Source organism: Molossus molossus, unplaced genomic scaffold, assembly GCF_014108415.1.
Source record: "Molossus molossus isolate mMolMol1 unplaced genomic scaffold, mMolMol1.p scaffold_m16_p_14, whole genome shotgun sequence".
In the NCBI taxonomy this organism is placed as follows: domain Eukaryota; kingdom Metazoa; phylum Chordata; class Mammalia; order Chiroptera; family Molossidae; genus Molossus; species Molossus molossus.
In genome coordinates this window covers 11,447,473-11,519,561 of record NW_023425349.1, presented here as the reverse complement: position 1 = coordinate 11,519,561, position 72,089 = coordinate 11,447,473, and the positions used below count along the sequence as shown (strand labels likewise).

General features: G+C 39.4%; 4 protein-coding genes across 4 annotated transcripts in view; 3 read left to right on the top strand and 1 right to left on the bottom strand.

Moving 5' to 3' along the window:
- The window catches only part of LOC118629812 (olfactory receptor 1J4-like), a 21,255-nt gene extending 8,405 nt beyond the window's left edge, over positions 1-12,850 (top strand). The window contains exon 2 of the mRNA XM_036261456.1: positions 11,900-12,850. Coding sequence (XP_036117349.1) covers positions 11,900-12,850 — 951 coding nt within the window. The remainder of the gene's footprint in view (positions 1-11,899) is intronic.
- A 23,063-nt stretch (positions 12,851-35,913) lies between these two features.
- LOC118629813 (olfactory receptor 1J2) lies at positions 35,914-63,843 on the top strand. Its single transcript, XM_036261457.1, has 2 exons — positions 35,914-36,402; positions 62,893-63,843. Exons 1-2 carry the CDS (start codon positions 35,914-35,916, stop codon positions 63,841-63,843), a joined length of 1,440 nt encoding a protein of 479 aa, XP_036117350.1.
- On the bottom strand, positions 47,422-48,360 carry LOC118629816 (olfactory receptor 1J1-like). The gene has a single exon (XM_036261460.1). The coding sequence runs from the start codon at positions 48,358-48,360 to the stop codon at positions 47,422-47,424; it is 939 nt and encodes a 312-aa protein (XP_036117353.1).
- A 3,735-nt stretch (positions 63,844-67,578) lies between the features above and the next one.
- LOC118629663 (olfactory receptor 1J4-like) lies at positions 67,579-68,517 on the top strand. Its single transcript, XM_036261186.1, has one exon. The coding sequence runs from the start codon at positions 67,579-67,581 to the stop codon at positions 68,515-68,517; it is 939 nt and encodes a 312-aa protein (XP_036117079.1).
- Positions 68,518-72,089: the final 3,572 nt, after the last annotated feature.

Below are 72,089 nucleotides of genomic sequence, written 5' to 3'. Positions count from 1 at the left end.
AATGAGCAAGCAGAACAAAAACAGACTCATAGATACAGAGAAGTTTTTGTTGCGTGCCAGATGGGTGGAAGCTGGGGCGATGGGTGGAAAAGATGAAAATATTAAGAAGTACAAATTGGTTGTTAGAGTGATGAACCTCAAAGGGAAGGGAAGAGGGAGGGTGGGATGACTTAAACCAAAGAACTTCTATGCATATATGCATAACCAATGGACACCGACAATAGTGGGGGGAAGGCAGAAGGAGCAGGATTGGGGAGGAGGGGGTCAATGGGGAAAAAAAGGTGAAACATCTGCAATACATTCAACAATAAAGATGAGTTTAAAAACATAAAATAAAATAAAATAAAATAAAATAAAATAAAATAAAATAAAATAAATAAATAAAGAGATTACCAGACAAAGAAAAAACAAACTATAAAGGAGTTCACTACTACCAAACCAGCACTGTAATAAATGTTAAAGGTACTGCTTTAAAAAGAAGAAGAAATATATAGAGAAAGGAATAGGTGTAAAGAAAAAAATGGCAATAAATAAAGACCTATAAATAATAACATTAAATGTAAATGGATTAAATACTCCAATCCAAAAAACATAGGTTTGCCTAATGGATAATAAAACATGACCCATATATATGCTGTCTACAAGACACACACTTTAGAACCAAAGCTTTACAAAGGCAGAAAGTGAAGGGATAGAAAAAAATATCCCATGCAAATGAAAACAAAAGAAAGTTGGGGTAGCAATACTTATATCTGACAAAATAGACTTCAAAACAAGGCCATACCAAGAGACAAAGAAGGTCACTACATAAAATGAAAAGAATCAAACCAACAAGAGGATATAACCCTTGTAAAGATATATGCACCCAATATAGGAGCAATTAAATATATAAAGAAACTTTTGGTGGACTTTAATGGAGAGATTGACAGCAGTAGTAGGTTATTTTAACACCCCACTGTCAACACTAGATAAATCTTCCAGACAAAATTCAACAGGAAAAGCGTTCTTAAATTAAAGACTAGATTGAATGGATTTAATTTATATTTACAGAACACTTCATCCCAAAGCAACAGAATATACATTCTTCTTAAGTGCACATAGAACACTCTCAAAGATAGACCTCATGTTAGGACACAAAAAAGTTTTAACAAATTTAAGAAGATTGAAATGATATCAAGAATCTTTTTATCACAACAGCATGAAACTACAAATCAACTACATTTCAAAAATCAAACACAAGAAGATTAAATAGCATGTTATTAAACAATGACTGTGATACTGATGAGATCAAGTAAGAAAAAAAACTTTCTGGAGACAAATGAAAATGAATCCGCAACAACCCACAATTTATGGGACACAGTGAAAGCAGTCCTGAGAGGGAAGTTCACAGCATTATAGGACTACCTTGAGAAACAAGAAAAAGATCAAATAAACAATCTAGCCCTACAACTAAAATAATTACAAAGAGAACAATCAGAAAATCCCAGAGTCAGTAGAAGGAAGAAAATAATAAAGATCAGAGCAGAAATAAATGACATGGGAACTGATTTAAAGAAACAATACAATACATCAATGAAAGCAAGAGCTAATTCTTTGAAAAGATAAACAGGATTGGTGAACCTTTAGCCAGACTTATCAAGAAACAATGAGAGAGGACAAAAATAAATAAAATCAGAAATGAAAAAGGCAAAGTAACAACTGACATCACAGAAATACAAAGGATTGGGAGAAATACTTTGAACAAATATATGCCAACACACTGGGCCACCTGGGTGAAATTAACAGATTCCTAAATACATACAACCTGCCAAAACTCAACCAGGAAGGATCAGATCACCTGAATAGGTCAATAACAACTAATGAAATTGAAGCAGTAATAAATAAAAAAATTAAAAACTCCCAGCAAACAAAATCCCTGAATTGGATGATTTCACAGGTGAGTTTTTTTTTTGTTTTGTTTTTATCCTCACCCGAGGACATTTTTCCATCCTTTGTACAGGCAGAGTGGGAGGGAGAGAGAGGAAGAGAGAGAGGGAAACATCGATGTGAAAGGGACACATCGAGTGGCTGCCACCCGCATGACCAACCAGGGCCGGGGACAAACTGCAACCAAGGTACATGCCCCTAGCGGGAACCGAACCCGGGTCTCTCCGGACCGCAGGTGGACGCTCTAACCGCTGAGCCAAACCGGCCAGGGCCACAGGTGAGTTTTAATAAACACTCATGGAAGTATTAACAATTATCCTTCTCTAATTATTCCAAAAAATTCAAGAGGAGGGAAAACTTCCAAACTCTTTTTATGAGGCTAGCATTATCTTAATTTCAAAACCAGACAAAGACACTACCAGAAAGAAGAAAGAAAGAAAGAAAGAAAGAAAGAAAGAAAGAAAGAAAGAAAGAAAGAAGAAAGAGAGAAAGAGAGAAAGAGAGAAAGAGAGAAAGAGAGAAAGAGAGAAAGAGAGAAAGAGAGAAAGAGAGAAAGAGAGAAAGAAAGAAAGAAAGAAAGAAAGAAAGAAAGAAAGAAAGAAAGAAAGAAAGAAAGAAAGAAAGAAAGAAGGGAGGGAGGGAGGGAGGGAGGGAGGGGGGAGGGGGAAGGGGAGGGGAGGAAAAGGAAAATTATAGGCCAATATTCCTAAGAAACATAGATGCTAAAATCCTCAAAAAAATATTAGCAACAAAATATTATCACCAAGCAAGTTCTGCTGAGATTGTGGAAAAAAGAGAACTCTAGTACACTGCTGGTGGGAATGCAGACTGGTGCAGCCACTGTGGAAAACAGTATGGAGGTTCCTCAAAAAATTAAAAATGGAACTGCCATTTGACCCAGCAATCTCATTTCTGGGAATATATTCTAAGAATCCCAAAACAGCAATCAGAAAGAATATATTCACTCCTATGATCAATTGTTCTTTACAATTGCTAAGATCTTGAAACAGCCCAAATGCCCATGAGTAGATGAGTGGATAAAAAAAAGCTGCAGTATATTTACACAATAGAACATTATGTGGTTGTAAAAAAGAAGGAGCTCTTACTCTTTGAGACAGTCTGGATGGACCTAGAGACTAATATGCTAAGCAAAAATAGCCAGTTAGAAAAAGAAAAATATCACATGATCTCATTTATATGTGGAATCTAATGAACAAAATAAGGCCAGAGGTATAGATGCAAGGAACAGAATAACATATTTTAGTGGTAGAGTGGCGGAGTGGTGAGATGGATGGGAAGAGATTAACCAAAGCACATATGTGCATATGTACATAACCATGGACACAGACAATATTATGGGGAAGGCTTGAGGTTGAAGGGGGTTAGGTGGAGGTGGGCTAAAAGAGAGAAAATATGAGACATCTGTAATATTGTTAACAATAAAAATAAATTGCCCTGGCCGGTTTGGCTCAGCGGTTAGAGCGTCGGCCTGCGGTCCCGAGAGACCCGGGTTCGGTTCCCGCTAAGGGCACGTACCTCGGTTGCAGTTTGTCCCTGGCCCTGGTTGGTCGTGCGGGTGGCAGCCACTCGATGTGTCCCTTCATGTCGATGTTTCTCTCTCTCTCTCTTCCTCTCTCTCTCCCTCCCACTCTATCTGAACAAAAAATGTCCTCGGGTGAGGATAAAAAAAAAAAAATCAGTAAACAATAAAAATAAATTTAAACTAAATTAAATTAAAAGAGAAAAATTCGGACTTCTGGTCACGATGGCAGTGTATGTAAGCCCAGTACTGCCTCCTCCCACAACCACATCAAAATTACAATGAAACTACAACACAACCATCATTCAGAACTGCCTGAAATCGAGCTGAATGGAAGTCCCACAACTACGAAATTAAAGAGGCAGCCACATCGAGACTGGTAGGAGGGACGGAGGTATGGACAGGCTGGACCCACATTCACATGTGGCAGATAAAAATCAGGAGGATACCTCGGCTGGGAAGGTCCTCCCTGAGGAGTGAGGGGTCCCTATCCCACATCCGGATCCCAGCTTAGGGTTCCAGTGCCAGGAAGATAAGTCCCCATCACTTCTGGCTTTAAAAACCAGCAGTAACTGAGGCTGAAGGAGGATGACGCTTCTAGAGTCCCAGGAAGTTCCTTTTAAAGCACCCACACATGGACTTACTTGGATTTTCTCCTTCTGGGCTCCAGCACTGGGGAAGCAGCTTGAAAGGCCCCAGAGACATACAGGGAAGAACTGAGTTGTTTGGCACTGGGGTGAGAGCTGGAGGGGCAGCTTTCTCCTGGATAGACTCACTGTGAGAGGCCTTTGCTCTTTTGGTGAGCCTTTCCCTGGGGCAGCAAATGGCAGCCATATCTGGGACTCCAGCAACCTGGTTCACACTGTTTGTCCTGCCCTGATGATTTCCTGAGGCCCTGCCCCACCCAACCTTAGGGCCCACCCAAGCTGTATTCAATGGTTTTACCATAGAATTGGCCTGTCTTGGATCCTGCTTCAGATTTTCCTAAAATATCCTAAACAAGCAACACCTGGTCTCAGTGAGCCCCATACCTATCATTAAGTGGCCCCAGGCCTGGCACCAAAAGCAGCCAGCCTTGATTCACAGCTTGGCTTTTCCTGGGTACCTCCAAGCCCAGCACAAGAAGCAGCCATCTGCAGATCACTTTGTAGTTTATGCCAGGTGGCCCCGGGTAGAACACAGGCAGATGCTGTCCTTGCCCCAGAGCCAGCACACCTAGTGGACAGCGGCAGACCGCATCAAAACACCACCACCTAACTACTTCCACAAGTGAGATACTCAATGAATTGATTCAGTGGATACCATAGTCCTGCTGAAGTAAGTCTTGCTCTGTGTGGTGGGCCCCTATATGACTAATCCTCCAAGGTAGTCAGAGGCCAGTGGTCAGTGGGCACAGCCAGCCACTGTAGCTGATCAACCTGAGTAAATCCCTCCCATTGATGGGCCAAGAGCAATCAAGGCTCAATTACAAGGGAAGGGTGTACAGTCCATACTAAGGGTGCACCTCAAGGGTGATTAGGGAGGCTGTGCCACTGGATCCTATAGGACACAAATTAAAATAGGCCACCCTACAAAACCTAGAAGACATAGCATCTCTACCTAATACATAGAAATAAACACAGGGAAGCACCCAAAATGAGTATACAAAGAAACATGTCCCAAGTGAAAGAACAGAACAAAATTCCAGGAAAAGAACTAAACAAAATGGAGATAAGCAATTAATCAGATGCAGAGTTTAAAACACTGGTTATAAACGACATATTTCATAGAACTAGAACAAATACTTCAAAAGTTCATATGGAACCAAAAAAGACCCCGAATAGCCACAGCAATCTTGAAAAAGAAGAACAAAGTAGGTGGGATCACAATACCAGATATCAGGTTATACTACAAAGCAACTGTAACCAAAACAGCCTGGTACTAGCACAAGAACAGGCATATAGACCAGTGGAACAGAACTGAAAACCCAGAAATGGACCCAAAGCAATATGCTCAATTAATATTTGACAAAGGTGGCAAGAGCATACAGTGGAGTAAAGACAGCCTCTTTAATAAATGGTGTTGGGAAAATTGGACAGCTACATGCAAAAAAATGAAACTAGACCATCAACTTACACCATACACAAAAATAAACTCAAAATGGATAAAAGACTTAAATGTGACCCGTGAATTTATAAAAATTCTAGAGGAAAATGCAGGCAACAAAATTTCGGACATCATACGGAGCAGAATTTTCACTGATACATCACCTAAGGCAACAGAAACAAAGGAAAAAATGAACACATGGGACTACATCAAATTAAAAAGCTTCTGCACAGCAAAAGAAACAATCATCAAAATGGAAAGGCAACCCACTGTATGGGAGAACATCACTGCCAATGATGTATCAAATAAGGGGTTAATTTCCACCATATAGAGAGTGCTCATACAACTCAACAAAAGGAAGACAAAGAACCCAATTAAAAAATGGGCAGAGGACCTGAATAGACACCTCTCCAAACAGGACATACAAATGGCCAAGAGACATATAAAGAAATGCTCAACATCACTAATCATCAGAGAGATGCAAATTAAAACAACAATGAGGTATCACCTCACACCTGTCAGAATGGCCGCCATCAACAAATCATCAAACAACAAGTGTTGGCGAGGGTGTGGAGAAAAGGGGACTCTAATACACTGCTGGTGGGAATGCAGACTGGTGCAGCTGCTGTGGAAAACAATATGGTGTTACCTCAAAAAATTAAAAATTGAACTGCCAGTTGACCCAGTGATCCCACTTCTAGGAATATATCCTAAGAAGCCTGAAACACCAATCAGAAATAATATATGTACCCCCATGTTCATAGCAGCACTATTTACAATAGCTAAGATCTGGAAACAGCCCAAGTGTCCATCAGTAGACAAATGGATAAAAAAGCAGTGGTACATATACACAATGGAGTACTATGCAGCGGTAAGAAAGAAAGATCTCTTATCCTTTGAGACGACATGGAGGGAACTGGAAAGCATTATCCTAAGTGAAATAAGCCAAGCAGAAAAAGACAAATACCACATGATCTCACTTATATACGGAATATAATGAACATAACAGTCTGAGGAATACAGTAGATCCAGAAACATGGAAGTAGGGCACAGACTGACATCCCTCGGAAGAGGGGGTGGGGGGTGAGAAGAGATAAACCACAGAACTTATATGCATGTATGCATGATCAATGGACTTGGACAACTAAGCCGGGGATGGGGCGGGGCGGGGGTGGGGAGGGGGGTGCCAATGGGGTAAAAAAGGTAAAATATCTGTAACAAAAAAATAAATAAAAAATTAAAGAAAATAAATAAATAAATAAAACACTGGTTATAAAACACTGGTTATAAAGATGCTCAAGGAACTTAGACTTTCAAGGAGCTTAAGGAGATTTCCCAGGAACTTAGTGAGAAAATCAACAATATAAAAAAACAAAAACAAACAAAAAAAAAACAGTCAGAAATGAAGGATGCACTAACTGAAATAAAGAATAATTTACAGCCCTGGCCGGTTTGGCTCAGCAGTTGGAGTATAGGCCTGTGGACCAGAGAGTCCCGGGTTCGGTTACCACTAGGGGTACATACCAAAAAAAAAAAAAAAATGATTTACGGAGAATCAATAGTAGAGTAGGTGAAGCCAAGAAGCAAACTGTCAAATTAGAATATAAGAAAGCAAAAAAAAAAAATACCCAATCAGAACAACAAAATGAAAAAAGAATCCAAAAAAATGAGGACAGTGTAAGGAGTCTCTGGGACAACAGCAAGTGTACCAACAATCGCATCGTGGGAGTGCCAGAAAGAGAAGAGAACCTGTTTGAAAAAATAATGACAGAAACTTCCCTGACTTAGTGAAGGAAACAGACATGCAAGTCTAGTAAGCACAAAGAGTCCCCAACAAGATGAACCCAAGGAGGTCCACACCAAGACACCAAGACACAGCATCATCAGATTGCCAAAGGTTAAAGTCAAAGAGATAATCTTAAAAGCAGCAAGAGAAAAGCAGATAGTTATCTACAAAAGAACTCCCATAAGACTGTCAGCCAATTTCTCAAAAAAAAACTTTGCAAGACAGAAAGGAGTGGCAAGAGATATTCAAAGTGATGAAAAGCAATGGCCTACAACCAGGACAGCTTTACCCTGCAAAGCTATCATTTAAAACTGATAGGCATATAAAGAGTTTTCCAGACAAGAAAAAGCTAAAGGAGTTCATCACCACCAAACCAGTATTATATGAAATGTTAAAGGGTATTCTTGAAGGAGAAGAAGAACAAAAATATGAACAATAAAAGGGCAATAAATACATATCTATCAACAATAAATATACAAACAAAATGAGCAGGCAGAATAGAAAAAGACTCATAGATACAGAGAACATTTTGTTGCTGCCAAGTGGGAGGGGGCTCAGGGAATGGGTGAAAAAGATGAAAGTATTAAGAAGTACAGTTTGGTTGTTAGACTGATGAACCTCAAAGGGAATGGGGGACGGAGGGCAGGATGAGATAAACCAAAGAACTTCTGTGCCTAGATGCATAACCAGTGAACACTGACAATAGTGTGTGGAAGGCAGGAGGGGAGTGGAATTGGAGAGGACAGGGTCACTGGGGGAAAATGTAATACATTCAACAATAAAAACAAAAAAATGTAAAGGGATTAAGAGTTACTAATTGTTATAGTTATAGATCAGTCACAGGATGTAAAGTACAGCATAGGGAATGTGGTCAATAATATTGTAAAAACTATGTATAGTGTCAGTGGGGAGTGGACTTATTGGGGGGAATCATTTTGTAAGTTATAGAAATGTCTAACCACTCCCAGACACATGGAAGTAGGGCACAGAGTGACATCCCTCAGAAGAGGAGATGGTGGGGGTGGGGGGGGGAAGAGATAAACCACAGAACTTATATGCATGTATGCATGACCAATGGACATGGACAACTAAGCCGGGGACAGGGTGGAGGGGGGGTGGGGTGGGGGGTGCCAATGGGGTAAAAAGGTAAAATATCTGTAACAAAAAAATAAATAAAAATTCATTAAAAAAAAAAAAGAAATGTCTAACCACTAAACTGTACACCTGAAACTAATATAATATTGAATGTTGACTGTAATTGAAGAAAAGGGGGAAGAGCCACAGTCCAGGAGGCAAGGTTTCTAATTTATGTTGCATGGCCCACGTAGAGCTCATTGGAAAGGTAACATCCAAAGAAAGACCTCAGTGAGGACAGGTAAGTGAGCCATGGGCATATCTGGGCAAAAGCATTCCAAGCACGAAAATCAGCAACTGTAAATACTCTGAGGTGAGATGGTGCCCGGCCCATTGCAGGAGCATTAAGGGGATCTCAGCAGCTAGACTGGGCCAGGTGGGGAAGGGATGGTAGGTGATAAGTTTAGAGATATTAGAAAACCAGATTTGTGGGGCACTTAAAGTCATAGCAGGTATATTAGTGAAGGTTCTCCTGAAAAATAAAAACAATTGTGTGTGTGTGTGTGTGTGTGTGTGTGTGTGTGTGTGTGAAGAGAGAGATTTATTTTCAGGAATTGGTTCATGCAATTATGGAGGCTGGTAGTCCAACCTGCACAGGGTAGGCTGGCAGACTGGAAACCCAAGGGAAAGATACAGTTTGAGGCTGAAGAGAGTCTGCTGAAAACACTGTCTCTTGGTTGGGGGAAGTCAGTCTTTTTCTTAAAGCCCTCAACTGATCAGATGAGGTCCAGAGACATTGGGTAGTGCAATCTACTTTACTCGGAGTCTGCTAATTGCAATGCTAATCCCATCCAAAAAGTCTTCATAGAAACATCTAAAATAACATTTGACCAAATATCTGGATACTATTGTCTAGCCAAGTTAACACATAAAATTGATCACCATAGTAGAGTTTCTGGTTTTCAGACTGAGTGATTTGGGAACCCATCGAAAGATATTCAATAGAGGAAAAACACTAGCATACTTAATTTTGTTATTGTTTCTTAAAAACACCTAGATGTTTTTAGGTTTAAGTGACACAATACACTCCATATATTTAAAGTATATACCTTGAATAGTTTTGACATATGTATACACCCATGAAACTATCACTACAAGCTGTCAATATCATGGACTTTCCCCAAGACTACCTCCTGCTCCCTCTTTGTTCCTCCTATCTGCCCCCAGGGGAATCATTGATCTGTTTCTGTCACATCAATCAGTTTGCACCTTCTAGAAGCTTATCTAAATGGAATCATACAGAATATATTCTTTGATTGCTGCCTTCTTTCACTCAGCATAAACATTTTGAGATTCATCTGTAATGTAATATGTATCAATACAACTTACGTTCTTTTTTTTTTATCCTCAACTGAGGACATTTTCTTTTTTTCCATTTATCTTGAGGGAGAGAGGAAGGAAAAGAGAGAGAGAAACATCGACGTGAGAGAAACACATCGAGTGGTTGCCACCCACACGACCCCAACCAGGGCAGGGGACAAACTGCAACCAAGGTACATGCCCTTAGCGGGAATCAAACCCGAGCCTCTCTGTTCCACTGGCTGACGCTCTAACTGCTGAACCAAACCAGCCAGGGGGCCATCTTATTCTGTTTTTGTTCATCAGTTCATTCTTTTTATTGGCAAATAGTATTCCATTATATACATATACCACTGCTTTTTGGCCCATTTCTCTGTGGATGAATTTAGGGATTGCCCCTAGCTCCAAGCTTAATTTTTATTATACCTCAGTACTTTTTGGCATCTACCTACCTTTTTTTTTTTTTGCATTAAAAGTTGTTCTCTGCACCCTCCGCTTGAATGTGTGTGCTCTAAGAAGAATTTCTGTTCAGTTTATTCACTGCTATGTCTCCAGAGTATATATCACTGTCTTACTTTTGTGAGAACCTTAATAATTATTTAAGAGAATGAGTCAGTGAATGAACAAATGAATTCATTCAACAATTACCAACTGCCTATTTGAGCCCTAGATGATCCCTAGTGTTACATAGACATTGACAATAACCCTGAACATTTATTAAGCTTCCATTATGTGCTCATTTAATCATCCCTCAAACTTACATGAAGAGGATTCTTACTATTTTCTCTTTGAAGAACTGTAGGCTCAGAGATCTTTGATAACTTGCTCAGGCATGCTCTCTTGGTAAGGGGGCAGAGCCCTGAGCCTTTTCCCTGAGCATATAGACTCCATCCCCTACCCCTGAACAAGGCACAGGCCCTCCCCAACAGGCCCCCACAGAGGAGTGGGGAGGCCAGTACATTGAAGGGGCTTTGTGTTCTGACAGAGGTCTGTGTAGCATTTGGGAGCCTGCTGAAGCCCCTGCACTGCCTGGGCCACACACTGCTGTGCAGAGAAGCTGAAATTGTGATGCAGGGGCCACGGACAACTGGGAACCTCCTACTTCCCAACTAGAGACTTGACCAGAAGCCCGAGGTATCACTGGCATTAAGGACACTTTCTCCTGTGACTCCAGTTGCAGCTCAACCTGTCTGGCCCCTGAAGCCAATATTTCTTCCCAAGGGGCCAGGAGGATGTTGGGTAATTATCCCAGTTGACTGCTGCTCTAGTCAGGGACTTGGGGTTGTCTCCCTCGGGGATCTCTTTCTGATGCTAAAAGGAGATGTCTGCTCATTGTGTTGAAGCTGGTGAACAGACATGAAGGTCTGTAAAGGTCCTCAGTCCACCAAGGTTTGATCTCTTCCCTTTACTCCTGGGTCTCCTGCACAGAGAGTGAGGATTCGGGAAACATCGCGAAGGACAAGGTATCGGAACTCATAGCCCTGGTACACATCAGAAGGGTGTGCTGACCATCTCATAATGCTGTTTGATTAGATTCCTGATTTGGCTTTATTTGGATAGTCAGCCTACCATAAAAAATAATAGCAAAAATTTTGTGTGTTTATTTTATGCGGGATACTGTTATTAGATATTAATGTGTCTTGAATTTGAATCCTCTTATTATCTATTGGAACAGGTGATACTGGTATCTTCACATTACAGTGGCACCACCGGAGGCCAAGGACGATTCAGCTCAAGTCATCCACCTAGAAAGCGGTGGGGCCAGACCCACAGCACAAGGGATGAGTCTGCGGGCCTTACCTTCAGCCAGTCCTTGCCAGGTGTTCGCAGAGGGTCAGGGGCTGAGGAAAGAGGTCCTCTGTGTCCCATTTATTCCTGCTTCTTCAGTTAGTGACATAATGCCAGGAACCTGGATGATTAAAAAACAAGAATGAATTTGTTCTGGGTTCATTTGAAGGAAACCATGTTGGGCATTGAGGGTTGCTGGTTGTTTTGGCAGCAACCATGGTATGAATTCAAGGAGTTATTATTTTTCTCCAGGAGAAATTAGGAGATCCTACTGTGGTGGCCATAATCACACTTTCAAAGACCCTGACATTTTTTTCTGTCCTTTCATCCCCAGCAGACAGAGGAGGACCATGAGAAGAGATAACCAGAGCAGCGTGTCCGAGTTCCTCCTCCTGGGCCTCCCCATCCGGCCAGAGCAGCAGGGCATGTACTTCACCCTGTTCCTGGGCATGTACCTGACCACGGTGCTGGGCAACCTGCTCATCATCCTGCTCATCAGGCTGGACTCTCGCCTGCACACGCCCATGTACTTCTTCCTCAGCCACTTGGCCCTCACTGACATCTCCTTCTCCTCTGTCACTGTCCCAAAGATGCTCATGAACATGCAGACTCAGGATCAATCCATTCCCTATGCAGGGTGTGTAACACAGATGTATTTCTTCATATTTTTTGGTTGTATTGATAACCTTCTTCTTGGAGTGATGGCATATGACAGGTACGTGGCCATTTGTCACCCTCTACACTACACCACCATGATGCGAGAAAAACTGTGTATCTCACTAGTGGCTGGGTCCTGGTTATTTTCATGCAGCAGCGCAATGTCTCACACTCTCAGCCTGGCCAGGCTGTCCTTCTGTGCTGATCACACTATCCCTCATTTCTTTTGTGATCTTGCAGCTCTGCTCAAACTGTCCTGCTCTGACACCTCCGTCAATGTGCTGGTCATCTTCACTGTAGGGGCCCTCGGTATCATTATACCACTGACTGGCATCCTCGTCTCCTATGTCCGCATTGGGGTCTCCATCCTGAGGGTCCCCTCTACCAAAGGGATCTGCAAAGCCCTGTCTACCTGTGGTTCCCACCTCTCTGTAGTATTTCTATTCTATGGGACAATTATGGTTCTGTACATTTTCCCATCATCAAACAACTCCAATGACAAAAACATAATTGCCTCCGTGATGTACACAGTGGTGACCCCCATGCTAAACCCCTTCATCTACAGCCTGAGAAACAGAGACATGAAAGAAGCTTTGGGGAAACTTTTCAGGAGGGAGATACTTTTCTCCAAGTGATAATCACCTCACCTTCTCAGTTCTTAGTTCACCAAATGTCACTATCAGAGATTCCTCCTCGGAAAATTATGCAGAGGACCATCCTTGCTACTAACACCCACCCATCTGAGCTCCCTGTTTTGGTCACTTGCTTTGACTGTTATTCCTGTTTGCTCCCCATGAACCCAGTGACTTCATTCAAACTTCCAGGCACAGACACACCAACTGTGTTCTTTGAACCTATTTCTTTTTGCTTTAGCTTTATTTATTTATTTATTTATTTATTTATTTATGTCTCTCTATGTTTCTATAAATTTTGGATCTGCCACATACAATAGCACCATTATCTCAATTGTCTTTAAAGCACCCAACTTCTTTTAACTCAGGAGTCAAAATTATCATCCTTTACAATGACCACATATTAATGAATAGATCAAAACAATCTTGCCTTGATATATGTTTCCTCTTTAAGGTAAAAGAAATTTTGACTGCAAATGTATTTGGTGTTTGAATTTGTTAGGCATTTTTATAAGCTGCATCTTCTCATTCTTGAAGTTCCTGATGCAGATGTTGAAGAATATTGAAAATGCCAAAAGTGATGTGGTTTGGAAATGGCACTTTCATAGTGTTATGTGGACATCTTCTATGAGTTGGTATCAATATTTGTGGAACCCAGTGGTGCAGACAATTAGAACACTTAAAATGGCTGTATGAGAATTAATGATAACCCATATTTGAGCAATCGACTCCTTAGTTCCACTCAATTTTTTTTTTTTTTTTTTTTTTTTGGTATATGCCCCTAGCGGGAACCGAACCCGGGACTCTCTGGTCTGCAGGCCAATGCTCCAACCGCTGAGCCAAACTGGCTAGGGCTCCACTCAATTTTTCAAGCATGTTTGTCTAAAACTAGGAATCTCAATTTAACTCCTAAGTTTAAGGTAAGGAAATTCAGAATGCTGGCTTATTAAATGCGTCAACTGACTAATTAAATGTTTTTTGGTTTCCTAAATCTAAACACAATACAAAACTTCTAGCAGATTATTCTAATGTGCAACAAAAGTTGAGAACATGTAAACTAAGCAATTAAGAGCAATACATGTAACTGCATCAAGATGCATGTCCTGAAAATCAACATCTGCACCTGCACTGGGAGTTGCTATAGATAATTGATACAGTATAACCCAGGAGAAAAATTCTGCCTAAATTTTGCTACATAGCTAAAAGAACTTTATATCCTTGGGAAGCCTGTAGATAATGAAATGTGGACCAAACACAGAGAATCATCCCTTGATGAAGCAATGGAATAGGGCAGAAGTAACTCTGATCTCCAGTCCTATAGATGGTTATGGGTGAGAAAAGCATACTCTTCCCAAGGAATCTGCCCTGAAAAATGAAGATGGAAAAGAATAATCTTTCCATGTTAAATTTTGCTGTGAAATACATTTGTGCAGAAAGTCTTCCCTGGTGTGAAATTGTGTTAATTAAAATAATGAGAAAGCAGTCTCAATGGAAATGTCTCTGTTGCCCGAGGGGACTTCTGCTTCTTTCTTATTCCTTCATTTTCATTTACGGTTTTATTGACATACAGTTTTAAAATGTTCAACTTAACATATTTTAACATATACATGGGAAACAATCACCACAGTCCAGACAATGAACATATCCTCAAGTCTCCCTAGAAAGTTTCTTCATATGTTTTTGTAAGCCTGCCTTCTTCCCCTTATTTCTGATATTAGCAATCTGTGTCTTTTTTCCTTTAATCAGTCTGGTTTATCAATTTCATCATTTTTCTGAAAGAACCAACTTTTGGTTTTATTACTACCATATATGGCTTTTCTGTTTTCTATTTTATTAATTTGTGCTTTTCTCTTTATTATTTCCTACTATATTACTATATTGACTTACTTTGGATTTAATCTGCTCTTCTTTTTCTAGTTTCTTAAGGTAAAATCTTAGGTGACTGATATGAGAGCTTTGTTGTTTTCTGTTACAGGCATTTAGAAATATTCAGCACTTCTATTGATACATTTTTATATATTCTGTTCTCATTTTCTAGCAGTTGAAAGTTTTTCTAAATTTCCTTTATTTTTTTCCCCTCTTGACTTATGATATATTTAGTGTATAATTTAGTTCCTAAATATTTTGGGACTTTCTCCTGATGTCCTTTATTAATTCCTAAATTAATTCCATTTGGGTCAGAAAGCACACTTTGTATGACTTGAATCCTTTTAAACTTAGTAAAACTTGTTTAATGGCTGAGCATATGGTTCATCTTGGTAAATATTACATATACCCTTAAAAATGTGTATTCTGCTATGCAGAATGTTCTATAAATGTAAATTATGACAAGTTGCTTGATAGTATTGTCTATGTTTTTTATATTATTACTAATTCCTCTCTACATATCTTCTTGATTATTAAGAGAAGAGTGTTAAAATTTCCTATTATAATTGTAGAGTTGTCTTTTTCTTCTTACAGTTATATCAGATTGTGCTTCTCTTTTTTTAAACTTGTTATTAGGTGCTTATATATTTAGAATTTTTATGTTCTCTTGATGAATTTACCCCTTTAACATCATGAAAAGATAGCCTTTTTCCCTGGCAATATTCTTTGCTCTTAAGTCTAATTTGTTTAGTATTAATGTTGCCACTCCAGGCTTCTTTTTATTAGTGTTTGCATGATATATTTTTGTATCCTTTAACTTTTAACTTACTTGTGTCTTTATGTTTAAAGGGGGTTTATTATGTGCCATACATATTTAGGTTTTGCTTTTTGATCCATTTTGAGTATCTCTGCCTTTTAATTTTTTTTCTTTCCAACTTTGAAAATTTATTAGCATTTTAAACTAGCCTTTCATATTTTCAGTTTTAGAGGTAGCATTGTCCTTTTTCTTTTTATTCTTAAATGTATGGGGGACGTTGGTTAATAGGATCACATAGGTTTCAAGTGTGCATTTCTATGATATATGATCTGTATATTGCAATGTGTGTCCACCACCCAAAGTCAAACCATCTTCTGTCACGCTATATTTGGCCCCCTTTACCCCCACCACCCCACCACTCCCTTCCTTCTGGTAATTAGCATACTGTTGTATGTGCCTATGAGTTTCAGTTTTATATCCCACATTTGAGTAAAATCATACAGTTCTTAGCTTTTTCTGACTGACTTAATTTACTTAGCATAATATTCTCAAGGTCTAGCCATGTTGTAGCAAATGACAGTGTTTAATCTTTTCTTATGGCTGAGCAGTATTCCATTGTATATATGTACCACATCTTCTTTATCCAGTCCTCTATCAAAGGACATTTTGGTTGTCTCCATGTCTTGGCCACCATAAATAATGTTGTAATGAACCTAGGGGTGCATATATCTTTGTGAATAAATGTTTTGAGTTTTTCAGGTAGTTATCCAGGAGAGGTATTGCTGGGTCATATGGCAACTAATTTTTTGAGGAACCACCAGACTGTTTTCCATAGTGGCTATACAGGTCTCCATTCCCACCAGCAGTGAATGAGGCTTCCTTTTTCTCCACAACCTCTCCAACACTTGTTATTACCAGTCTTGTTGATAGCAGCCATTATAAAGGTAAGAGGTGGTATCTCATTGTAGTTTTGATTAGCATTTCCCCAATAGCTATTGAAGTTGAACATCTTTTCATGTATTTGTTGACCCTTTGTATGTCTTCACATCCTCTGCCCATTTTTAATTGGATTGTTTGTTTAGTGTTGATTCATGAGTTTTTTTAATATATTTTTTATTTTAACCCCTTGTCAGAGCTGTTGTTTACAAATATCATGTCCCACTCTGTCAGTTGCCTTTTTGTTTTGTCAGTTTCTTTTGCTGTACAGAAGCTTTTTAGTTTGATATAGTCCCATTCATTTATTTTTGCTTTTACTTCCCTTGCCTTTGGGATCAAATTCATAAAATGTTCTCTACGATCAAGGTCCATAAGTTTAGTACCTATGTTTTCTTGAATGTACTTTATTGTTTCAGATCTTATATTTAGGTCTTTGGTTCATTTTGAATTAATTTTTGTAGATGGGGACAAACTGTAATCTCCTTCATTTTTTTGCATTCGTATTTCCAATTTTCCCAGCACCATTTATTGAAGAGGTTTTCTTTTCTCCATTGTGAGATTTTGGCTCCTTCATCAAAAGTTACTTGCCAAATAGCTCATATATAATGTGATTATTGATAGGATTTGGTTTGAATCTCTCATCTTGGTATTTGTTTTCTATTTGCTTCATCTATCTTTTTGTACAGTTTTCTATTTATCTCTGCCCTATTTTAGATTGAGGCATCTTTAACAATTCTATTCTATCTCCATTGTTGACTGATTAGCTAGGCATATTTTTTTGTGGTTGTTCTGGAGCTTCTAGCAAACATTTTTACTCTATTGCAGTATAATTCAAGAAATACTACACCACTTCTAGAACATGCAACTTACAATGTACATTTCCATTTCCACTCTCCCAAACTTTGTATCATTGTCCTCATTCATGTTACTATTACATTTGTACTATTTGTACATTTGTACATTTGTTACTATTAACTCCACTATAGATTTATTATTTTAGATTTAAACAGTTAATTATATTTTAATGTGATTTAAAATTAAGAGCATTTGTTTTACATGTTTACTATTTCAATTTAAAATTGTTTTCTTCTGCTGGAGACCTTTCTTTACATGTTTTCTGATGATGAATAGTTTCAGCTCTTTTACATCTAAAAGTCTTTATTTCACCTTCTTTATCTCTTAGTACTCTAAGAGATGTTGCTTCACATCTCTTAGAGTACTAAGAGTACATTAAAGTCTTCTGTGTTTAATTCTTTGCAATGAGAAATATGCTACTTATCTTTCTTTAAAATGTATTCTTTTTCCTGAGCCTGTTCTTAAGGTTTTCTTTTTATTACTGGTTTCAAGTAATTTGACTGTGATGTGTTTCATTATAAATTTTACATTTAAAAAGTCCACTTTATTAAGGTATGATCAAATCCAAAAATCTGTACCTATTTAATGTATACAATTTGATAAGTTTAGAGATAAGTATACACCTGTGAAGTCATCACCATAACATATTCCATAAACATGTCCACCCTCAACAACTATCAGCAAACCAAATTCAACAACAACCTAAAAGGATTATACATCATGACCAAATTGGATTTATTCCATGGATACAAGGATGGTTCGACATCCACAAATCAGTCAGTGTGATACACCACATTAATCAATAGGTGTAGAAAAAGCATCTGACAAAATTCCACGTTCATTTTTAATTTTAAAATACTCGCCCTGGCCGGTTTGGCTCAGCGGTTAGAGCGTCGGCCTGCGGTCCTGAGAGACCCGGGTTCGGTTCCCGCTAAGGGCGCGTACCTCGGTTGCAGTTTGTCCCCGGCCCTGGTCGGTTGTGCGGGTGGCAGCCACTCGATGTGTCCTTTTCACGTCGATGTTTCTCTCTCTCTGTCTGTTCCTCTCTCTCCCTCCCACTCTACCTGAACAAAATAATAATAATAATAATAATTTTAAAATACTCAACAAAGTGGGTGTAGAGGGACCTCAATATAATCAAGGCCAAGTATGATGAGCCCACAGCTAACATCATACTCAATGGTGAAAAGCTGGAAGATTTTCCTCTAAGATTAGGAACAAGATGAAGATGTCCACTTGTGCCACTTTTAGATAGCATAGTATGGTACTGACAGTCCTATGAACAGTTAGGCAAGAAAAAGAAATAAAGGGCATCAAATCAGAAGAAAGAAGTAAAACTTTCACTGTTTGCAGATGATTATATATATATATAGATTCCACCAAAAATCTATTAGAACTAATAAACAAATTCAATAAGTTGCAGGATACAAAATCAATATACAAAAATCTAATAACGGACTATTAGAAAGAGAAAGTAAGAAAACATCCTATTTACAATTGCAAAAAAATATAAAATAAAATACCTAAGGATAAATTTAACCAAGGAGGTAAAAAATCTGTATGCTATAAACTCTAAGACATTAATCAAACAAACTGAAGAAGATTTAAATAAACAAAAAGATATCCCATGCTCTTGGATTGTACAAATTACTATTGTTAAAATGTCCATACATCCCAAAGCAATCTACAGATTTAATGCAATCTTTATTAAAATTCCAATGGCATTTTTTTTACACAGAACTAGAGCAGATAATCCTAAAATTACATAGAACCCAACAACAACAAAAAAACAAACAAAAAAATCTGAATAGCCAAAGCAACATTGAGAAAGAATAAAGCTGGAGATATCACACACCCTGATTTCCCAATTATATTCCAAAGCTAGAGAAATCAAGACAGTATTGTATTGGCATAAAAGCAGATACATGAATCAATGGAACAGGATAGAGCCCAGAAATAAACCCACATGTAGATGGGTAATTAATTTATAACAAGGAACTAAGAATATACCATGTGGAAAGGACACTCTCTTCAATAAATGGCATTGGAAAAACTGGGCAGCCACCTGCAAAAGAGTGAAACTGGACGATCTCACACCATACACAAAAAATAACTCAAAATAGATTAAAGACTTGAATATAAGGCCTGAAACCATAGAATTCCAAGAAAAAAACAAAGGCAGTAAACTCTTCGACATTGGTCTTGGTGATGTCTTTTTTATTTGACACTAAAAGCAAAGGCAACGAAAGTAAAAATGAAATGGACTTCCATCAAACTAAAAAGCTACTGCAGAGCAAAGGAAGCTATCAACAAAATGAAAAAGTAACCTGAGGAGGTAGGAGAAAATATTTGCAAATCACATATCTGATAAGGAGTTAATTAATATCCAAAATATATAAAGAACTCTCATACAATTACATAGCAAAATAACAATCCAATATAAAATGTACAGAAAATCTGAATAGACATTTTTCCAAAGACATTTGGATTGCCAAAAAGTATATGAAAAGATGTTCAAAATCACTAATCATCAGGAAAATGCAAATCAAAACTACAATGAGATATCACTTTACTTCACTGAATATTATCAAAAAGACAAGAAATAAGTACTGGTGAGGATATGGAGAAAAGGCAACAATTTTGTGCTATTGGTAGAAATATAAATTGATGCACACACTATGAAAAACAGCATGAAGTTTCCTCAAAAAGTTAAAAATAAAGGAGATTGATGTTTCAGGTTTCTTAGGATATGTTCCTAGAAGTGGGATCACTGGGTCAAATGGTAGTTCAATTTTTAACTTTTTGAGGTAATACCATAGTGTTTTCCACAGTGGCTGCATCAGTCTGCATTCCCACCAGCAGTGTACTAGAGTCCCCTTGTTCTTCTTTTTTAAATTTTTTATTTATTAATTTGTTTTTGTTACAAATGTTTCTCATTTTTCCCCCATTGACACCCTCCTCCCCTTCCCCCCTGCCCCGTCCCCAGCTTTGTTGTCTATGTTCATTGGTCATGCATACATGAATGTAAGTTCTGTGGTTTATCTCTCCCCCACACACACACACCCTTCCTCATAGGCTTGTCAGTCTGTACCCCACCTCTATGTCTCTGGGTTAATTTTGTTCAGCAGTTTGTTTAGTTCATTATATTCCACAAATAAGTGATATCATGTGATATTTGTCTTTCTCTGCTTGGCTTGTCTCACTTAGCATAATACTCTCCAGGTCATTCCATGCCATTTCAAAGGATAAGAGATCTTTCTTTCTTACAGCTGCATAGTATTCCATTGTGTACATGTACCACAGCTTTTTAATCCACTGATCTATGGATGGACACTTGGGTAGTTTCCAGATCTTAGCTATTGTAAATAGTGCTGCTATGAACATGGGGGTACATATATTCTTTCTTATTGGTGTTTCAGGTTTCTTAGGATATATTCCTAGAAGTGGGATCACTGGGTCAAATGGCAGTTTAATTTTTAACTTTTTGAGGTAACACCATAGTGTTTTCCACAGTGGCTGCACCAGTCTGCATTCCCACCAGCAGTGTACTAGAATGCCCTTTTCTCCACACCCTCACCAACACTTGTTTGATGATTTGTTGACGGCGGCCATTCTGACAGGTGTGAGGTGATACCTCATAATTGTTTTAATTTGCATTTCTTCATATGTCTCTTGGCCATTTGTATGTCCTTTTTAGAGATATCTATTTAGGTCCTCTGCCCATTTTTTAATTGGGTTCTTTGACTTCCTTTTGTTGAGTTGTATGAGCACTCTATATATTTTGGAAATTAACCCCTTATCTGATGCATCATTGGCTATTATGGTCTCCCATATAGAATATATGTATCCCTATGTTCATAGCAGCACTATTTACAATAGCTAATATCTGGAAACAAACCAAGTATCCATCCGTAGATGAACGGATTAAAAAGCTGTGATACATGTACACAATGGAATACTATGCAGCTGTAAGAAAGATCTCTTATCTTTTTGAGATAGCACGGAAAGACCTGGAGAATAGTATGCTAAGCGAAACAAGCCAAGCAGAGAAAGACAAATATCACATGATCTCACTTATTTGTGGAATATAATGAACTAAACAAACTGTTGGACAATATTAACCCAGAGACATAGAGTTGGGATACAGACTGACAAGCCTCAAAGGAGGGGGTGTGTGGGGGGGGAGAGATAAACCACAGAAATTACATGCATGTATGCATGACCAATGAACATAGACAACAAAGCTGGAGATGAGGCAGGGGGAAGGGGAGGAGGGTGTCAATGGGGTAAAAATGAGAAACACCTGTGACAAAAACAAATTAATAAATAAAAAATAAATAAATAAAATAAAGGAGAAACAAATGGCAGTGGAGTGAATGGAAGCTACACAGATAATCTCCTTGGGCCAAACTGAAATTACAACTAAAATAAAGACAAATCATCGGGGGAAAGCAACAGAAAAGCAGCTTGAGAGGACCATATAACCAGGGAAACTGAATTGAGTCTGGTAGGTCTGCGGAGGTGCAAGAGGGCAGTGGTTTTAGCTATGAGTAGTGCCCTCAGGGTTAAAATCCCAAGCCAGCTCAAAAGCTCAGAGGGCCGGGAATGAGCACTAAATTAGCTAAAGCCACTCATCTTAGACCCTGGCAGATGGAGGACAGACTGGACTGGAACTCTGTGGGGACACCCAAAATTTGGAGGGCACTCAGAGTTTTTGCTGAGTTGTGGTCACACAGGACGATGGCCACCTTGCTGCTTCCTGGAGTGCTGGGGAGAAGCAGCAACCCTGGGGAAAAGCAGCAGCCCCTCCCTCAGAGAGTCAACCCCTCCCAGCTGGGCTAAAGAAATGCAAATTGAGGCTCATTAACAACCAGCATCTGCCCCACCCTCTGGAAGTCTTCTTAAGCTAAACACCTCAGAAAGTTTTTCATGCAGCTGAGGGCTACAACCCAAGGCCCTGGGTAACTGAGACTAATAGCCACTAGGTATTAAGCTAGAGGATAACTGAACCTTTTCTTGGATTGCAAATCTACCCAGAAAAGTAAGGCATGCCAGGGGTGTTTGACGTGGGTCCTCCCACACTCATCCAAACTAAGTAGAGGGAGCCACAAACAGCAAAACACCAACACCCACAGGAAAAATTTGACAGGCTCCAAAACCCACTGAGATAGCCAAAATGGTAAAACAAATCCCAAATGAAAGAAGAGAATCCGACCAAAGATGAAATAAATGAAATGCAGTTAAGCAAGTTATCAGAGGCAGAGTTCAGAGCCATGATCTTGAGGAAGATCAACAGCATGCCTAAAGACATCAACACCATGAGTAAAGATATAGAAATATTGAAAACCAACCAAGTGGAAATGAAGATAGACATAGCAATAATAAAGAACACATTGGGAGGACTAACCAGCAGAGTAGAGGAAGCTGAGGACTGGATCAGTCAATTAGAAGATAGGGTAGAAAAAATCGACCAATCAGAAAACCAAAAAGAAAAAACAATTAAAAAACAGCTTAAGAGAACTGTGGGACAACTGGAAATGTAATAATATTCACATCATAGGAGTCCCTGAAGACAAGAAAATGAGCAAGGGTTAGAGAATATATTTGAAGAAAGAGTGACAGAAAACTTCCCTGATTTGGTGAAGGAAGAAGGTATTCAAGTTCAAGAAGCACAGAGAGCCCCAACTAAGAAGAACCCAAACAGGCCCACACCAAGACACATAGTAATTAAAATGCCAAAAATTAAAGACAAAGAAAGAATCCAAAAGGCAGCAAGACATAAGCAACAGGTTACCTACAAAAGAACCCCCATAAGGCTATCACTGGACTTCTCAACAAAAACACTACAGGCCAGAATGGACTAGCATAAAGTAATCAAGGTCATGAAAAACAAGGATCTGAATCCAAGACTACTCTATCCAGAAAAGCTATCATTCAAAACAGAAGGTCAAATAAAGAGCTTCCCAAATCAAAAAAAAAAAAAACAAAACAAAAAAAACTAAGGGGGTATATTATCACCACAAGAAATATTAAAAGGACTGTTGTAATTAGTAGAAGAAATAGAAAGAAAAATATAACCACACTAAACAAAAAAGGCAATAAATAGGTACATATCAATAATCACCTTAATGTACATGGTTTGAATGCTCCAATAAAAAGACACAGAGTAGCTGATTGGATAAAAAAAGCATAACTCACATATATGTTGTTTACAAGACACCCACCTCACAACAAAAGACTCACATAGGTTGAAAGTCAAGAGATGAAAAAAATCTACAAAGAAAATGGAAAGGGAAAAAAAGCTGGGGTAGCAATACTCATATCTGATAAAATAGTTTTCAAAATGAAAGCCAAAACTAGAGACAAAGAAGGCCACTACATAATATTGAAAGGATCTATCCAAAAGAAAGATATAACCTTGGTAAATATATATGCACCTAATAAAGGAGCACCAAAATATATTTTAAAATCTTCTGGAGAACTTCAATTAAGTAATTGACAGTAATAAAATTATAGCAGGGAACTCAATACCCCGCTGACATCACTGGATTGATCATCTAGACAAAAAATTAACAAGGAAACACAGACTCTAAATGAAGCATAGACCAAATGGATTTAAGAAATAGCTACGGAGAATTACACCTCAAAACTGCAGAAATCACATTCTTTTCGAGTGTACATGGGACATTCTCAAAGATAGACCACAAGTTAGGACACAAACTAAGTCTCTACAAGTTCAGGAACGTTGAAATCATATCAAGCATGTTCTCAGATAACAATGGCATGCAACTAGAAATCAATTGCAACATGAACATGCAAAGACCTTTGAAAACATGGAGGCTAAATAGCATGTTATTAACAATAAATGGGTTATCATGGAGATCAACGAAGAAATTAAAAACTTTCTGGAAACCAATGAAAATAATCACACAACAACACAAAATCTATGGGATGCAGCGAAAGCAGTTCTGAGAGGGAAATTCATAGCACTACACACCTACCTCAAGAAACAAGAAAAATTTCTAATTGACTATCTAACTTCACAACTCCAAGAACTACAAAGCAAACAAAAACAAAACCACAGAGCAAGTAGAAGGAAGGAACGTGTAAAGATCAGAGCAGAGATAGATGTCATAGAGACCAAAAAACAATTCAAAGGATCAATGAAACAAAGAGCTGGTTTTTTGAAAAGACAAATAAGATTGATGGACTCTTAGAAAGATTCACCAAGAAACAAAGAGAGAGAACCCAAATACACAAAATCTGAAATGAAAGAGGAGAAATAATAACTGACACCACAGAAATACAAAGAATCATTAACAAATACTATGAACAAATAAATATACAGCAACAAATTGGACAATCTAAGTAAAATGGACAAATTTTTAGAAACACATAGTCTCCCAAAACTGGACCAGGAAGAGATAGAAAACTTGAACAGACCAATAACAACTAAGGAAATTGAAGATGTAATCAAGACTCTCCCAGCAAACAAAAGCCCAGGCCCAGACATATTTATGGAGGAGTTTTACCAAACATTCAAAGAACTGACACCCATTCTCTTCAAACTATTCCAAAAAATTCAAGAAGAAGGAAGACTTCCAAACTCATTTTATGAGGACAGCATAATTCTATTCCAAAACCAGAAAATGACACTACAAAGAAAGAAAACTACAGACCAATATCCCTGATGAACATAGATGCCAAAATCATGAGCAAAATACTAGCAAATTAAAACCAGCAATACATCAAAAAAATTATTCACTATGACCAAGTGGGATTCATCCCAGGGATGCAAAGCTGGTACCATAATCGCAAATCAATAAACGTGATATACCACATAAACAAACTGAAAGATAAAAATCATATGATCGTATCAATAGACGCTGAAAAAGCATTCGACAAAATCCAGCACCCATTTCTGATAAAAATGCTCAGCAATCTGGGAATAGAGGGATCATATCTTGACATAATAAAGGCCATATATGAAAGACCTACAGCCAACATCATATTCAATGGGAAAAAAACTAAAAGCATTTCCCTTAAGAACAGGAACAAGACAAGGATGCCCACTTTCGCCATTCTTATTTCATATAGTACTGGAAGTCTTAGCCACAGCAATCAGACAGGAAGTAAAATAAAAGGGATCCAAAATGGAAAAGAGGAAGTAAACATTATTCACAGATGATATGATATTATACATAGAAAACCCTAAAAACTCCATCAAAAATCTGCTAGACTTAATAAATGAATTTGGAAAAAGAGCAGGATACAAAATTAATGTCAAGAAATCGATGGCATTCTTATATACCAATAATGAACCCACAGAAAGAGAAACTAAAAAAAAAATCCCCGCCCTGGCCGGTTTGGCTCAGCGGTTAGAGCGTCTGCCTGCGGTCCGGAGAGACCCGGGTTCGGTTCCCGCTAAGGGCACGTACCTCGGTTGCAGTTTGTCCCCGGCCCTGGTTGGTCGTGCGGGTGGCAGCCACTCGATGTGTCCCTTCCACATCGATGTTTCCCTCTCTCTCTCTTCCTCTCTCTCCCTCCCACTCTATCTGTACAAAAAAATGGTAAAATGTCCTCTGGTGAGGATAAAAAAAAAAAAAAAAATCCCATTTTCCATTGCAGCAAAAAATAAGATAACTAAAAATAAACTTAACCAAAGAAGTAAAGGACCTATATGCAGAAAACTACAGTTCATTGAAAAAAGAAATAGAGGAAGATATAAAAAAGTGGAAGCACATACCTTGTTCATGGATTGAAAAAATTAACATCATTAAAATGTCCATACTACCCAGAGCAATCTATAGATTCAATGCAATACCCATCAAAATACCAATGACATATTTCACAGAACTAGAACAAATACTTCAAAAGTTCTTATGGAACCAAAAAAGACACCGAATAGCCACAGCAATCTTGAAAAAGAAGGACAAAGTAGACAAGATCACAATACTAGATATCAGGTTATACTACAAAGCTACTGTAATCAAAACAGCCTGGTACTGGCAAAAAAAAATAGGCATATAGGTCAATGGAATAGAACAGAGAACCCAGAAATTGACTTAAAACATTATGCTCAATTAATATTTGACAAAGGTGGCAAGAGCATACAATGGAGTAAAGACAGCCTCTTTAATAAATGATGTTGGGAAAATTGGACAGCTACATGCAAAAAAATGAAACTAGACCATCAACTTACACCATACACAAGAATAAACTCAAAATAGATAAAAGACTTAAATGTGACTCATGAATCCATAAAAATCCTGGAATAAAATGTAGGCAACAAAATTTCAGACATCATACGCAGCAGAATTTTCACTGATCCATCACCTAAGGGAATAGAAACAAAGGGAAAAATGAATATATGAGACTACATCAAACTAAAAAGCTTCTGCGCTGCAGAAGAAATAACCGTCAAAATGGAAAGGCAACCCACTGTATGGGATAACATAACTGCCAATGATACATCACATAAGGGGTTAATTTCCAATATATATAGAGTGCTCCTATAGCTCAACAAAAGGAAAACAAAGAACCCAATTAAAACATGGGCAGAGGACCTAAATAGACACCACTCCAAATAGAACATACAAATGTCCAAGAGACACATGAAGAAATGCTCAACATCATTAATCATCAGAGAGATGCAAATTAAAACAACAATGAGGTATCACCTCACACCTGTTAGTATGACCGCCATAAACAAAGCATCAAGCAACAAGTGCTGGTGAGGGTGTGGAGATAAGGGGACTCTAGTACACTGCTGGTGGGAATGCAGACTGGTGCAGCCACTATGGAAAACACTATGGTGTTACTTCAAGAAGTTAAAAATTTAATTGCCATTTGACCCAGTGATACCAATTCTAGGAATATACCCTAAGAAGCCTGAAACCCCAATCAGAAAGAATATATGTACCCCAATGTTTGTAGCAGCACTATTTACAATAGCTAAGATCTGGTAACAGCCCAAATGTCCATCAGTAGACAAATGGATAAAAAAGCTGTGGTACATATACACAAAAGAGTACTATGCACCTGTAAGAAAGGAAGAGCTCTTATCCTTTGAGATGACATGGAGGGACCTGGAAAGTATTATCCTAAGTGAAACAAGCCAAGCAGAGAAAGACAAATATCACATGATCTCACTTATTTGTGGAATATAGTGAACTTAACAGTCTGAGGAACAGGGTAGACCCAGAGACATGGAAGTAGGGTAAAGACTGACAATCCTCAGAAGAGGGGTTGGCAGGGAGACATAAACCACAGAACTTATATGCATGTACACACAATCGATGGACATGGACAACAAAGCTGGTGATGGGGTGGGGAGGGTTGGGGAGGAGAAGGTCAATGGGGGAAAAAGGAGAAACATCTGTAACAAAAACAAATTAATAAAAATAATTTTTTAAAAAAAATTTTAAAAAGAGAATGATTATGGCAAAATGTGGAATTCATACATGGGTCAATTTTTCTGTGGATTTAACAAATTTTTGGTGGAGTGTGAGGGCTAATTTGTTCAATTAGCCCACGTTGACTGTTTCTCAATTGAAGATCTTAGGTGTCTTCCCCCTGTGTCTTCTTTCAGCTATAAAATAAATCACTCGTGCCTGTTGTTCTGTTGCTGACCGACAGACATGCAAGTTTGTAAAGGTCCTCAGGCCACAAATGCTACACCTTGTCCTTCTCAGATAATGAAAGGTTACTGAAAACATTCCCATTTGAATAAAATATTTTAAATTCATACCTCATATTTTCAGGACACCTACACGTTTACCAACCTATTTACATCTGAATTGCTTCTTGTCACTCTTCGAACTCCTTCCCTACTTTTCACCAACTGCCATGTCATCGATTTTACTGTTGTGATTTTTGTGGTTTTGTTGTGTTGTGTTGATTTATTTGATTTTTTTTTTTTTGCACCCTCCCCTTAAAGCTCTACCAGATGATGCATTTCTGTTTTATTCACTGCTGTGTCCCATAGCCAGAATGTCACCTTTATAAAGTCTTCAATAAGTATTTGTCTAAAAGAACAAATAAAGGAATTCACTTAATAATTTCCCAGTGCTCATTAAGTGCCCTGCAGTTAAGTATTATTGATGATACACCCTAACATTTATTAGACATTTGCATTTATCAGACACTGTGATAAGAACTCTAATATGTCTTGCCTCATTTAATTCTTACAACAACCTCATGAGGAAGGTACTATTCTTATCCCCACTTCACAATTAAAGACTCCGAATGTTGTAGAACTAAATTAAATTGTTCAGGAGCTCACAGTAAGTGGCAGAGTCCAAATTCAATTCAAGACCCTACAAGGTCCATCCTTTCTTTCTTCTACTTTTTGAGTGAGGCACAACCCCTGCCCAACAAGAGCCTCTCCGGGTAGTGGGGAGACCTGTGACTTCAGAGGATGCTTGTGTAGAAGCTACAAGAGCCTTGCTTGTGATAAAGGAACAGGCTTACTCTATCAACATGGATACTGAACTTGGCCCTTCCTGCCAACCACTTGGAACCACCAGATCAGACGGAAATGAACCCAGAGTGGCCCCTCTCAGAGGACATCAGAGACATTGCCTTCAGGGATTCCAGCGGCTCCTCCCCAAGAGGCCAGCAGCAATTTGTTCAATTAGCCCACGTTGACTGTTTCTCAATTGAAGGTCTTAGGTGTCTTCCCCTTGTGTCTTCTTTCAGCTATAAAATAAATCACTCGTGCCTGTTGTTCTGTTGCTGACCGACAGACATGCAAGTTTGTAAAGGTCCTCAGGCCACAAATGCTACACCTTGTCCTTTAGCTCCTAGGTCTCATGGACAGAAAGCGAAGACTAAGGAAACAGCCCAGAGCAGAAGGTATTTGAATTTATTAAGGACTAGCATAGGTTAGAATGGGCCAGGATTCTGCCCCCATAAACATGTGTGTGGGAATATGAGACTAGGTTATGTGTGTTCTGGGTGTTTCCACATGTGTCACTGACACACATGGACAGTCTTCACTTGATCAGGCAAGGCTGGGAATCTCCTTTGAGCACTGTGTTGCTTTAGTCATTACGTCAATGTTGTCTGTGTACTGTGTGTGATTCTCTGTGCTGTGATCTGAATATCCATGACTGTCTGTGAGTGCCTACATGTAGGTGCTTCTATTAAATGTTTTCTTTCAGTTCTTTGTATGACTTGCATTGTGAGTATTTTGCATATATGAGTGCTTATTTTTTAACTTGTGTGAAACAGATTTGTACCCTGGCCATTTTCATCTAGGACATTCATATATCAGAAAACAAACAAACAAACAGCAAATCATCCTTGAACAATGTGTGTGTTTATGTGTGTGTGTGTGAGAGAGAGAGAGAGAGAGAGAGAGAAAGAGAGAGAGAGAGAGAGAGAGATTGACCATAGGTATAGAGGTGTGTATATTGTTTTTAACAAACTCATGCCTCTACTAAGTGGGGATTTGAGTAAAAGGAATAGGGAGAAAGTAAAAAGTGAGGGCTTGAAACTCTAAATAAAGTGTGTGTCTGTGTCTGTGTCTGTGTCTGTGTGTCTGCCTGTGTATGGAACAATTTCACTTTCTGATGTTCCTTTTGACTCAAGACCAGAACCCAGTTATTCCCTTACAAATTGAATCCTCCTTAAGCCCTACTGGGGCCATTGGACTATGTGTGTTGAAAGGTCCAATAATTCCCTAGGGTTCATATTTCTTACTCTGGTCTTTAGCATTATCCATATTTATACTTAGGGAACATGCAGCCTCATAGTGTCCAGGTTCGGGTGTCCTCAAAATGTGCTACTTGCCCTCCCATAGCTTTGTGGCCTTACATTGATCTCTCTGAGGCCAGAAACCTTAAACATAAAAGGATAATCATTGATCCTGTACAATATTGCTCGCAACAGTTTAATCCATTCCAGGCACACAGCAATCAACCAGTCAACACAGCCAGCTGTGTAATTCTTCCCCAGATGGAGGCTGACTTTCCTGACTCTCAATTAAGGTAGCTCCACGTGAGAGAATACACTGTGTCAGCTGGGATAGCAACCCCTGGCCAAAATACTCTCAAACCTTAGGTTACAGCTTCATTACTGAGCACAGGTCACACTGCCATTTACACACAAGATGAAGGTTCCCTCACTGCTGATTCACACCCTGACACTGCAACACCATGCCTTTATCAGATTTTCTGGTCCCCCATCACCCCCTCTTCACCTCCAGAGGAGCACCCTGGTCTGGAACAAGAATCTACTGTCAGATATGAAACCCCATGTGTTGTGTCAGTTTCCTCTTCCAGACATCATATGGGCATTTTAGCTCTATCTGCCACGCCCCTGAAAAGAAATGGGAAGCATCTGTTTCTAGCAAAAAGAGCATTAGAAGACTTATCTTTGAGATCAAGTTCCACCACCACACATGTCGGTGATTCACTTCTCACGTTAGAAAAATGAAAAGTCACTGTCTTCTCTCCTTCTCAGATACAAAAATAAATATTGATTGCACATAGTTGAAAGTATGTGAAAGCCATTTGCAAACTGTAGGCTGCAGGAATATAAATGGCTGTAGGAATGAGTGATGGGCAGACATCTGAGCTGGTGATTGAGGTAATATTGACCATAGAAATCCTCTTTCAAACACTGAGATAACATACCTCAAAGGCCTGACTGTTTTGCTTAATTAAATACAGAAAGGTAGGGTATGTTCAATAGGAGTTTAGACAATAATCTAGACAAAAGGAAAAAAATGAAGACTCAGGTAGTTACTGGCCTTGTGACCATGGGTTGATTTCTTAACATTTCTTAGGTTCCACATGCATGCCTATGCACACACTGCATAAATATATATATGCAAAAATCCCTTCATTTTGCCTGGCAACAAATGTCAACTACATTAAGGTTGACATTAGGAAATAGTCACATTAATCAGGTAAAAATTAGTTCTAATAGGCATCACCAATCTTAAAGCACCTACCAGTTCTCGGGTCCTAGGGCATAGGGTTAGGTGCCCTACTGCATATAAAATCTCAGATGTGAGCCAATTGATTTGCTGAAGATAGATGCAGAGAAAAGAACAACAAAAATACGTAAAGCAATAAAATTTTAATCCAAATTAAAATTTGTAGGTTAACACAACTTCCAGATCAGCCACCTGCTCCTTTCTAATGCCCACCTCACATTTCTGGTATATTAGATTCCTAAAGATCAACCCAAGATTTAAAAGATTTATCTGGATACTCACACTGGCATGATGATATCAGATGACATATCTGTGCCCCTAATAGAAATTTATTGAGGTTTTCATTTGTCTTCCCCTGATTGTTATTGAGGTTGACCATCTTCTATATGATTTTTAGCACACTTGAGTTTCTTTTCTCTCATATACCTAGTAATCTCATTTTGCCTACTTTCCAATTGTGTTGTGTATGCATATATAAATACATTTTGCTATTAAATTATAAGCTCTTGCAGCGGGCATGTTTTGAATAGGATTCAGAAAGATGGTAACACTGGAATAACAGAAGCTAAATAAGAAGTTCTTTTAGGAAATAGTATCTGATTCCTGGGGATGTAGTAATGTCATTTGTTAATTCAAAGAGACACTTTTTCTCACACTGTTTAATCAAGTAAGCTATTTTTCAGAGTCACGGATTTTCTTTTTTATCTCCATGCATGTAGGGAAGGAGAGAGGTACCAGTGAAGTTCTTCTTATTTGAGAAGGCAGTCTTGTCAACTTGACTTGTAGGAATACAGGCAGCCTTATAATTGATTGATTTTTGATACAAAACAGAACAAATTAATAACACACAAACATTCACACATCTTCACCTCGAATAACTAGCATTTGATATTGATCTTCTACCTGGCTTTGAAGAAATGGAGCTGGAGATGCATGAAATAAATTTGGAATCAATTTTGTAAGAGGTTTAGTGGAAAACATCTCTTGGATGGTAATTCTATGGTATTGTGAGAAAACTGCACCAGAGAATGCTGACTCCATAGCTTCTGAGCAGGAGAGAAGGGTTTATAGAAACTGCAGTCCATTCCCCCAGGATCCTATTGTGAATCTTTTGTTCAGAGAGTGAAAGTATTAGCATGTTTCTGGCATTCTTGAAATAGCATTGGGTTCAGAACAAGAGAGATTCATTAACACACTCAACTTCCAGTCATTTGTTATGAACTTGGAATTACATTTTCCCTAATGTCAACTGAGAAGGCAAAAATCTTTTGGAATCACCAAGTCTCTATTAGCTGCTTGGGGTTATTATCATTATTCCTCCAAAAATGAACTCTCCTATTGCCTGCTATCAATAGAGTTTTCCCCTCAAGGGAACCAAAGGCAAAGAAGCAATTATTTCCAGCTTGTCTCTAATTTGAAGGTGAGGGTATGGAGTTGGCCACCCAACATCACTTGTGTTTTCTCCATAATTCGTAAAGTTAGAACCCATGCCCATTGCTCAGAGTGTTAAACAAGTGTGTGTCTATACATATATCTTATTTGTATTTGAACTGATCATTCTTCTCCTTGTTGTGGGATATGTTTGAGACCCTTGGAGACTCCACCTGCTTCACTGTATTCTGTGTATTCTAGAGAGAAATGGAAGAATCTTCCCTTGATGTAGCTGAAGGTGTAAGTGTTCATCACCTAAGAGGCAATGTCAGATCAGGAGTGGAATTCACATTCAGTAGTGTGATTGCATGTGTTTGTGTGTTTGTGTGTGTCCAATGTAAGTTAGTGATCTCCAGTGATAGATACTACCTCCACCACACCTCATACCAAAGTATAACAGAGAGCTTCATGTAGATTAATTTATCTCAGACTGATCCTCCATCTAATTTTTAGAGAATAGGAAAAAAACATACTTCTTCTTGCTTATTATTCATTCTCCATTAAGTCTTATTGGTTTTTCCTCCAAATTTTATCCCAATTCTGTAGTGATCTTCATCTTTTGCCATGATCCAGATGTAAGCAGGTATCATTTGTATCATTTTGTACCTGAACTACTGCAACACCATCCTAATATTTCTACCAACACTCTTGCGTTGCTATAATCTGTTCTCTGCCCAGTAGCCAGCATGCTATTTCAATTTTTCATTCATTCCTTCCTTAAACATTTTCCTGGGTGTTCTGTTGCTCTGAGAATAGAATTTAAACTTTCCATGATAGCAGAAAAGATCTTACATAATCTGGTTCCTAGATAAATCTCCAACCTTATAGCTTTCCCAACCTGATCACACTCCTCAATTTTCTTTGTTCTTCAAACACCGTAGCCCTGTCTTCTCCAAACACTTAATTAGAGTGACCATTTTTTATAATTTTTACATGATAGGCTGTTATTATTCAGGACTCATCTTAAAAAACACACAAGAGCAGGCTTCTTCACCTTAGCCTCTTGTAATTTGGCAATATCTATCAAAATTGTGAATGTATATAACCTCCAATTTCATTTCTAAGTTTTAGCCTACAGATATAAATATACAGAGATATATAGATATATATCTATATATATTTATATAGATGGATATATATATATTAATGTGAAAATGGGAAATAAATAATGTTATAGTGAAATATTATTAGAAACAGGAAAATTTTAGAAACAACTAAAATGTCCATCAGCAGCAAGTTAGCTCTTTGATTGTGGTAGGTAAACTGATTATTATCAATATGGGCACAGACAGCAAAATTGAAGGTGCAATTCATATCAGGTAACAACATTAAATTAACAAGACTTTTATTTCAGTTTTTAAAATTATTTTTATTAATATTTTTTGTTACAGATGTTTCTCCTTTTTCCCCTATTGACACCCTCCTCCCCAACCCCCCCACCCCATCCCCAGCTTTGTTGTCTATGTTCATTGGTTATGCATACATGCATATAAGTTCTGTGGCTTATCTCTTCCCCTGCAACATCCCCTGTTCTGAGGCTTGTCAGTCTGTACCCTACCTCTATGTCTCTGGGTCAATTTTGTTCATCAGTTTGTTTAGTTCATTATATTCCACAAATAAATGAGATCATGTGATATTTGTCTTTCTCTGCTTGGCTTGTTTCGCTTAGCATAATACTCTCCAGGTCCTTCCATGTCATCTCAAAGGATAAGAGATCTTTCTTTCTTACAGTTGCATAGTATTCCATTGTGTACATGTACCACAGCTTTTTTATCCACTCATCTACTGATGGACACTTGCATTGTTTCCAGATCTTAGCAACTGTAAATAGTGCTGCTATGAACTTAGGGGTACATATAATCTTTCTGATTGGTGTTTCAGGCTTCTTAGGGTATATTCCTAGAAGTGAGATCACTGGGTCAAATGGCAGTTCAATTTTTAACTTTTTGAGGTAACACCATAGTGTTTTCCATAGTGGCTGGACTTTTAATGTAATGAACTAAAAAAATGTAGGAATTTTAGAGATAATTTCAATCAAACTGGGAGAATTGGTAGATAATGTAAACTTTAGTTAACCCTCAATATGTATGGTGAGATACTTTCTCAGCTCTCAACGACAAAAATATTTAGATTGAATAAATGTTTATATAGTATATGGATTCTATGTTTTAATAGATAGACCATCCTACCCTCCTGGGGTTTTTTCCCTATTATTTTGTGAGTGTTCACATGGGCAACTCTAAGACTAAATGACATGAAAAAGAAAGAGAGAGAAATTATAGTATTGGAAAAGTATAAGAAGTGTTAGAATATGACATGAAAAATATTACTTATGAATCACTGGCAAAAATCTTGGGTTAGAAATCTAGAAAAAGGAGCTATTACTTGGTAAATTATGCTGGACAGATACAGATCTTCTTCTTTGACAGATCCAAGATACGATTGGAAAAACCAAAGTATTTCCTGGTGTTCTGAAAACTTGAATAAGAGAGATCTGGTAGGAACTGGGGAAATGAGGTGAAAATTTGGAAGAGAAACTGACTTTTTCTCCACATTTCATGACAATTCCTTTAGAAAGAGTAATGCTAGACTAAAAATGTTGAGTAGTGGCAAGGAATTTTCTTGAAGGAAGGACTGATGGCTGTGTAACAAATTATGTTGCTAGATCTCTTATGTCATTAACATAGATTCTTGTCCTTAATGCCCTTGTCTTGACCAATTACATATAATGTTTCCACCAAGTCCCCAAATCCTAATTTCTGGAAGATCCAGAGCAACCCACTAGGCTGTCTTATCTTGACCCAATCCACAAAAATAAAGCATGGTAGACAAACTATGTTACTAATTAAATATTGTTGGAAATGAAAAAATATTAGAAACAAGCCAAAACATGTATGCAAGGCATGGGGAAGATTAAGAAAGGACAACAGACCACTTGGAGAACCTCTACTAGTATTTCTAATAACTGACTGACCTAGCCATTCAGCCTAATTTTCTAATCTCAGATTTCTGTCATGAACTCCTGGACTCCTCAAATTTGAATCTGATCTAATATGATCATCATTCCGGTGTTTCATGGTTACTCCAAAAAAGACTGCATTGGTTTCTAGGCAGATATAATATCCTGATGTCAGACCATCACTAGCCCATTAGTGGGCAAAAAACAAACTATTCAAGTTAAAATTCATGTACTAATTGCCATATCTCTATTATGTCATAGTCATAATTATTTCACATTCTTTCACATTTCCATCTCTAGCAAAACAGAAGAAGACCATGAAGAGGGATAATCAGAGCAGCGTGTCTGAGTTCCTCCTCCTGGGGCTCCCCATCCGGCCAGAGCAGCAGGGTGTGTGTTTTGCCCTGTTCCTGGGCATGTACCTAACCACAGTGCTGGGCAACCTGCTCATCATCCTGCTCATAAGCCTGGACTCTCGCCTGCACACACCCATGTACTTCTTCCTCAGCCACTTGGCCTTCACTGACATCTCCTTTTCATCTGTCACAGCTCCAAAGATGCTCATGAATATGTATACTCAGGATCAATCTATCTCATATGCTGGATGCATTTCCCAGGTGTATTTCTTCTTATTTTGGGGGAATCTTGAGAGCTTCCTTCTCACCTCAATGGCCTATGACAGGTACGTGGCCATTTGTCATCCCCTCCACTATACCACCATCATGACTCAGAGCCGGTGTGTTTTGTTAGTAATTGTGTCCTGCATCCAATCCTGTGCTAGTGCCCTTTTACACACCCTCTTCCTGGCTCGTCTCTCTTTCTGTGGAGACAACACTCTCCCACACTTCTTTTGTGATCTCTCTACCTTACTTAAGCTGTCCAGCTCAGATACTACAGTTAATGAGCTGCTTATCCTCACTGTGGGAGTGGTGGTGATTACACTGCCATTCATATGTATCCTGGTTTCTTATGGCTGCATTGGGGCCACCATTCTGAAAGTCCCCTCCACCAAGGGCATCTACAAAGCCTTGTCCACGTGTGGCTCCCACCTCACTGTGGTGTCTCTGTACTATGGAACAGTTATTGGGCTGTACTTTTTTCCTTCATCCAACAAATTCAACAACAAGGATGTCATTGTGGCTGTATTGTACACCCTGGTCACTCCTATGTTAAATCCCTTTATCTACAGTCTGAGGAATCGGGATATGAAAGGAGCTTTGGGAATTATACTCAGTAGAGGAACATGTTCCCCACAATGAGCAGTTCTCCTTATTCACTGGATATAAGACATGCTGCATCCCGCACACGCAATGTGAGCATCCCTTCCTCTCTGCACAGCTGCCTCGTAGTGAATCTTGATGTGATACATGTTCTTCCATCTCTGTTTTAGCTTGGACTTAGTTTTCTTGTTCATTTTAGAGTCGTGCAAAAGGCATATTGAAAACATACTCGCACGACCATCCTTTCCTAAATGTCTTTTAAAGTTTTCATGTGATATCCCTTGCCCTACAAACATCTTAAATGTGTATACAGTCAGAACTTAATTTTTTTATAGTTTACAATACTTTATATAGATAACAAAAATATTCCTTCTGACAGTTTCATGATTTTATTTTTGTGTTTAATTTTTAACACATTTGGAATTTAGTTTTACAAATGACATGAATTAGAAATTTAGTTTATTTCTATTTTGAGTTTCTTATCAATTGTCCACATTTTGATTTTCAGTTATATGTATAGAGTGATGGTAACATAGTAACATCACTTTTTCTTTTCTAAATTGAGTCACAAATTAAAATAAGATGTTTTCTATAAAAAGCCAGAAAAAATGGTCCAGAAAGGATGGGTAGAGGCCCCAGGTAGTAAACTCAAACTGGATTGGAGCCCCTATGTCCAGGAATGACCAGTTGGGAGTGAAGCACAGTAGTGACCATATAGAGATTTTAAAGCAACTTTCAAAGGAATGATGTGATTATGGGTGATCAGTCTAATCTGATAAGGGAGGTCAGCCCTTCAGGGTGTGGGACGAGGAATGGCTAAGGAGTGAAAAAAAACCATCAACCAAAGGAGAAAAAACCTACTGAATGAGAAAAACTGTTTGCCAATGACATATCCTATAAGGAACTAATCTCCAAATATATAATAAACCAGCAGTTCTCAACCTGTGGGTCACGACACCTTTGAGAGTCGAAGAACCCTTTCACAGGGGTCGCCTATGACATAACAGTAGCAAAATTACAGTTATGAAGTAGCAACAAAAATAATTTTGTGGTTGGGGGTCACCACAACATGAGGAACTGTATTAAAAGGTCGTGGCATTAGGAAGGTTGAGAACCACTGTAAACCTTTATATAATGAACTTGCCAAAAAGAAATTATAATTGAAATTATAACCTGTTTTTAGAATAAGTGATATGACATATGGGACTTAAGGGACTTAGCTTCTGTGGTGCTTAAATAGAAGTTTATAGACTTAAATGGTCACATATATTTTAAAAAAGAATAAAATCAATTATCTAGTTACTTTCATTATGACAGCATAAGTGGGACCAAACTTGCTTTTGGATGGCCAAAAAATAAAATCTATAAGGGAACCATTCGTAGGCATTCAACAATAGGCAAAGCCAAACTGTGATTCTTGAGAGAAGAAATAGGTATGAAATACTCTCTAAATTTGCCTGTTTCGTTACCCAGGGGAACTTACAGATAGCAGTTTTAGATCAGAGTGCTGGTCTCTGAAATGAGAAGGTCGAGATTAGATTTGGGGCTACTAAAGCCCCTGAAATGTGTGCAGCAAAGTTCCCAAAAAGTAAACACTGTACGAAACTCAGGAGTGCATTTGGGGTTTAACATGAATCCTTGGCTGAGATGAGCCTGCACAGAGTGGCTGCTGCAGAAACAGGAGCTCAAGGGAGGTGACAGAGGTCACAGTGATGGGTACGTGTGACTGTTGTTAGAGTCAAAGTAGAAAGAGCTCACTGAGCACTTTCCACATTCAGGAGAGACCCCAGGAAATCCACACCCTAGGAGTATGATCACAACTGATGTAAGGGCCAAGCCCAAGAAACTAAGGACTAACCAAAATACACCCACCTGAACTAAGAATAAAACAAAACCTGAAAGATTAAAAAGGATCTGCCAGTAATGTAACTCTACCAGAACAAAACTCAACACCTTTAAAACTACAGTATAGAACTTCCGGTCAAGATGGTGGCATAGGTAAAGGCGGTATTGCGTCCTCCCACAACCACATCAAAGTTACAACTAAACTACAGAACAACCATCATTCAAAACCGCCTGGTATCAAGCTGAATGGAAGTCCTACAACTACGGAATTAAAGAAACAGCCACATCGAGACTGGTAGGAGGGGCGGAGGCAGACAGGCTGGTCCCACACCCACGCGTGGCAGATAAAAATCAGGAGGATACCTTAGCTGGGAAGGTCCTCCCTGAGGACTGAGGGGTCCCCGTCCCACACCAGACGCCCTGCTCAGGGTTCCAGTGCCAGGAAGAGAAGTCCCCATCACTTCTCGCTGGAAAAACCAGCAGGAACTGAGGCTCAGGGAAGCTGACCTGGCTGGAGCCCCAGGCAGCTCCTCTTAAAGGCCCCATGCTCAGACTTACTGAACTCACTCCCTCTAAGTTTGGAGAGGAGGCAGCTTGAGGGGCACCAAAGACATACAGGGAAGAACTGAGCTGTTTGGCACTGGAGTGAGGGCTGGAGAGGGGGATTTCTCCTGGAAAAACTGCTGTCAGAGGCCTTTGTTCCTTTGGTGAGCCCTTCCCGGAGGCGCCAGACAGTCACCATATCTGGGACTCCAACAACCAGACTCACACTGGTAGCCCCGCCCTGGTGACTCCCTGAGGCCCCGCCTGCCCAACTTTCAGGCCCACCCAAGCTGTTGCCAGTTGCTTAACCATTGGATTGGCCTATCTTGGATCCTGCTTCATATTTTTCTAAATTCTTTCAAACAAGCAGTATCTGGTCTCAGCGAGCCCCATACCTCATGTTAAGTAATACATAGAAACAAACACAGGGAGGCAGCCAAAATGAGGAGACAAAGAAACAGATCCCAAATGAAAGAACAGAACAAAACCCCAAGAAAAGAACTAAGCGAAATGGAGATAAGCAACCTAACAAATGCTGAGTTCAAAATACTGCTTATAAGGATGCTCAATGAACTTAGTGAGAACCTCAGTGAACTTAGTGAGGGCCTCAATAGTATAAAAAAGGACCAGTCAGAAATGATGGATGCACAGTCAGAAATGAAGGAGGCATTAACTGAAATAAAGAATAATTTACACAGATTCACTAGTAGAGTACATAAATCCAAGAAGCAAACCATTAATTTGGAATATAAGGAAGCAAAAAACACCCAATCAGAACAGCAAAAAGAAAAAAGAATCCAAAAAAAATGAGGATAGTGTAGGAAGCCTCTGGGACAACTTCAAGCGTGCCAACATTCGCATCTTGGGGGTGCCAGAAGGAGAAGAGAGAGAACAAGAAATTGAAAACCTGTAGGAAACAATAATGAACACTAAAGAACACTTTCCTAACTTGGTGAAGGAAACAGACATACAAGTCCAGGAAGCACATAGGGTCCCAAACAAGATGAACCCCAAGAGGCCCACACCAAGACACATCATCATCAAAATGCAAAAGGTTCAAGACAAAGAGAGAATCTTAAAAGCAGCAAGAGAAAAGCAAGGGAGTTACCTACAAGGGAGTTCCCATAAGGCTTTCAGCTGATGTCTCAAAAGAAACTTTGCAGGCCAGAAGGAAGTGGCTAGAAATATTCAGTTATGAAAAGCAAGAACCTACAACCAAGATTACTCTATCCTGCAAAGCTGTCATTTAGAATCGATGGACATATAAAGAGTTTCCCAGACAAGAAAAAGTTAAAGGAGTTTCTCCCACCAAACCGTTATTATATGAAATATGAAATGATGAAGAGTCTTTTTGAAGAAAAAGATATATGAAAAAACAAACTGGCAATGAATACATAGCTATCGACAATGGAATCTACAAACAAAATGAACAGGCAGAGCAGAAACATTCTCATGATACAGAGAACATTTTGTTGGTTGCCAGATGGGAGGGAGGTTGGGGGAATGGGTGAAAAAGGTGAAGGGATTAAGAAGCACAAATTCATTGCTAGACTGACAAACCTCAAAGGGAAAGGGGTTGAGGGGTGGGAAGAAATAAACCAAAGAACTTATATGCATAACCAATGGACACAGACAATAGTGTGGGAAAAGGCGGGAGGGGGGCGGGAGTGGGGAGGAGGTGGTCAATGGGGGAAAAATGAGAAGCATCTGTAATACATTCAACAATAAAGATTTTTTTAAAAACTACAATATATTTGCTACTAAATGCATCATCCCAAATTTCCAGCAAACATTGATAAATTACTAGACACACAAAGTACACAAAAGTGCATCATGTCAAGAAAGGAAGAGTCAGAAGAAACAGATTGAAAGAAAACACAGATTCTGAAATTGACCAAAAATGACATGGGGCAGTAATCATAAGTATGTTCATTACCTAAAAGAAAAATAATGAGTGGGGCAGACAATTCCTGTACAGAAATGAAAACCCAATATTTCTCAAATTTGGTTAAAAGCCTCAACTTACAGAATCAAGGAGTTAAGCAAATTGAAAGATATAAAAAAAGACACAACATAACTAAAGATAAAAAGAAAACCAACAGCAAAGGAAAACAAAAACAAAAACATGAAGATGCCAGAGGAAAAGGGTACAAGACGCCTGAGGAAGACTGATAAGAATTCAGCAGGTTGGGTTCCCAGTGGGGTGAGGAAAGCTGAGTTATAAGTGCAGTTTCTGTCTTTTTTTTATTTTATTTTATTCTTTTGTCGATCATGTCTTTTTGTATTAATTCTAATTTGGTTAAAAAAAAAGTGCATTAATTAAAAGTTAATCTTCAATTAATATTTGCCTTCATAACCGAGTTTTGGCCAGCTCTCCAATTTTGCACCTGAGGCAAATTTTACACATGCATTTGCCTCGCTCTAGTCTCCCCCTAATCACTAGCACTTTTTAAAAAATCACATTTCATTTGTATTTAAGTATTAGAACTAACTCTTAGCCTTCTTCCAAAATAACATAAGCTAATAAAATAACTTAAAACAGTGTCAGTGAACTTCTCCAGATGTTTTACATTTCCAATTTCGTGGTCAGTGGCCGCCACTGCTGAATGGCTTGTAATGCATGAGACATCCTGCCCAGCAAAGAATTGCCCTGCTCAACGTGTTAAGTGTACCTCCACTGAAATACTGATAGCCAAACATGCAAATATTTTCCCATTTTCTGATGATCACTGTCTTCTTCAAAAACCTTTATTGTTGAAAGTACTACAGATGTCCCCCCCCATTGCTTTCCCCCACTGACCCCTCTCCTCCCCACTCCCACACCCCTCCGACCTTCCCCACAATATTGTCTGTGTCCATTGGTTATGCATGTATGTATATAAGTTATTTGGTTTATCTCTTCCCATCTCCCCATCTCCCTTCCCTCTGAGATTTTTCAATGTTTCTTCTTTGAAATACATGGTAAGTTAAATTAATAATCTTCATAAAATACCTCAAAAGTACATGAAAACAAAAAACAACCTAATGACCAAGATTTCTCTGGAATGTATTTTTATTTATATCTATTAGTTTGGAAGGTTCCAAGCTCACAATTAGTAGATATTTGAACCTTCATTATAAAGAGATCATATGATGATCCAGAATATACTTATAATTTTATTATCTTTATATGTTTTTATTGATTTTTTAGAGAGAGAGGAAGGAAGAGAGATATAAAAACATCAATGTGGGAGAGAAACATCGGCTGCCTCCTGCATGTCCCCCACTGGGGATAGAACCAGGACCTCTCAGTCCATAGGGCAACTCTCAATCCACTGAGCCCCACTGGCCAGGCAATATGATCACTGAAATGAAAACATTTCAATGCTTTGAAGCATTTCTCAAAAGCACTGAAGAATAGTATACTTTGCATTAAAACTTATTATTCTAAACTAATGTCAACAGGAATGGCAGGATAAGAACCATGAAATATACCCACTCTAACAAGAAATAAAATCTGAAAATAGTCTAAAAATACTGTAAAAAGTCAATAATTACCTGGATTTTTCTAAGAGCATGGGAGTGATAAGGTGAATTGTGGGAACCAGGACCACTTGGAGATAAAAATACTGCATGAAAAAAATCTACAGATTTTTGAATTCACAAAAATATTTATGTGTTCCATCTAACATGCAGATTTCATTTTTCTTTTGAGTAATCAATCCATCACTCATAAAAAGCTACCGTTTTTATCACTTCTTTCTCCCAGGGGCTCAGAAATGATTCTCAGCCTTTCCCGTGCATGGCTTGGTATTAAAAGAAGTGGCACATTCTCAAAATAGATGTCTTTGACTGAAAATGAAAATATCAATTGGGTAGTACTCAGAATTTCATCTGTACTCCAAAAGATAAAGAAAAATGATGGATAATTTTTTTGGTTTGTTAATCCTCACTCCAGGATATTTTTTTCCATTGATTTTAGAGAGAATGGAAGGAAGGGTGGGAGAGAGGAGGAAGGGAGATAGCGAAAGAGAAACATCAATTTGTTACCTCCGCTCATCCCCCCTCTACCCTACAAGGGCCTGGGATCCAACCTACAACCCAGGTACATCCCCTTGACCAGAAATCAAACTCGTGACCCTTTGGTGCAAGGTGGGGGGACACCCTAACCACCCTAAGTCATACCAGCCAGGGCAAATGATGGGTAATTTTTAAGTGGAAGCTGATCAGTAAGGATTTATTTGTTCAGGAGAGTAGAATGAAAGTCCTCCTTATACAACTGTTACAAGAGCTGGGAACAGAGGGCAGGGAAGCTGCCCCTACAGATTGAAAAGGCTAAGACTGAAGATTTCAACCTAAAGCATAAAAATAGATGGTTTCACTGTCATTATTTGCAGATTATATGATATTGTACATAGAAAACCCTAAAGGCTCCATCAAAAATCTACTAGAATTAATAAATGAATTTGGCAAAGCAGCAGGATACAAAATTAACATCAAGAAATTGATGGCATTCTTATATACCAGTAATGAACTCACAGAAAGAGAAATTAAAAACCAATCCCATTTACCATTGAGGCAAAAAAATTAAGATACCTAGAAATAAACTTAACCAAAGAAGTAAAGGACCTATTCACAGAAAACTACAGGTCATTGAAAAAAGAAATAGAGAAAGATATTAAAAAGTGAAAGCATATACCTTGTTCATGGATTGGAAGAATTAACATCACTAAAATGTCCATACTACCCAACGCTGTATATAGATTCAATGCAATCCCCATCAAAATACCAATGATATACTTCACAGAACTAGAACAAATAATTCAAAAGTTTATATGGAACCAAAAAAGGCCCCGAATAGCCACAGCAATCTTGAAAAAGAACAAAGTGGGAGGAATCACAATAATATTGCGATGGACGGGCTGAGATGGCACAAAGCAGTCTGCAGCAGCAATGCAGCTGCCTTTAGGAGCTCAATGGGAAACTTCTGTGAACCTCACATCTGCCTCTGTGTCCACCCATGATGCTCTCCAGAGAGTGATAGCTTCTCCTCTTCTGCCTTCTAAATCTTTCACAGTTCCTCTCATTGGAAAACGTTAAACATAGACAATTCAAAAAAGGAAAATATAGTCACCAGCCTCACCACTACAATGCAGGAGACACCTTAGAAGTAGGTGATGATAATGCTAAGTTAACAACAAACAATGTAGTATAGGGCATAAAAACAAGGAGGATTGGGCAGGAGGCTGAGACAGTGCCCATATGCAAGTCTCGGGAACAGCATGAGGGATGCATGGGACAGAGCCACCCCAGATGAACCCACTTTAGATCAGCTGACCTGTAGCTGGATGCAGACACATGACTGAGACCAGCCAAGACCAGAAAGCCACCATGCCAAGCTGCATGAGTCAAGCCCCAAATTAAATCAGCCAAACCTCCACCAACCCTCAGACTCATAAGTAACAGAAATGCTTATTGTTGAATGCTGCTGAGATTTTTGTGCTCATTTTTATTTGGTATTTTTGTGGCAAGAGCTAACTGATGCACAGGAGTATGAAAAGGCCCTTCTGTCACAGGCAAGCTTAACATCAATGGAATGGAGTATACTCCTACCACAGAAGTGGGGAGGAAGAAGTACATTTTTTTAAAAACAATAATCCAGTATACCACGCTTCACATTTGGAATGTTGAACAAGTACTACTGAGGAGATGTAATTTTTTCTGCTATTTTTTTCAATGTATTTTTAGTTGAGAATTTGTTTTCCTCTTCTGCTGAATAAAAATCCTTACAGACCCCGTACTTTCCCTTCTAACCCTTGGGTATCAGAAAGGGCAAAGATTACTCTCCATCACAGTCTCGATTCTGTACTTAAATGTCCCTTTCCCTCCTTGGATCCAGCCGAAGGCAAGAATCTGAATGGTGTATTATCTCTTTCCTGATATTTTTCTGAAGTCTAGTTGCATTTACTGTACCCGCCCTTGTGGGGATGGAGCAAGGGGGAGAAAGGGGGACAATAATATGCTCCTCTGGTTGCTACCATCTGAAAGAGGTGTGACTCCTCTTGACCTGGGTGATGGTTAAAATGAACTCATTCTTTTGTTGTCAATTCTAGGCCAGGGGACATTCAGAGACTTCCATCTGGACTGCCTTCCTGCACATTCTCAGTGATATAACTGAAGTGTATTTTCTTCCTCTGACTGTTTCCCCTCAAAGCCCCCAGCGTTGGGGTGGTGTATCCCCTGCAGATTTCTCTCTTGGAATTTCCTAGATTTTCTAATAGGTCTTCTTGGGAAGAACTGAAAATGGTGACATAAGAGGTCTCTCTCTCACATAGTCTACCTGTGGTCCATAGGACACATTTTTGCTTTTATTGCCCCACTGTGAAAATAAGTGAAGGGATTTCCCATCCATTCTTTCTCTCCCACTCGTTCTCGCTCTCCTCCCATTTCATCGTTCCTATTGCTCTTTGCTCTTATAAAAGAAGGGGGTATATATCAAACTCTCTAAATATTACAGTTGAAGCTTCTCCCATTAAATGTAAGGTGAGGATGAAGGCATATCCCTCCAGGAAGAATTTGGGGCTCACTGCTCAGCTTTGTCCAAAAGTAGCATCTTTACAAGAACCTCTCATCTCCATCTCAGCACTTTAGATCCATATCTAGGTTCAGATGCTCAAGAGTGATGAAATTGATTATTGGGTATTTCCTATAAACATCTTTATTTTGTGTCTTACAACTCACTTTGGTATCTGGTGTCTGAAATCTTAGTGCCTCCGTTGGAATTTCCTGAGACATGCTGCTCCCTCTGCTTGTGATCATCAGGACAAGATAGAACATTGTGTGCCTGGCTAATTCTGATTTGTTAAGTCTCAGATAAAGCAGCACCTCCTCTGGGAAGTTTTTCATATATCCTCTGCCACTGGGTGGAGCTAATTGTTCCTCATCAGGATACAGCATTCCACGGAAATGATCATTGTTCTTGGCTGAAACTGTGGAGTCAGACAGCCAAGATTCAAGTCTTCCTTTCACTAATAACAAGTCTAACGTGTTTTTCACCTCTTTGAACTGGAGTTTTCCCAACATAACTCTTAGGATGTGTCTCAGGATTAAAGTAGATGATTTTAGCACATTAAATTCTCTGACTCGTCCTGGCCAGTTTGTCTCAGCAGTTAGAGCATTGGCCTGCGGTCCAGAGAGGCCCAGGTTCGGTTCCCGCTCAGGGCATGTACCTCGGTTGCAGTTTGTCCCCGGCCCTGTTTGGGTCGTGTGGGTGGCAACCACTCGGTGTGTCCCTTTTGCGTCGATGTTACTCTCTCTCTCTCTCCTCTCTCTCTCTCTCTCTCTCTCTCTCTCTCTCTCTCTCTCTTCCCCCCACTCTATCTGAACAAAATATCTAAAAAAAAAAAAATGTCCTCAGGTGAGGATTTAAAAAAAAAATTCTCTGACTGGTACCTGAGACAGTGAGGTGACATTCATTTCATTGCTGAATGTCTGCATGTGTTGGGGAGATATATTCCCTAAATGACAAGAAAGCAGTGTGTTAATTATTATGTAAGGAGAGTAAAATTTAATACGTTCTCCCTCAAAGTTCTAGAAGGGCTCAGGGTCCCTGCATGTGTGAGTGCCTGGGGAAGAAAACGCCATATTAGCACCAAAATGAAAAATTCCTTAAAAATGGAGATGTGAAAGGCCAAACATATTTTACTACAACTTAAAAACTGGGGGGAGGACCATCCCTGGTAGCTTCTATTTAATGATTCCAGGCAAAGTGACACAGCACCCTCAAACTATTTGACAGTCCCCATCACCCAAACAATATGAGTGAATTATGCCTGGCCAGTGTGGCTCAATGGATTGAGCATTGTCTCATGGACTGAGAGGTCCTGGTTGGATTCCCAGTCAGGGCACATGCCTGGAATGTGGGCTTGATCCCCAGTAGAGGGTGTGCAGGAGGCAGCCGATCAACGGTTCTCTCTCACATCGATGTTTCTCTCTTTCCTTTCCTCTCCCTCTAAAAAAAATACAAACATATTTTCAAAACAAAACCAAAAAAAGCTAATTAAATTCTATGAAACATACCCTGTTTTACTATTCCTCTAACAAGTCTAAGGGCAACATCAGCCAAGGTTTGTGAAGGAAGGAAGAAGGAAGCCAAGTGTGCTCCATTTTTAATCATTTGTATTTACGTGTTATTATGTAAATAAGATCACATGGGTGTTTTCAAAAGGTAGGTAAGTATTAGTTGGAAGAATGAATTTTCTTATGCAAGAATTTTCTCAAGGCCCCTTTCATGTCTTTATTTCTCAGGCTATAAATAAAAGGGTTCAGCATGGGAGTTACCACTGTGTACATCAATGAAGCAATTATGTTGTCATGGGTGTCACTGGGTGAAGGAAGAAAATATAGGCCAATAATTGCCCCATAGTAAAGAGTCACTACTGAGAGATGAGATCCACACGTGGACAAGGCTTTACAGATGCCCCTCGTACAGGGAACTCTGAGGATGCTGGTCCCAATATGGCCATAAGAAACCAAGATGCATAAGAATGGAAGCATGATGGCTGTTAATCCCACTGTAAAGATTACCAGTTGGTTGAGGGAAGTGTCTGAGCAGGAGAGCTTGAGCAGGGCACCAAGGTCACAGAAGAAATGAGGGACAGTGCGGTCAGCACAGAAGGACAGCCGGGCTAGGAGGAGGGTATGCAAAAGAGCACAAGCAGAAGCAATGACCCAGGACCCAGCCACCAGCATGACACAAACACTTTGACTCATGATGGTGGTGTACTGCAGAGGGTGACAGATGGCTGCATACCTGTCATAAGCCATTGCCGTGATCAAGAAACTGTCCAGATCAACAAAGAATATGAAAAAATATGTCTGGGAAATGCAGCCTTCATAGGTGATGGATAATTTCTGGGTTTGTATGTTCATCAGCATCTTTGGGACAGTGACAGATGAGAAGGAGATGTCAGTGAGGGCCAAGTGGCTGAGGAAGAAGTACATGGGCGTGTGCAGGCGAGAGTCCAGCCTGATGAGCAGGATGATGAGCAGGTTGCCCAGGACCGTGGTCAGGTACACGCCCAGGAACAGGGTGAAGAACACGCCCTGCTGCCCTGGCCGGATGGGGAGCCCCAGGAGGAGGAACTCGGAGGTGCTGCTCTGATTATCTTTCCTCATATTGGTACACTAGCTGGAGGGGGCTGGTGGAAAAAGTTGAAGGGAAAAGGTGGAATTTCTTGTGCTGAATAAATGTAGAAAAAGTATAGGTTAGGATATACAACCAACCATTTTCTTTCTCTATGTGTTCCCAGTCTCTATAAATGATAATACTAACAGTTAATCTTTATTAAATGTTGTCCTTGTGCACTGGTCTAATAGTTTACATGCAGTAACTGATTTAATAGTCTTAAACAAATGAACGAGGTAGGTACTGTTACTATTTCCACTCTTTGGATGGGAGAGCTGAGGTGGACAGTCTCACTGTCACAGCGGTAAAGAAAGGAAGAGCTGGGATTTGGACCCAAGCATTGTGACTCCAGGGTTTGTCCTCGGGAAACAAATTATTTGAAATATCATTGGCCTTCACACTTTTGTGTAATGATCTGTTTAACTGTGTATCCCCTGCTTGTCCACACATCCCATAATCATCTCTAATTTGTTCATTAGTTGTGGACCCAGAATCTGTCACAGATAATTAATGGACACACAATATAAATTTGTTGATCAAATAAAAGATGTCTCATCCAATTACATTCATCATGGCAGCCTTCTTAGGAAACTTACATCAGGCCTTATTCAACACCCAGATTTAACCCTAAAATTCCTGGGGCCCCATGTTATTTAGTTGCCACATGGCATCACATTCAAAGAAGCACAATCTGAAAGCCAAAAATAATTTTAAAAAGGAATTCTCATCTTTTCAGGGTCTCTAAAGTAGCCTAGAAGAGATTTATTTCTTAACCTATATCATTAATTATTGAAATATCTATATACATATAATTTTAAAAGGTAGGACTTCACTATAACATGTCAAATCTTACTATAAACACTACATTGATTACAACAAATAATGTATTTTTACAAAGATAAACCAATAAAACAGTGGAGGAAAACAGAGCGCCTAGAAACAGACACATTTATAATGAGGACCTGGTAATTGACAGAGTGGCATTATAAATCAGGAAAAAAAATAGACCCTTCCACTAATGGTGCTGAGGCAGTTGTCTTTCCGTAAGGGGACAATAACATTATATCACTACCTCGTACCATGCATTTAAAAAAATCCTAGATGTATTTAAAATCTAAATGTAGGAAGCAAAATTTCAGAAACAGACAAAAATTTTGTAGATTATGTTATGATCTTAGGGTAGTAACAGATTTCTTAATCAAGACCCCCCCCCCAAGCATAAAACATAAATATAAATTTGATTGCATTAAAATAGTTTCTTTAATATAACCACTACCACCACCATAACAAAGTCACAAAGAGACAAGCCATGGATCAGAAGATTAGTACTCAGGATATATGCAGAATTCCTATGAATTAATGAGGACAAGACACAAAGCTTAATCAAGATGAGCTAGAGCCCTGTCCAGTTTGGCTCAGCGGTTGGAGCATCTGCCTGCAGACCAAAGAGCCTCGGGTTCGATTCCAGTCAAGGGTTGCAGTTTTGCCCCAGCCCTGGTCGGGGTCATGTGGGAGGCAACCAATCGATGTTTCTCTCTCTCTCTCTCTCTCCTCTCTCTCTCCCCACTACCCCCCACCCTCTCTCCCTTCCTCTCATTCTGTCTGAAGATAAATGGGAAAAAAATGTCCTCAGGTAAGGATTAAAAAAAAAAGATGAGCTAGAAATTCATTTTAAAAATGAAGTCAAAATAGCCAATAAATATATCAAAAGAGGATTTACTTTCCAAGTGATGAGAGATACAAACTAAAACAATAACGAAATATTACTGATAAAGTTTTTTAAAATATATGAGAACATTGTGCAATGACAAGCATGTGAAGAAAAGAAACTCAGACATTGCTATTAGATTAAAGTAGTTCCTCTACTCTGACTATATCTTATAAAGTTGAAGATTTATATTCTCTTTAATGCAGTCGTTTTTCTCCATCTATGCTGTAGAAAAATGCTCATACTTCTTCACAAGGAAAAAGATCATATTATTATTTGCAACTTTTTAATTCCGAAGAACTAAAACAACTAATTGCCCAGTAGTCAAAAAATGAATAGACTGAAAGTTTAGTTATTCATGCAATCAATCCTATCCAGCAGTAAAATTGAATGCACTCTATACCACAGTGTCCACATGAATAGAAATCTAAAAATTAATTTTGGGTTAAAATAGATTTAAAATTATTCCTACAGTATGATATATCAAAACACTCAACAATACCATATTATTTATGGTACACATCTGTGGTAAAAGTATAAAAACACACAAATAGTATTAAAAGGTGTAAAAACAACTTCATGATGGTAGTTGACACTATAGAGAAGGAAGAAAGAACTAGGAATGGGTGGATTAAGCTTTGGCTGTGTCTGTAACATTCTGCGTTGTCCATTTTTACTGTCAGAAACAAGTGCAACAACACACCAATATTTGTTAAATCGGAGTGTGGATACCTGGGGTCAGATTTTTTTTTTTTTAAATACTAAATAATCAGGATATTGATGTAAATTAAAAAAAAAAGAAAGAAATACTCCTAAGGTCACAGTCTCCAGAAAATGTTACTGATTGGGAAGGATGCATAGAAAATGGAGGGTGAGGTGTGTTCAAATGTAGAAAAAAATCTGTCTAGGTAAGAAAATGCTGTCAGTCTGACTAAGGCACTGCACAGCTTGGCAATATTTACATCTTTAAAAGAATGACTTCATAATAATCAATGGTAAGAAGGCATTTTTCCTCTGTTTTTTCCTGTCAATTTCCAAGTTTCCTTTGAGCCTGTGCTTTCCCACTGGTAGTTTAGGTAAGTTTCACTATTAAAATTTAGGGGAATTGCTTTGACCGATCTCTATACCAAGGGGGAAATTGTCCATCCCAAAGGCCTATGGCAAAGGCCGAATCTTCTGCTCCTAGACCAGCTAGTCAAGCCTAAGAAAATTGTTGTCATAAAGATGCTATGAGGAAGTACAGAATCCATGCCCTGGTCATTCTCTCCCATTTAAAGAAGGGGCAAGGATTGCATGGTTTCATTCCCTCCTGAACATACACTACCCAAGAAGAAGAAAAGAAACAGAAGCAATAAGACAGTGTCCAGGGTCTCATCATCACTTTGTCACCTGGATTCAGAAGGCCATCCTGTACCACCAGACCTGGTTCTCCACCCCCAACTGAGTGGAAGGAAGAGTGTAATGCTGAACCGACTTAATCCAGCAAGGAAAACTTCATGTCAAGTGACAGCTGTCAATGACTACAGCAAAGCAGCCCACTGCCTCCCTATAGTATCTGGAACCAGACAGCAGATCCAGACTATGAATGAATGCTTAATCATGAGGTCTCCCAGAAACAGGTGAACATAGTTTGCTACTTAGTCCTAGAGACAAAGAAGGTTGTCTGCACAGATTCCAGTACCTCAGACCCAAACTGGTCTCCACAATCTTCATGGATTGTGAGAAATGAGAGATGGAACCCTCTCCTAAATTTCTTGAGATTCTTCATATTAGCTGGGTCAGTTTTTCTCAGGGGACGTGCAGAACTCCACCTGTGCAGCATGACCTCCTCTCTTCAACACTCTCACTGAGATGGAATGGCTGGGAGCCTTACATTTGGGGGGCCAGGCCTAGATGGCAAAACAAGGGCATTGACCTCCTCAGACAAAGTGAGGGATGTGGGGGGTTATAGGCAGAGGCTGCAGACACTGGGAGCAAAGTTACCATCTTTCCCGTTTGGCTGAGATGGCTGCAACAGAGCTAGAAATAGTCACATTGTTAATAATATCTGATTTAGCACCTAACTTGCAACAGGTGCTTTTCAAATACTGCTCACTCCTTCCCACAACCTTTCAACATAGGCATTGTAATTCTCGTGTTAGAGAGGAGAAAACTGGAGCTCTATGATGAAATGTGCCCAGTGTTACAGCAGTAGTATATGGTGAACCCAGGATTTGATACCAGGTCTCTCCGGCTTCAAAGGCTAAATTCTTCCCACAGTATTACATTATTTTAGTAACTATGTCCTCAAGTAAGACACTGCTTGCTGCCAAAGAGCACTCCAGAACTTTAGGAAATAAATCAGAAAGTTTGAGAATAAATGAAAATCTATGGTTTCAAGATATGTGCCTAGAGGGTCATATCAATAATAATGGCAATAACAATTATAATAAAAGCATTCATTAGTCACAAATTTATTGCGGAATATAGGCCAACAGCTGTGACATATACTTTATATCATAGAAGAATAGCAGGACCACAAAGAAAAGACATTATTCTTATCTAAATAGTTGGAGGCTAGGGCTTAGAGAGTGTAATAGGTCTAAAACATTCAGCATAAAAATGGACAGCCCTGGCCAGTTTGGCTCTGCGGTTAGAGCATCAGCCTGCAGTCCAGAGAGACCCGGGTTCAGTTCCCACTAAGGGCGCATACCTCAGTTGCAGTTTGTCCCCGGCCCTGGTTGGTCATGCGGGTGGTAGCCACTCGATGTGTCCCTTTCATGTCGATGTTTCTCTCTCTCTCTCTCTTCCTCTCTCTCCCTCCCACTCTATCTGAACAAAAAAATTGAAAAATGTCCTCGGGTGAGGATAAAAAAAAAAATGATGGACAGATCAGTAGACGAATGGATAAAAAAAAGCTGTGGTACATACACACAATGGAGTACTATGCAGCTGTAATAAAGGAAGATCTCTTATCCTTTGAGATGACATGGAGGGACCTGGAAAGTATTATCTTAAGCAAAACAAGTCAAACAGAGGACAAGTATCATATGATCTCACTTATTTGTGGAATATAATGAACATAACAGTCTGAAGAACAGGGTAGTCCCAGAGACGTGGAAGTAGGGTACAGACTGACAATCCCCAGAAGAGGGGGTGGGTGGGAGAGATAAACCACAGAACTTATATGCATGTGTGCATGACCAATGGACATAGACAACAAAGCTGGGGACGGGGGAGAGGGGAGAAGGAAGAGGGTGTCAATGGGGGGAAAAGGAGAAACATCTGTAACAAAAATAAATAAATAAAATCTTGTCATTTGCATTTCCCAAAATAATGGACAGGTCATTCACTCCCAGATTTATCTGATTTGAAACTTATGTTTCTAACCCCCATATTTTGCTTTCTCTAGCAGAACATGATTTGATTTAAAAAAAAATAAAAAAAGACACCTCCTCATTAAAGAGAAGAAGATGAGTTTTGTAATTTCCCAAAAGGTTTTGGATGGACGTATTGCCTCTGTCCCTAATCAGATGATCGAAAGTGAATAGAGAAACTAGGACACCAGCTACCGAGTTTACAAAGACAGCTGCTCAAAAAGTGAATTTCTCAGGGCTCCAGGGCAAAAGCAGAACCGACCGTGGTCAGTGTTTCTGATGGACTACCTAGTTTCCACCAATAAGGGAAAGGTTAAGGCAACTATGGTACACATCCATTGGGAAAAAATATCATGTGGCCAATGAAATGAGTTCATGAAAAGCCTATGTTATGATATTTGAAAGAACACAGTAGAATATGTACAGGCACATTTACAATTGTTTGCAAAATATACAAACCTCTTTTTTAAACCTGGAAGATTGTGCTCATAGCTTGGATGCAGCCCAGATATTCAGCAAAACTGTGAAAGAGATGACATTTTCCTAGAGAGGAAAATCCGAACCTCAAGGAATTGTAATTAGTATATCCACCTGTTATTCAAGATGACACCACAAAATTATATCAAATGTCTAGCACAAATCATACACAGACACACATTGCTGAGTGAAGACAACAAAACTGCCCTTACCTAGCTCAGGAGTGATACACTCAAATGCGAACAGCTCCAAGCTATGAACTAATATTTCGTTTTCTCTCCCAAAGGCTTAGAGCTAGGAATGAAAGAAAAGTCACAAGTTCAACCCTGAAGTGGGAGGAGGTGCACTCTCTCTGTCAACCAAATCCAGGCATGACAAAGGTATCCATTTTTACCAGACAGGCTGGGGACCAAGGAGACTAAGGTGACAAATTTCCAGTGAGGGACAAGGAACAATTTGGGAGTAATTACTGTGTTTCCTTAACCATTCCCAGTAGAGATGTACCTTAGCCATCTACCAAAAACAGTCAGCTCCTTTGGGAATATAAATGAGAACTTTTATATTTGCAGATTCGTTTACTTAAAAAGAATTTTCACATCGCCCAGCTGGTGTGACTCAGTGGATGGAGCATGGTCCCAAGGACTGAGAAGTCAGCAGTTCAATTCCAGGTCAGGGCGCATGCCTGAGTTGTGGGCTCAATCCCCAGAAGGGGGCATGCAGGAGGCAGCTAATAGATGTTTCTTACATCAATGTTTCTCTCTCTCCCTTCCTCTCTCTCTAAAAAATCAATAAAAACATATTTAAATATATATATATAAGAATTTTCACATCTATGAGCTCATTTAGCCCTCACAATAATTCTTGAAGCAAATAGATTTTCCCCATTTTATTTCATTTGAGAGTGGCTCAAAAGAAAATTTCCAAATGAGGATTCAAACACCAAGTGCATTAACTTCAAACCTAAAGTCTAGTTCTTTCATAGGTAGTGGAAAGATTCGATCATTTTGTGAACTGTTGCTGAATCTCATGGGAAAGAATGGTCCAGAAAGAAAAGCCCAAAGGTTGACAAACAACAAGGAGAGGAAGGCAGCTGCCCCTAGGAGGCACTGTAGAGTGTGAAGAGTAATCTGACACTTCCGGCTTGCTGAACATATAGGTAAATTGAGCTCCAGCAACCAGAGGAAGTCCTCAAAGAAATAAAAATACTGGTCAGAAAGATACTAGTGAAGGACCGAAAAATGGCGGCAGAGTGAACGGAGCTACACAGACCGTCTCCCAGAACCAAACTGGAATTACAACTATAACACAGACAAATCGACAGGAAAAACCAACAGAAAAGCAGCCTGCGAGGACCATACAACCAGGGACACTGACTCCATCCCGGTAGGCTTGCGAAGGCCCGAGACGGGGCTGGGAGCCCACGATCGGCAGCTCGGCAGCGGCCTTAGCTGGGAGCGGTGCCCGCGGGTTACACTCCCAGGAGCCCCCACAGCGCAGAGCCGGGACAGAGGCTAAAACAGCCACAGCCACTCACCTTGGGCTCCGGCAGAGGGAGGGCAGACAGGACTGGAGCTGAGTCGGGACACTCGGGGTTTGGAGGGCGCTCAGAGCTTTGGCTGAGTGCAGCCACTCAGGACTGTGGCCACATTGCTCCTTCCCAGGGCTCTGAGGAGAGGCAGTAGCCCCTCCCTCGGAAATCCAACCCCACCCTGTGGGCCATTGAAGTGCTAATTGAGGCTCACTAACAACCAGCATCTGCCCCACCCTCGTGAAAGCCCCTTGGCTGAGCACCAGAGGGAGTTTTTCAATCAACTGACAACCCAAAACTCATCAATTAACCTAGACTGCTAGCCTCCAGGCAAAAAGCTAGAGGATAACAGTACCTTTCCTGGGCTGGCAACTTTAACCAGGAAAGTAAGACTTGACAGTGGTGTTCAACGTGGGTCCTCCCTTGCTCATCTAAACACAGGAGAGGGAGCCACAAACAGCAGAACACCAACACCCACAGGGAGAACTTAACAGGCTCCAAAGCCCACAGTGATAGCCAAAATGGTGAAACACAGAAACAGAAGCCAAATGAAAGAGCAAGACACCTCCACCGAAGATGAGATCAATGTCGAGCAATTAGGCATGTTAACAGAGCTAGAATTCAGAGCCATGATCTTGAGGAAGCTGAACAGCATAAGTAAGGACATAGAGACACTGAAAATAAGCCAATTGGAAATTAAAAACCAACAAGAAGAGATAAAAAATGACATATCAGAAATGAAAAAGACTCTGGAAGGTTTAAAAAGCTGAGGACCGGATCAGAATTAGAAGACAGGGTAGAAAAAAATCAACCAATCAGAAAAACAAAAGGAAAAAACTATTAAAAAACAGGAAGACAGCTTAAGAGAACTATGGGACAACTGGAAACGTAATAATATTCGCATCATAGGAGTCCCCGAAGAAGAAGAAAATGAGCAAGGGTTAGAGAATATATTCAAAAAAATAGTGAGAGAAAACTTCCCTAATTTGGTGAAGGAAGAAGGCATTCAAGTTCAAGAAGCACAGAGAGTCCCAAGTAAGAAGAACCCAAACAGGCCCACACCAAGACACATAGTAATTAAAATGCCACAAATTAAAGACAAAGAGAATCCTAAAAGCAGCAAGAGATAAGCAACAGGTTACCTACAAAGGGAACCCCATAAGGCTCTCAGCTGACTTCTCACAAGAAACACTACAGGCCAGAAGAGAATGGCATGAAGTAATCCAAGTCATAAAAAACAAGAATCTGAATCCAAGACTACTCTACCCAGCAAGGCTATTATTCAAAATAGAAGATCAAATAAAGAGCTTCCCAGACAAAAAAAAAAAAAAAGGCTAAGGGAATACATTAGCACCAAACCAGCACTGCAAGAAATGTTAAAAGGACTGCTGTAATTAGCAGTAGAAATGGGAAGAAAAATAGAACCACACTAAACAAAAATGGCAATAAATAAGTGCATATCAATAATCACCTTAAATGTAAATGGATTGAATGCTTCCATAAAGAGACACAGAGTAGCTGATTGGATAAGAAAGCATGACTCATCTATATGTTGTTTACAAGAGACCCACCTCTCAACAAAAGACGCACATAGGTTGAAAGTGAAGGGATGGAAAAAAATTTTCCAAGCAAATGGAAAGCAAAAAAAAGCTGGGGTAGCAATTCTCATATCTGATCAAATAGATTTCAAAATGAAGACCATAACTAGAGACAAAGACGGCCACTACATAATATTGAAAGGATCTATCCAACAGGAAGATATAACCTTGATAAACATATATGCACCCAATATAGGAGCACCAAAATATATTTAAAATCTTCTGGAGGACTTCCAAGGAGAAATCGACAGCAATACAATCATAGCAGGGGACTTCAACACCCCATTGACAGCACTGGATAGATCCTCTAGGCAAAAAATTAGCAAGGAAACAGAGACTCTAAATGAAGCACTAGACCAAATGGATTTAATAGATATCTACAGAGAATTACACCCCAAAACTACAGAGTACACATTCTTCTCAAGTGCACATGGGACATTCTCAAAGATAGACCACATGATAGGAAACAAACTAAATCTCTACAAGTTCAAGAAGATTGAAATCATATCAAGCATCTTCTCAGATCACAATGGCATGAAACTAGAAATCAATTGCAACAAGAACATGCAAAGACATTTCAACACATGGAGGCTAAATAGCATGTTATTAAACAATGAATGGGTCACCGAGGAGATCAAGGAAGAAATTAAAAACTTCCTGGAAACCAATGAAAATGAACACACAACAACACAAAATCTATGGGATGCAGTGAAAGCAGTTCTGAGAGGGAAGTTCATAGCACTACAGGCCTACCTCAAAAAACAAGAAAAATCTCTAATTGACTGTCTAACCTCACAACTTAAAGAATTAGAAAGCAAACAAAAAGAAAACCCCAGAGCAAGTAGAAGGAAGGAAATAGTAAAGATCAGAGCAGAAATAAATGACATAGAGACCAAAAAAACAATTCAAAGGATCAATGAAACAAAGAGCTGGTTTTTCGAAAAGATTAACAAGATCGACGGACCCTTAGCTAGACTCACCAAGAAACAAAGAGAGAGAACCCAAATACACAAAATCAGAAATGAAAGAGGAGAAGTAACAACCAACACCACGGAAATACAAAAGATCGTTAACAACTACTATGAACAACTATATGGCAACAAATTCGAAAATCTAAGCGAAATGGACAAATTTCTAGAAACACACAGTCTCCCAAAACTATTCCCGGAAGAGATAGAAAATTTGAACAGACCAATAACAACTAAGGAAATTGAAGAGGTAATCAAGACTCTCCCAGCAAACAAAAGCCCAGGACCAGATGGTTTCACGGGGGAGTTTTACCGAACATTCAAAAAAGAACTAACACCCATTCTCCTCAAACTATTTCAAAAAATTCAAGAAGAAGGAAGACTTCCAAACACGTTCTATGAGGCCAGCATAATTCTAATTCCAAAACCAGAAAAAGACACTACGAAGAAAGAAAACTACAGGCCAATATCCCTGATGAACATAGACGCCAAAATCCTGAACAAAATACTAGCAAATCGGATCCAGAAATACATCAAAAAAATTATTCACCATGACCAAGTGGGATTCATTCCAGGGATGCAAGGCTGGTACAATATTCGCAAATCAATAAACGTGATACACCACATAAACAAAATGAAGAAGAAAAACCACATGATCATATCAATAGATGCTGAAAAAGCATTCGACAAAATCCAGCATCCATTTCTGATAAAAACGCTCAGCAATGTAGGAATAGAGGGATCATATCTCAACATAATAAAGGCCATATATGAAAGACCTACAGCCAACATCATACTCAATGGACAGAAACTAAAAACATTTCCATTAAGAACAGGAACAAGACAGGGATGTCCACTTTCGCCACTCCTATTTAACATTGTACTGGAAGTCTTAGCCACAGCAATCAGACATGAAGAAAAAATAAAAGGGATCCAAATTGGAAGGAGGAAGTGAAACTGTCATTATTTGCAGATGACATGATATTGTACATAGAAAACCCTAAAGACTCCATCAAAAATCTATTAGACTTAATAAATGAATTTGGCAAAGTAGCAGGATACAAAATTAACGTCAAGAAATCGACAGCATTCTTGTACATCAATGATGAACTCACAGAAAGAGAAACTGAAAAAACAATCTCATTTACCATCGCTCCAAAAAAATTACGATACCTAGGAATAAACTTAACCAAAGAAGTAAAAGACCTATTTGCAGAAAACTACAGGTCATTGAAAAAAGAAATAGAGGAAGATATAAAAAAGTGGAAGCACATACCCTGTTCATGGATTGGAAGAATTAACATCATTAAAATGTCCATACTACCCAAAGCAATCTATAGATTCAATGCAATCCCCATCAAAATACCAACGACATATTTCATAGAACTAGAACAAATACTTCAAAAGTTCATATGGAACCAAAAAAGACCCCGAATAGCCACAGCAATCTTGAAAAAGAAGAACAAAGTAGGTGGGATCACAATACTAGATATCAGGTTATACTACAAAGCGACTGTAACCAAAACAGCCTGGTACTGGCACAAGAACAGGCATATAGACCAGTGGATCAGAACTGAAAACCCAGAAATGGACCCAAGGCAATACGCTCAATTAATATTTGACAAAGGTGGCAAGAGCATACAGTGGAGTAAAGACAGCCTCTTTAATAAATGGTGTTGGGAAAATTGGACAGCTACATGCAAAAAAATGAAACTAGACCATCAACTTACACCATACACAAAAATAAACTCAAAATGGATAAAAGACTTAAATGTGACCTGTGAATCCATAAAAATTCTAGAAGAAAATGTAGGCAACAAAATTTCGGACATCATACGGAGCAGAATTTTCACTGATACATCACCTAAGGCAACAGAAATAAAGGAGAAAATGAACACATGGGACTACATCAAACTAAAAAGCTTCTGCACAGCAAAAGAAACAATCATCAAAATGGAAAGGCAACCCACTATATGGGAGAACATCATTGCCAATGATGTATCCGATAAGGTGTTAATTTCCAATATATATAGAGTGCTCATACAACTCCACAAAAGGAAGACAAAGAACCCAATTAAAAAATGGGCAGAGGAGCTGAATAGACACCTCTCCAAACAGGACATACAAATGGCCAAGAGACATATGAAGAAATGCTCAACATCACTAATCATCAGAGAGATGCAAATTAAAACAACAATGAGATATCACCTCACACCTGTCAGAATGGCCGCCATCAACAAATCATCAAACAACAAGTGTTGGCGAGGGTGTGGAGAAAAGGGGACTCTAGTATACTGCTGGTGGGAATGCAGACTGGTGCAGCCACTATGGAAAACAATATGGTGCTACCTCAAAAAATTAAAAATTGAACTTCCATTTGACCCAGTGATCCCACTCCTGGGAATATACCCTAAGAAGCCTGAAACACCAATCAGGAAGAATATATGTACCCCCATGTTCATAGCAGCACTATTTACAATAGCTAAGATCTGGAAACAGCCCAAGTGTCCACCAGTAGACGAATGAATCAAAAAGCTGTGGTACATATACACCATGGAGTACTATGCAGCGGTAAGAAAAAAAGATCTCTTATCCTTTGAGACGACATGGAGGGACCTGGAAAGTATTATCCTAAGTGAAAGAAGCCAAGCAGAAAAAGACAAATACCACATGATCTCACTTATATACGGAATATAATGAACATAACAGTCTGAGGAATACAGTAGACCCAGACACCTGGAAGTAGGGCACAGACTGACATCCCTCAGAAGAGGGGATGGGGGTTGGGGGGGTGGGAAGAGATAAACCACAGAACTTATATGCATGTATGCATGACCAATGGACATGGACAACTAAGCCGGGGACAGGGTGGAGGGGGGGTGGGGTGGGGGGGTGCCAATGGGGTAAAAAGGTAAAATATCTGTAACAAAAAAATAAATAAAAATTCATTTAAAAAAAATAAATAAATACACCTTTGTTTGTCCTATATATCTCACGCCTAAGAATCATTAATGCTACAATAAATTATCATTTTCATCAAGAAGTCAATTTCAAAAAACCTGAAGCTTTTCAATTTTAAGAGTCAATTTTTATGGATTGTGTGTGTCAACTTTTTTTCCTATTTGCAAGCTTGCTTTCTTTGTGGATTTTTTTTTTTTTTTGCCTATTTTTCATCCTCCTTTCTTTCCTCCCTTCCTTCCTCCTTTTCTTTTTTCTTTCTTGACAACTGTTTTTATTTGATGTAACCAAACCTAAATTTGTCAAGAAAGCAATAAAACCTCCAAAACTAGGTGATTATTCCTGTCTCTCCCAACTTTATATTTAATAATGATCACTAGAGAGAGAAAACACAAGACAACCTGGTAGATAGGTGCCCAGTGAGATACCTTTGGGTGAGCTATGGTTCCACCTGAATTCTCAGAGGCCATTCAGTCATTGGGCTTTCAGTTTGGACCTGGTTGGATCCAGTCATTGTATTTTACTCTCTCTGGAGTTTAACCGGTGTCAAAGTGTGCTTACAGCTGGGAACGCAGAGCCTGGGAAGAAGGGAGACAACGGTGTCTTGAGAGCCTTTCTCTGTGGGCTCATTCTCTTAAGTTCCCAGCACAAACAACCCTCCCACAGGACAGGTTTCTAAAGAAATCAAGGGGTTTGGACAATTCAGCCAAGTTGATAGATGTCTTTAACAGGAAATTATAAGTGTTGTTCCCTGCTCTAGGGTTCTCTCCTAGGCTAGTTACATTCTTCAATTCATCGCTCTGAGACTGAGAGACAGAAGTGAGAGTCTGAGCTTGTAGCTTTTATTTTTGATACCCAAGAATGTCTAGGACTTTGGAAGCTGATCTTTAGGTCTCCTAAAGAGAATCTCCAGACACGCCCACCAAACAGTGGATAATAAATGCAAGTAAGGTCAGTATTACAAATGGAATGGGTATTCTTTTCTCAGCAAAATATGGGTTTATATATGGGTGTAGAAGAGGAAGAACCAGAAAGCTGATTTTGGCATGGAAGAGGAAAGAATGAAAAGGAGAGGAGAGGAGAGACATGGGGTGGGTGACAGGAGAATGAAGAAACAGAGGCAGAGAAAGTGAGGAAGGAAGGAGAAAATGAGAGAGAAAGATAAAGTAAAGGGATAGACAGGAAGAGAGAAAGAAGAAAAAAGAAAAGAAAAGAAAGTGACCCAAGAGATAAAGACAAAGATAGAGGGAAGCAGAGTCTTTCAGAAGGAATTTGCTCATGCTGTAGATCCCAACATAAAGACCCAGGTCTGGACAGCTCAGAGTTTAAGCATTCCAAACTGTTAAAGTGGTTAAGTCAGGAGTTTAAGGAAGGCCTCTTACACTTTCAAACTATCTCCCTCACTGCCGGAAAGAGAATGAATTAACATAATCCAGAGTTTCTCAGGTATCCTATACTGAATTGAAATAAATAAAAATTTATAAATATTGATGCATTTTCTTTAAGGAATACAATAGTATTCTTTGCATCCTTTTATTTAAAATGTTGACTCTTATCTGAAATTTAACAACGGGTACTGAAGTCAATCTTCTAAAGGTTGCTGGGCCATTGTTGATGGTTTGGAGTACCCACCACAGAGCATCCTGGGAGCAATAACATGGCTGAGACATCATATTCTATAGTCTGGTCCTCAGTGCCACAGATGCACAATTCTACTTTGTCAGTGAACCAAGAAAACTGGCTCACATTAACATACCTCGCTGACCATTTTTCAAACTCCCTTATGTGCCAACATATAAGGAATATATGAGAAACAGGTTAAGTTTTCCAGTTTCTGAAATAAAACATACATATTTTTCATATGATAGCTAAAAAGAATTACTACAGAGTCCTTAACATTCTCAACCATTCTTCATCCCCACCTGACAGAGGAGGATCATGAGGCCTGAGAACCAGAGCAGCGTGTCCGAGTTCCTCCTCCTGGGGCTCCCCATCCGGCCAGGGCAGCAGGGCGTGTTCTTCACCCTGTTCCTGGGCATGTACCTGACCACAGTGCTGGGCAACCTGCTCATCATCCTGCTCATCAGGCTGGACTCTCGCCTGCACACACCCATGTACTTCTTCCTCAGCCACTTGGCCTTCACAGATGTTTGCTTTTCATCAGTCACTGTTCCTAAGATGCTCATGAACATACACACTAAATACAAATCCATCCCCTATGCAGGGTGTATTTCACAGATGTATTTTTTCATATTTTTTACTGATCTGGACAGCTTCCTTATTACATCAATGGCATATGACCGATACGTTGCTATCTGTCACCCTCTTCACTACACCACCATCATGAAGGAAGAGCTGTGTGCTTTACTAGTGGCTGTGTCCTGGATCCTGTCCTGTGCCAGCTCCCTTTCCCACACCCTCCTCCTGACCAAGCTATCCTTTTGTGCTGCTAACACCATTCCCCATTTCTACTGTGACCTTGCGGCCCTGCTCAAGCTGTCCTGCTCAGACATCTTTCTCAACGAGTTGGTCATGTTCACAATAGGGGTGGTGGTCATTACCCTTCCATTTCTATGTATCCTGGTATCTTATGGTTATATTGGGGCTACCATCTTGAGGGTCCCTTCAACCAAGGGGATCTGTAAGGCATTGTCCACATGTGGGTCCCACCTTTCTGTGGTGTTTCTATATTATGGGGCAATATTTGGGCAGTACCTTTTCCCAACAATAAGCAATTTCATTGACAAGGACATCATTGTGGCTCTCATGTACACAGTGGTCACACCCATGTTAAACCCCTTTATCTACAGCCTTAGGAACAGGGACATGAAAGAGGCTGTTTGGAAACTTTTCAGTAAAGTTAGATTTTTCTCACAATAATATCTGTGACTTTTATTTAAATCAGAACCCCACTTTGTTGATCTCACAGATCTGATTTTCCATTTGAATGTCTGAAAATGTTAAGGTCTCCTCAGATATAAGCCCTAAGATAAATGATGGCATGTTGAATGTACTTGGTAAACATTTGTTAACCATAATTTCATTCTCTTACTAATGATGCTCTCCTTTATGAACAATTTTTGATTAGCAAATGCTAAATCAATTTTATTACTTATTTCTACAACTTTGGGGGCATAAGTGATACAATGATATACAGTTCCATTATCCATTATTTGAGGAGATTTTTGGAAACCTTTATGTTCTGGGACCATAACCTCAGGTCTTAACATACCCCAGAATCTAAAGAATTAATTACGTTATTTCTCTACACAATCTTCTGAAGACTAAATGGGTTTTCTTTGCAACCTTATTGGTCTATTGAAATCAAAGAATCCAAACTGCTTGTCACTTAAATAAGAGGAAATGTATTACTCTCCACCCATGGGTATAAAATGTTACAGCTCTGAAGACGAAGGTCCCTTTAGATCAAGACCGGCCAGGAACACACACCCCCACCCCCCGCTTTGCTAATACTCTGTGGTTGATATTGCTGAGCCCGCATACATGGTCATTAACAAATGCATGCTTCATGCTGTCATCCTCTGTAATACGTATGCCACAATGCAGTGCATACTCTCTGAACACGTCATTGCTTCCCTACAAACGCCACTCCAGCTTCTGCACTGACTACCCTTCATGGACATCCTGCCTTCCCAAATGAAGAATGAAAGCAAATCTTTTCAAGCTTTTGTGTGCACAAGAATTCCTGGAGAGCTCGTTAAAACACAGGTTCCTGGAATCTACTACCACAAATTCAGATTCAGTAGTTCTGAGATGGGGCCCCCAAATTCGCATATATGATACTCCCACATTATAATGATGCTGTGGATCTGTGAACTCCAATTTGAAGAGCATTGGTGTAAGAAATTAAACCATGGACATTGTGGGGTGTATTTCTAGTGCCTTGCATGAATTCTGGGAGTGGGGAAAGTGGAACAAGGAAATGCCTAAATGATCTTAGTGATAGAGATATCGGTGGTTCATGTTGATATTTTCAGATTGATTCCAGCTGTGGTAAATTTCTTTTTCCAGTCTCTAATATCAGAGGTTCTTTCCTGCACTATCAGATGTTTTTGTCTTTTATATATAAATATATCAGATACTACATATCATGCTTTGTGTCATCACACCAGACGATATGTTCAAAGCACATGAAGCCAAAGCTTTGATAGCATTACATCCTGTAGCCATTGGTGGTTTGTTTTCATGAAGCCTATGGGATTTCGATGCGACTTGTCATTTGGCTAATGTTACTCAGAAACATTTTTTTTTTTTTAACTAACAATTAGTTCATCCAGGAAGCACAGTAAAATGTCCATTTGTTTCAAAGCACTATGATTTCAGAGTATCTGTATATCCGCAAAGGGACACTTGTGTTCTTGACAAGGCACTAAACAATTCTATGTTATAGGATGTCTTTTGTGTCTAAAAGCCATCATTTGATGTGCCATGCCCCTTGACATAAGCCCACAAAACAGCATTTATCTTGAATCCCATCCATATTATTGTTATTATGGGCATCCAGTTTTTACCCCAGTCTTTTCATTTATTTGTGTCTGCCCTGCGCAAAATACCATGTTTACCCAACTCCGTACATAAATATAAGACTTATTAGTACATAATCAGCAGGTAGAGTGACACTTAAGGCTGTGGTGATGCCCCAAACTCTAATCTATTTGAGGTATGAATTTGGAAAAACATTTGAGAGAGTATGATATTTGATAGGTGTGTGGAATATTAGATAGCAACGTTCCCTCATTATTCACTTATTTCATTCCATAAACTTTCACTTAGACTACTAGTAAATGAAAACCATCTGGCTTTGTTGACTGTCTTTCCACAGGGTTCCACTTGGACTTGCTTCTTCATGCATTTTCATGGGCATTTTCAAAGTCAGGTTCTGTTCTTTTCAAGGGAGCAGGACACAGGCACTAAGACAATGAAGCCCATTAGAATTCATGCTTTTGCAGCTATTACAGTAGCCCTCATCAGACCACTGACAAAAGGGAAGATTTCAAGGTGTAATATAATCTTTAATAAAGTTTATATTAATTTGTGTTAATTCAATAAAAGACTGACTTAAAATTTTAAGTAGATTGATATATTGATTTTGTATGCATTCTATGTATTGATATGCATAGAAGTAGAAATGTAAAATTATAATAATAATAAGATATTATAGCCCTGGCTGGTTTGGCTCAGTGGTTGGAGCATCAGCCTGTGGACCAGAGAGTCCTGGGTTTGGTTCCCGCTGGGAGCATGTACCAAAAACAAAAAAAAGATATTATAGAGAAAGAAAGCTATAACATACTGATTAAATAAATCCCATTCGTGGAAATAAAATTTTATGAATAAAAACCATTTTAGAAGGATAAAAAAATGAATACTGGAAGGGTGAAGACTTGGACTTTATCCTTTGTTTTCATGTCTACATTGTTTGGAATCCATCATGAAGCAGAATTCATTTTATAAGAAGCAAAAAGGAATATCCACTGGGGAGAAAAACCCCTCTCACACCCAGGTTATCACCTAACTAGGGAAACACAAATCTGGTAGTGAAGGGCCAGTAAGGAGGTCTTTCCACATCTCTTTTTGGGCTCATACTCACAGGGCATCTACCCTGATGTTCTACCCTGATGTTCTTCCTAAGGACAGTGCTTCCGCAAAGTCTGCCCTTAAAACCATCTGCCTCAGAATTAGCTGGCCCAACATATCATGAATGAGCATTTCTGAGGTGCAGCTTTGGTCTGCATCTTTAACAAGTTCCCCAGGTGATTATGCTGAACATCGAAGTTTAGGGACCACTGCCCTAGGGCATCGGTCCTGGAGGGAGTAAGAAGAAAACTGAGCAATTAATACATGTTTCATGTACGTCTCTAACCAAAAGCTTGGTGCCCTGTCCCCTTGGGTCCTTTCCCTGGTGGGTAGAGCTAAGTCTTCACACCTCCATTTCTGAAGCTGGTGAATTGAGAAAAGTAGATTCCAGGCTCGTGACTTTTCTCTCTGATGCCAGTAAAAGGTTTCAGACCCAGAAATCTGGTTTCTGGGTGTCCTACAGAGCTGAGAAACCAATCCATACTGCTGGAGGCCAGATGACTTCAACATAAAGTTCAGAGTAGAACTGGGTGTCTTTGTCAGGATCAGGTGGGTGTGTACATGAGCGCGTGCGGGCGTGTGTGTGTGTGTGTGTGTGTACAGTGATGCTCATCACTTCTCTGTGCTCTTGATGAAGGTACTTCTTATCATTCCTTCCTAAAGACAGGGATATCATAATTACCATTGACCAGTGACTCTCATACCTCTAACCCTGAACCTTGGGGAGATGAGGAATAGAGCCAGCTGCCTGCTCAATGGTGTCCTGCCTGTAATCCCTAGTATAGTCCCATACTTTCATCAAAGGCAATAAATCTTAGACTTAGGAAATATCTACTCCCTCAATTAATTTGCCTGAGTCCCATGAAAGGTGAGACAATGAGTTTCTTCACTAGAGAACTTTGCATTTTTAGCTTAATGGAATCAGTGTCACCTAATACAGTATAGGACATCTCCCAGGATCAATATTTGGTGATGAAATTTTTTCACTATTCTTGCATCCCCAGCAGACAGGACAGCGGCATGAGGCCTGAGAACCAGAGCAGTGTGTCTGAGTTCCTCCTCCTGGGGCTCCCCATCCGGCCAGGGCAGCAGGGCGTGTTCTTCACCCTGTTCCTGGGCATGTACCTGACCACAGTGCTGGGCAACCTGCTCATCATCCTGCTCATCAGGCTGGACTCTCGCCTGCACATGCCCATGTACTTCTTCCTCAGCCACTTGGCCCTCACTGACATCTCCTTCTCATCTGTCACTGTCCCAAAGATGTTAATAAGCATGCACACTCAGAATCAATCCATCCCCTATGCAGAATGCATAGCACAGATGTATTTTTTCATATTTTTTACTGATCTGGACAATTTTCTTCTCACCTCAATGGCATACGATCGATATGTGGCCATCTGCCACCCTCTCCACTATATGACCATCATGAGAGAGAGACTGTGTACCTTACTAGTAGCTGGATCCTGGATCTTGTCCTGTGCCAGTGCTCTGTCCCACACCCTTCTCCTGGCCCAGCTGTCCTTCTGTGCTGATGACACCATCCACCACTTCTTCTGTGACCTTGGTGCTCTGCTCAAGCTCTCCTGCTCAGACACATTCCTCAATGACCTGGTCATTTTCACAGTAGGTGTGGCTGTCATTACTCTCCCACTAATGTGCATCTTGATCTCTTATGGCCACATTGGGGCCACCATCCTAAAAGTTCCGTCTACCAAGGGCACCTGCAAAGCCTTGTCCACATGTGGCTCCCACCTCTTGGTGGTATCTCTGTATTATGGAACAATTATTTGGCTCTATTTTATCCCCTCATCTAGCACCTCCAGCAATAAGAACATAATTGCTTCTGTGATGTACACAGTGGTCACTCCATTGTTGAATCCTTTCATTTATAGCCTAAGGAATAGGGACATGAAAGGGGCCCTGGAGAAACTCTTCAGCAGGGTTATGGTCTTGTCTTAATGACATTTGGTCATCTTTATAATAGACACATTTTTCCCTGGATGCCAGCCCCCTAATAAGAATGGAATAAGTGTTCGGTAAATTATTGATAACTTGAATTACATCCTGTTAACAGTTAATCTCTCTTCCTTGTAATTATTTACCATGAATTGTGAAATCTGACTTGATATTATTGATTATTGCTCTGATCTATTAGACTGAGGAACTGCATAGCTAGTAGAATTTATGTCTCTCCTCTTATTTCCTGGAAATTTGTTACTTATTTTTTAAAAAAAGATTTATGGAGGAGGTAAAATTGACATATAAACGTTGTATGTGTTTATTTATTTATTTATTTATTTTATCCTCACTCAAGGACTTTTTTTTTGCATTTATCTTCAGATAGAGCAGGAAGGAGAGAGCTAAGAGAGAGAGACAGAGACATTGATGTGAGAGAGACACATCGACTGGCTGCCACCCACACAACCCCAACCTGGGCCGGGGACAAACTGCAACCGAGGTACATGCCCTTAGCGGGAACCAAACCCGGGACTCTCTGGTCCGCAGGCCGACACTCTAACCGCTGAGCCAAACCGGCCAGGGCTAAACGTTGTATGTGTTTAAAGTGTACAACTTGATGTTTTGATATGTATGCATTGTGAAATGATCACAGCCATCAAGCTAATTAATATATCTATCACCTCCACATAGTTATCCTTTTATTTTACTTTTGTGTGCATGATGAGAAGATGTAATTTAAGATCCACCCTCTTGCAAATATCAAGTGTACAGTATAGTATCATTAATAAAGTCATCATGCTTTACATTAGATCTCAAGAATTATTCATTTTGCATAACTGAAACTTTGTATATTGTGCTAAGTGAAATAAGTCAGACTCGAAAAGACAAATACAGCATGATCTCATTTATAGTCCAAAATAGTCCAATTCATAGAAGCAGAGAAGAGAATGGTGGTTTCCAGGACATAGGGGAGGGGAAATTCAGTGATGCTGAGAATGTATTGCTTTTTATGAATTGTTGGAAGATACTGGCTAATAAGACTTCCATGGCATATAGAGGTTACAGAATTGGGAATGTGTAAAGTATCTCCTTTCCTTTCCACACCTCCCATTCAGTGCTCTTTCCATATTTTCAGTTACTGATGGTGATGATGGTGGAGCAGGAAAAGAAATTGCATAGCATCCTTTATAGCTCCAGGAAACTACCCACTCTTACAAGTTTAGCTGTTCCACTTAAGGACTCACAGCTTCTTCTGGATTCTAGAAACACTGATCACTCTTATGAACTACCATAACCTTCATTCAGCAGTTCACTCTCAGAACAATGATCTATGACGCTTTCTGACTGCATGTGTGAGCTTCAATCAAGACACAGGCTCAATCCAGTAGGGAAAGAAGACAGAAAGCATCCATAGTCTGGAGCCTCCTGTTACCACCCCCCACTGAAACTGGTGACTTTCTTGTTCAATCTCTTCATTATCTATCTTCCTGAAAAATCCTTTGTATTCAGCTTAGTGACCCCAGGTTTGTACTCTGAGCCCAAGTAATCTAACTTCTTTGTCATCCTGTGAAGGGCCACATGGTTCTCTAAATTCAGACTGTACTGAGTTAAGAATAAACAGGATCACAAACACTTGTGAGACTCAGCACTATGTAGCTGTAAGAAAGGAGCACCTGGGAAAGACCAGTCCCAGTTGCAAGCTGTGTCTACCAGAGTGTGTGGCCTCGGGCAATTTACTTACCTCCCCAGAACCTCAATTTCTTCTTCCGCGTACACTGGAAGAAGAAATAAATGAAATGCTAACTTTGGCTTAGTATTACAACTGACTGAGAATAAGGATTATCAGCTTTCCTTCCCTATGCATCAGAGGTGAATTTTGGAGCAGAGCTTGCATAGATAACTCCTGAGTTATGGTGACCATGGGAGCATGGCATGTAAATCATAATCCCAATTCATAGGTAATCAGCTGTCCTAGGATACAGCAACACATCTTCTCTGGCTTGAACTAGAATCAAATAACTAAGTAACAATAAATGAGTGAGTTGGTAGGTGGGTAGATGAGGAAAGACAGTTCAGAAGAGCATCTTACTCTCTACTCTTAATATTCACTCAGAGAGTTGTCCTTGACCTGGAGCTGACGAAGGTGCCTTTTAGCATCCTAGCTTATTTTGTGGAAAAACAAAAAGTGCCCTACACCCCCACCTTGCTCTGCTAAGCTGCAGGCATCCAGTTTCTTTGTCTGCAGATTCAGTCTCAGCCAGTTTCAGAACCAAACAAAACTTGAGTAGGGCTGGAGACCTTCTTGCTAGTCTAGAGGAAGCATGCTTTGGCTGGCCTGGACACACCCATGAACATTTAGCTCAGTTTCTCTGCTTGCACTCCAGTTCTGTTGTTTGGATCCCAGATCATCTGCTGGGCCCTGTGAGGCCCACCCTCTAAAGGGGTAACACTGTTATTCATATTTTTAGCCATGGGCTAGTGAGTATGCTCTGAATGGGTTTTTCTCAAGAAATGTCAAGTCCAATTGCCTGTTGAGAAATGTTTTACCACCACCTGTCCTGCTACAGTGGCTTTCCCTGGTTGTAGATAGCCCAATGCAAACCAGTAGGTGCCATATTGATTTCAATATGTGTATAGAACTTCTGGAAGTTGCTTTGGAGCATTTCCCCTCACCATAACAGGGCTGCCTCATGACCTTCCCCAGTGAAGCATCTCAATGGGTTGAGAAAAAAGTTTGCTATATTTTTTAAAATCATGTGTGATGTGGTCCCAAGTTTACAAATACTTCTGGAAATTAATAAGCACTGACACTTCAACTGACCAGTTTGTATCCTTCTCAAATGTTAAAGCTAACACTAATCATCTTTTTACTGATATACAATTTATTTCCTCTTGTTTTGATAAATATTTAGTATAATTAGATTACTGATTCAGTTCGAAGCTATCATTTTTATTTTTTCTTCTTTTTTTATCCTCACCCGAGGACACTTTTCCATTTTTTGTTCAGGTAGAGTGGGAGGGAGAGAGAGGAACAGAGAGAGAGAGAGAAACATCGACGTGAAAGGACACATCGAGTGGTTGCCACCCGCACAACCGACCAGGGCCGGGGACAAATTGCAACCGAGGTATGCGCCCTTAGCGGGAACCGAACCTGGGTCTCTCAGGACCACAGGCCGACACTCTAACCACTGAGCCAAACCGGCATTTTATCTTCTTTTTTTATGTTGGGGTGACATTGGTTTGCCACACCACACGTTTCAAGTGTACAACTCAATAAAACATCATCTGCACATGGAATCATGTGCCCATTATACTCTTTCAAAGTATAACAATAGACAGATTTTCTTCAGTGAGAAGAATCATAACATCACAGAACCAGGAGCTCCAGCATTGACACTGTAGTTTGGGATGATATATAATTTTACATTATATATATGTAAAATTTCAACTCTGACATATAAGTTTTAAGAGTAAAAAATGATCCTATTTCGTCACATATGAAAAGTGAAGAATTAGGATCACTTAGCTTTCAAAAGAAAAACAGATAACCTTAAGTGTTGCATTTATTATTA

What these genes read in the sequence shown, in the direction of transcription:
- LOC118629813 (XM_036261457.1), top strand. Translation starts at nt 35,914, where the DNA reads ATGAAGAGGGATAATCAGAGCAGCGTGTCTGAGTTCCTCCTCCTGGGG. An exon ending in TTTTACACACCCTCTTCCTG is followed by an intron (nt 36,403 to 62,892) that starts GCTCGTCTCTCT and finishes CCCACCTGACAG; the next exon opens with AGGAGGATCATGAGGCCTGA.
- LOC118629816 (XM_036261460.1), bottom strand. Translation starts at nt 48,360, where the DNA reads ATGAGGAAAGATAATCAGAGCAGCACCTCCGAGTTCCTCCTCCTGGGG.
- LOC118629663 (XM_036261186.1), top strand. Translation starts at nt 67,579, where the DNA reads ATGAGGCCTGAGAACCAGAGCAGTGTGTCTGAGTTCCTCCTCCTGGGG.